The 72,089-nt window shown below is 37.6% G+C and overlaps 1 non-coding gene across 1 annotated transcript; it reads left to right on the plus strand.

Moving 5' to 3' along the window:
* The first annotated feature begins 22,154 nt into the window (after positions 1–22,154).
* On the plus strand, positions 22,155–22,262 carry LOC130972591 (small nucleolar RNA R71). The gene has a single exon (XR_009083751.1). It is a non-coding gene; the product is annotated as a small nucleolar RNA R71 (small nucleolar RNA).
* The last annotated feature ends 49,827 nt before the right edge of the window (positions 22,263–72,089 follow it).

Genomic DNA, 72,089 nt, shown 5'->3' on the forward strand with positions numbered 1-72,089 from the left:
GGCTTGTTCTTCCTCTTGAAGGTCTTATGGAGTGCTTGAGCTCCTCAATGTCTCTTCCTTGTCTTTGTTGCTCCTTTCTCATGATTCTTTGATCTTCTCTAATTTCATGGAGGAGAATGGAGTGTTCTTGGTGCTCCACCCTTAGTTGTCCCATGTTGGAACTCAGTTCTCCTAGGGAGGTATTTAGTTGCTCCCAATAGTTTTGTGGAGGAAAGTGCATCTCTTGAGGCATCTCAGGGATCTCATGATGAGAGGGGTCTCTTGTTTGCTCCATCCTTTTCTTAGTGATGGGCTTGTCCTCATCAATGGGGATGTCTCCCTCTATGTCAATTCCAACTGAATAACAGAGGTGACAAATGAGGTGAGGAAAGGCTAACCTTGCCAGGGTGGAGGACTTGTCCGCCACCTTATAGAGTTCTTGGGCTATAACCTCATGAACTTCCACTTCTTCTCCAATCATGATGCTATGAATCATGATGGCCCGGTCTAGAGTAACTTTGGACCGGTTACTAGTGGGAATGATTGTTGAATAAACTCCAACCATCCTCTAGCCACGGGCTTGAGGTCATGCCTTCTTAATTGAACCGGCTTCCCTCTTGAATCTCTCTTCCATTGGGCGCCCTCTTCACAAATGTCAGTGAGGACTTGGTCCAACCTTTGATCAAAGTTGACCCTTCTAGTGTAAGGATGTTCATCTCCTTGCATCATAGGCAAGTTGAATGCCAACCTTACATTTTCCGGACTAAAATCCAAGTATTTCCCCCGAACCATAGTAAGCCAATTCTTTGGATCCGGGTTCACACTTTGATCATGGTTCTTGGTGATCCATGCATTGGCATAGAACTCTTGAACCATCAAGATTCTGACTTGTTGAATGGGGTTGGTGAGAACTTCCCAACCTCTTCTTCGGATCTCATGTCGGATCTCCGGATATTCACTCTTTTTGAGTGAAAAAGGGACCTCGGGGATCACCTTCTTCAAGGCCACAACTTCATAGAAGTGGTCTTGATGCACCCTTGAGATGAATCTCTCCATCTCCCATGACTCGGAGGTGGAAGCTTTTGCCTTCCCTTTCCTCTTTCTAGAGGTTTCTCCGGCCTTGGATGCCATAAATGGTTATGGAAAAACAAAAAGCAATGCTTTTACCACACCAAACTTAAAAGGTTTGCTCGTCCTCGAGCAAAAGAAGAAAGAAAAGAGTAGAAGAAGAAGAAATGAGGAAGAAGGGGATGGCTTTGTGTTCGGCCAAAGAGGGAGAGAAGTGGTGTTTAGGTTGTGTGAAAATGAAGGAGTGAAGAAGGGTTTATATAGGAGAGGGGGGGCTCATGGTTCGGTCATGTATGGGTGGGTTTGGGAGGGAAAGTGGTTTGAATTTGAAGGGTGAGGTAGGTGGGGTTTTATGAAGGATGGATGTGAGTGGTGAAGAGAAGATGGGATTTGATAGGTGAAGGGTTTTTGGGGAAGAGGTATGGAAGTGATTGGTGAATGGGTGAAGAAGAAAGAGGGTGGTGGGGTAGGTGGGGATCCTGTGGGGTATACAGATCCTGAGGTGTCAAGGAAAAGTCATCCCTGCACCAAATGGCATGCAAAATCACGTTTTGAGCCAATTCTGGCGTTAAACGCCGGGCTGGTGCCCATTTCTGGCGTTTAACGCCAGGTTCTTGCCCCTTCCTGGCGTTTAACGCCAGTCTGGTGCCCCTTTCTGGCGTTTAACGCCCAGAATGGTGCCAGACTGGGCGTTAAACGCCCACCTGCTAGCCTTACTGGCGTTTAAACGCCAGTAGGTTCTTCCTCCAGGGTGTGCTGTTTTTCTTCCTGTTTTTCATTCTGTTTTTGCTTTTTCAATTGATTTTGTGACTTCTCATGATCATCAACCTACGAAAAACATAAAACAACAAAAGAAAGTAGATAAAATATAACATTGGGTTGCCTCCCAACAAGCGCTTCTTTATTGTCAGTAGCTTGACAGAGGGCTCTCATGGAGCCTCATATTTTCTCAGAGCAATGTTGGAACCTCCCAACACCAAACTTAGAGTTTGAATGTGGGGGTTCAACACCAAACTTAGAGTTTGGTTGTGGCCTCCCAACACCAAACTTAGAGTTTGACTGTGGGGGCTCTGCTTGACTCTGATTTGAGAGAAGCTCTTCATGCTTCCTCTCCATGGTGACAGAGGAGTATCCTTGAGCCTTAAACACAAAGGATTCTTCATTCACTTGAATGATCAGTTCACCTCTGTCAACATCAATCACAGCCTTTGCTGTGGCTAGGAAGGGTCTGATGTGTGGAAAACGATCCAACACTAAACTCACCGGCAAGTGTACCGGGTCGCATCAAGTAATAATAACTCACATGAGTGAGGTCGATCCCACAGGGATTGAAGGATTGAGCAATTTTAGTTTAGTGGGTGGTTTAGTCAAGCGGATCAAGTGTTGGTTGAGTGATTTGTGTTTAACAGGAAGTAAATGACAGTAAATGTAAAGGGAGAGGGGAATTTGCAGTAAATTGAAGAACAGGAAGGTAAAATGGACAGAATCTTAAAGAACAAGAAAGTAAATGACTGAAACTTAAAGTGCAAGAAATGTAAATTGCAGTAACTTAAATTGCAAGAAATATAAATTGCTTGAAAGTAAAAGGGAATTGAGGACAGGGATTGCAGAATTTAAACAAGAGAATGTGAATTGCAACAATTAAGAGAACAGAAATTGAATTAGAAGCAATGAGAATTAAATCAGCAAGGAAATAAAGTGCAGCAGAGGTTCCCAGAGGAACCAAAAGTAAAATTGGGTCTCAGGTCTCAAGAGACTAGGTAGCAGAGCCTAGATCTCTATTTGCCTTCCTAGATCCAAGTTAACAAAGCAATTGACAAGAATTAGAAGAAGAGGCAGTAAAGGAAATTGAAATTGAATTGAATTATGCAGAAAAGAGTTAAAGAGAGTTTGAATGGGAATTGAGACAGAATTTCCTCAATTTCTCACACCCAAAACTCAGAAACAGAAGATTAGAAGTGCTTAGGCAAGAATGAGGAAGAAGAGAGATCAATTCTCCTCCCCAATTCTTAGAAATCTCAGTCAAGTCACCAAGAAAATATTCAAAAGCTCAAAATAAAAGTGAAAATTCAAAGCTCAAAGCAAAAGTCCTAATTACATCAAACTAACTCCTATTTATACACTTTCTATTCTTGGATTTTTGGATTTGGATGGGCTTTTGAATTGGTGAAGAAATTAATTAAAATGGGGTTTTAATTTGAATTTTCGGCCCATGAAAAGTGCTCCCAGGAGGCTGCCCTGCCCTTGTGGAGGGCAGGGCAGAAAATTGGTGCTTGGTGCGGAGGTTTGGTGCATCTTGGGTGCGTGTTGGTGCGGATTGGTGCTGCCAGGAACGCAAAACGCTGCCCTGCCCGCGCCAAGGGCAGGGCAGAAAATTGTGGTGCTGCCAGATCGAGGAGTGTGCGCGCTTGGCGCTGCCAGGGTCGAAAATTGGTGCGCCAGAATCGCTTCTTGGTGCGCCACACACATGATGCTGCCCTGCCCGCGCAGAGGGCAGGGCAATGTTCCCTCTTTCACGTCCCGTGTTCGAAACACGGCAGAAGCACACGCTCATCATTTTTCTTGGCTTCTTGGCACGGCAATCAACCTTAAGTCCTAGCTTCCTCATGGTTCCTTGTTCGATCCTTGTGGCATGCATCATAGGCATTTTTCCTTTGATTTCTTTCCTTGGAGAGCCCGATACTGCCCTTGTGGAGGGCAGGGCAAGGTTCTCTTCCTCTTGGTTCCAAGGCACATTTTGTGCTCTGCTCTTGTAGTGGGCAGGGCAGAGTTGCCTTCTCTTCTTGGTTCTCTTATGTTGCCCTCCTAGAGGGCAGTGTGCCCTTGTGGAGGGCAATGTTGCCTCCCCCTTTGCATGCGGCACGCTTCTTCTCTCTTTTGCCACACTTTCCTTTCCTTGGGCTACACTTCTTAGGCCACGCTTTTCCTTTTCTTTTCTTTTCTTCACCTATAATAAACCAAAACAACCACTCCAAGTATCACTAAATTCAAGAGGCTTATAAATCAATTAAAATTCAATTAAAATTAGCTTAAACCTCATGATTTAACATTGATTTCATGGTGGTTGCTTGATTTAAAGAAGTTATGCATTTTCACTCCAAATCACTTACTTAGGATACAAGAAAGTGCATAAATGCTAACAAAACAAGTGAAATTAGCTTGAAAAATGGGTATATGATGACTTGTCATCACAACACCAAACTTAAATCTTGCTTGTCCCCAAGCAAGCATCAAAACTAAGAGTAAATGGAATGAATAAGAAAAGGATACTTATCCTTATTATGCAGATAGCATAACTTGATCTATGGGGCATTTATGCAGACAATGACAACTCAGGTTATTATTCCTGTTGCATAATATATATCTTTCCTCAAAAGCTTGCTAAACTTGCTGTTATAAGACTCACTTTTTATTCACTCCCTTGCTAACTTTTCTTGGCTTACAATGCTTAACAAGCTTATTATTCTTTTAGAGGTTGGGTGTCAAATGCTGCAGCATAGCCTTTGGCTTTATTTTCTTTTCTTTTGCTCAACATCTTTCCACCACAGACACATGGCTCACTAATTCTTCCTAGGATCATTGATGCCCAGCATCTCTTTGGATAACTAAATGTTTTGTATCTAAGTTGCTCTTTATTGTGGATTTTCAATTGGCCATCCCAAATCAGTTGATCTAAGTGACCGGGTTTTAAAATACCCCTTAGAATTTACTCATCCAAGCAGATCTTACTACAAGAACACCACAGGCATATGTCCTAGGGTCCAAGCTATTGGTGTCCAACCTTTATTCTTTGTTTTTCTTGCCATTTTGGCTTTTTCTTTCTTCCTTTTCTTTCTGTTTTTGTTACCAAGGGCCTTTTCATTATTGATAAGAGTCTTTATAACAGCAAGCTAACTCACAATTGAATGAGAATGATATTATGCAACAATTATTTCATGAGTTATGCATTTAATCAAACACATATACCACCACCAACTTCCATTCATGCTTATGCAACATTGGATATTTTACTTTTCAATTCAAACCAAACTCTTTTATTTAAGCATATGGGAAACAAAACAAAATTTAAAGCTAAGTGATGGATAACAAGCATTATGCAGGTTTAGCATTTTTAGCAAACAATTTCACTTGCAACTAGATAAACACTTTAGCAAGACATACAATGGTTTCCAGATTCAAGACTTTTCACAGCAGCAAGGATTAAGTTTTAGATACAACCTTTGAAGTTGCAGCCCTTTGATTTTTCCTTCTGTTGTGTTCTCTTTGAGTTAAGATGCATAATGTCTTCAATTGTTGACTCATGTCCTGCATAATCCTCAAAGTTGCTTGCTTCTCAAGCCCTTAATTATATGGTTAGTATGTATAAACTGAGTGTGGTTCCTGGATTGATTTTGGTGTGGGAACACCAAACTTAATTGTTTGCCACTGTCTCAGATATAACAAGTTAACCATATGTGAAACCTTGTATTCTTGCTAAAGGTTATAGAATCTAAACTAGAAAGCAATTTAAACAGTTGAATAATGTGATTGATTACTTGGAGCTAGAATCATGCAAGAGGTGAGAGTGTGTTTTTAAATGATATTTTTGGTGGAACACCAAACTTAGAAGTTTGACTTATGCTCTAAAATGTGCATTTATCAAATATGAAAGTTCAAAATCATACTCAGGAAATCATAGCTTATTAAAGAGAAGACAGAAATTTTAAATCATGGGTTGCCTCCCATGAAGCGCTCTTTTATTGTCACTAGCTTGACATTGAACTCCCTTTAGGGTGGTTGATGTTGGTGATGTCTCAACTTGTCACCTCTCACTGTCAGCCTTCTCTTTGTGCCTTGATGCTCAATTTCAATGTGCTCAAGAGACAGTACTTGGTTGACAGTGTAATAATCTTGTGTTCCCAGCTGTTGATACACTAGTTGCACCTCATCACCTTTGGCAAATCCTTCAGTTGGGATTTTCTTATTCTTCCACCCCTTGTAGGCCTTTTTCTTGTTTTTCTTCTTTTTCTTCCTTGTTGGTATGCTTCCTTTGACAGTGACTTGAGTTGTGATACCTTCCTTTTTGTTTATCACCCCTGCTTCCTTTTGAATTCCTTTTTCTTCTTGCATCTGCTTGTTTTTCTGTTCTACTGCCTTGTCTGTTGATTGCCTTGGAATGAGATCACCACTTGTTTTGCTTGTTTCTTCATCCCTTTGTAATTCTGGAAAGACTTTCAGGATGATGCTCTCCTCATGCATCCTGAGGGTTAACTCTCTCTGCTCTATATCCACAATGGCTCTAGCAGTGGCTAGAAATGGTCGACCAAGTATTATGGAATCACTTCCATTTTCTGAAGAATCCAGGATCACAAAATCTGCCGGATAGATGAACTTGTCAACTTTAACTAAAAGGTTCTCAATTAGCCCTTTAGGATACACTACCGATTGATCCACCAATTCCAAGGACATCTGTGTTGGTTTCACCTCCTCTATGCCAAGCTTTTTCACTAGAGAATATGGGATTAGATTTATGCTTGCTCCTAGATCGCACATCCCCTTGTTAATGAATAGGTTTCCAATAGTGCATGGTAAGAAGAAACCTCCAGGGTCTTCAAGCTTGGGAGGGAGTCCCTTTTTAATGAGTGCACTGCATTCTTCACTGAGCATTACAGTCTCTTTTTCATTCCACTGTCTCTTCTTGTTAATGAGCTCCTTTAAGAACTTGGCATATAAAGGCATTTGCTCCAATGCTTCAGCTAAAGGTATGTTGATCTCCAACTTCTTAAAAGTCTCAAGAAATTTGTGGAAATGCTGATCCTTTGTTTCCTTGTGAAATCTCTGTGGATAAGGCAATGGTGGTGTTGAGCTCTTCTCCACTTGATGTTGTTTTGGAATTGGTTCTTCCAGGATCTTCTTTCCTTTCTTCAAATTCTGTGGTTTGTTGTCTTCCTCTGTGAATTTTTCTGGGACATTCTTGGTCATCATGTCCTTGTTGATGGCTTCATCATTCTTTGTTGGCTTAGTGTCATTATGCTTGGTTGCCCCTTGGTCACCATCTGTTAACACTTTTCCACTTCTTAGTTGCACGACCTTGCATTCTTCCTTTGGGTTGGGAATGGTGTCACTAGGTAGTGAACTTGATGGTTTTTCAACAGAAATCTTCTTGGAGATTTGTCCAATCTGCCTCTCTAGGTTCTTCATGGAGGCTTCTTGGTTCTTTGTTGTCAATTCTTGGTTCTTCATCAGTTTCTCCATGAGCAGCTCTAGATTGGTGATTCTCTGTGAATCTTGTGAGATGGGTTGATTTTGGGGTGTTGATGGATGATGATAGGTGTTTTGGTTAGTAGGGTGGTTATTAGGTGGGTATTGGTTAGAATTGGGGTAGTTGTTTTGTGGTTTTCTGTATGTATTTTGACTAGTGTTTGGCTGGGGGTTGTGGTTTGTGTTTTTCCAATTGTTCTGACTTGTGTTTCTTTGCCATGGTTGTTGGTTTTGAGTATGGTTGTCTCCCCATCTGAGGTTGGGATGGTTCTTCCAAGATGGATTGTAAGTGTCACCATAGACTTCATTTGTTCCAGGATTTTGGTTGTGCATGTATTGGACTTGCTCTTGCTGTTGCTCTTCTTGAGTTTCTTCACTTTGCACCCAAGTGGTTGGAGGTTGGCTTGTGGTGCTCACTGCTGCCACTTGTAAGCCATTGATGAGCGGATAATTTATACGCTTTTTGGCATTGTTTTTATCTAGTTTTTAGTGAGTTTAAGCTACTTTTAGGGATGTTTTCCTTAGTTTTTATGTTAAATTCACATTTCTGGACTTTACTATGAGTTTGTGTGTTTTTCTGTGATTTCAGGTAAATTCTGACTGAAATTGAGGGATTTGAGCAAAACTCTGAAAAAGGCTGACAAAAGGACTGCTGATGCTGTTGGATTCTGACCTCCCTGCACTCGAAATGGATTTTCTGGAGCTACAGAACTCCAAATGGCGCGCTCTCAACGGCGTTGGAAAGTAGACATCCAGGGCTTTCCAGCAATATATAATAGTCCATGCTTTATTCGAAGATTGACGACGTAACTTGGCGTTAAACGCCAAGTTCATGCTGCTGTCTGGAGTTAAACGCCAGAAAAACGTCATGATCCGGAGTTGAACGCCCAAAACACGTCATAACTCAAAGTTCAACGCCAAGAAATGCCTTAGCTCGTGGATTGATCAAGCTCAGCCCAAGCACACACCAAGTGGGCCCCGAAAGTGGATTTATGCATCAATTACTTACTCATGTAAACCCTAGTAGCTAGTCTAGTATAAATAGGACACTTATCTATTGTATTAGACATCTTTGGTCTCAGTTTTGTTTTATTCTTCATCTTAGGAGATCATTGATCACGTTAGGAGAGGGCTGGCCATTCGGCCATGCCTGAACCTCTTTCACTTATGTATTTTCAACGGTGGAGTTTCTGCACACCATAGATTAAGGGTGTGGAGCTCTGCTGTACCTCAAAGATTAATGAAGTTCTATTTTCTTTTATTCAAATCTCTTCTATTCTTATCCCAAGATATTCATTCGTACCCAAGAATATGATGAATGTGATGAGTTAGATAACCCTCATCATCATTCTCACTGATGAACGCGCGTGATTGACAACCACTTCCGTTCTACATGCAAAGAAGCTTGAATGTATATCTCTTAGATTCCCCAACAGAATCTTCGTGGTATAAGCTAGATAGATGGCGGCATTTATGAGGATCCGGAAAGTCCAACCTTGTCTGTGGTGTTCCGAGTAGGATCCTGGGAATCCGGAAAGTCTACCTTGTCTGTGGTGTCCGAGTAGGATTCCGGTAATGAATGACTGTGACGTGCTTCAAACTTGTAACCTGCTGGGCGTAGTGACAACGCAAAAGAATCAATGGATTCTATTCCAGTAGGGGAGGGAACCAACCGGTGATTGGCCGTACTGTGACAGAGTGCGTGAGCATTAGCTTTCACTGCGAGGATGGGATGTAGCTATCAACCATGGGTGATGCCTCCAGACTGGTTAGCTGTGCGAGTGACAGCCGCATAGGATATTTCCCCGTGAGGATGAAAGTAGCCACAGTTGATGGTGAACCCCTAAACAAAGCTTGCCATGGAAAGGAGTAAGAAGGATTGAGTAGAAGGAATAGGAGAGCAGGCATCCGTGAGCTCTACAGCACCTCCATTCCGCTTATCTGAAATTCCTACCAATGAATCTACATAAGTATTTCTATCCCTTTTATTATTCCCTTTTATTTATTATTTAATCCAATAAAATATCATGTTTAAATTCGCCTGACTGAGATCTACAAGGTGACCATAGCCTGCTTCATACCAACAATCTCTGTGGATTCGACCCTTACTCACGTAAGGTTATTACTTGGACGACCCAGTACACTTGCTGGTTAGTTGAACGGAGTTGTGAAGAAAATAAACAGTGCCCTAAGGGTATATGCCAAAGCTCAAAAGATAGAATAAAATTTATACAACTTAAGAATGTTGAATCACAATTTCGTCCACCAAGTTTTTGGCGCCGTTGCCGGGGATTGTTCGAGTATGGACAACTGACGGTTCATCTTGTTGCTCAGATTAGGTAATTTTCTTTTCAAAAATCTTTTTCAAAATTTTTCTTTCAATTTTCGTTTTTCTTCACATTATTTTCGAAAATAATTAATAAAAATCCAAAAAAATTAGAAAATCATAAAAATCAAAAATATTTTGTGTTTCTTGTTTGAATCTTATGTTAATTTTTAAGTTTGGTGTCAATTGCATGCTTTTAAAATTTTTTCTTGCATTTTTCGAAAATCTCATGCATTCATAGTGTTCTTCATGATCTTCAAGTTGTTCTTGACAAGTCCTCTTGTTTGATCTTGATGATTTTTTGTTTTGTGTCTTTTGTTGTTTTTCTTGTGCATTTTTGCATTCATATTTTCCATGCATTAAAAATTTCTAAGTTTGGTGTCTTGCATGTTTTCTTTGCATCAAAAATTTTTCAAAAATATGTTCTTGATGTTCATCATGATCTTCAAAGTGTTCTTGGTGTTCATCTTGACATTCATAGCATTCTTGCATGCATCTTGTGTCTTGATCCAAAATTTTCATGTTTCGGGTCATTTTTGTGTTTTTCCTTAAAAATTTAAAAATAAAAAATATCTTTTCCTTATTTCCCTCCAAAATTTCGAAATTTTGGGTTGACTTGGTCAAAAATTTTCAAAATTAGTTGTTTTTTTTACAAGTCAAGTCAAAATTTCAATTTTAAAAATCTTATCTTTTCAAAATCTTTTTCAAAAATCATATCTTTTTCATTTTTTTTTTATTTTCGAAAATTTCAAAAATCTTTTTCAAAAATCTTTTTCAAAATCTTTTTCTTATCTTTGTATGTAATTTTCGAAAATCCACTAATAATTAATGTGATTGATTCAAAAATTTGAAGTTTGTTACTTTCTTGTTAAGAAAGGTTCAATCTTTAAGTTCTAGAATCTTATCTTGTAGTTTCTTGTTAGTGAAGTAAATAATTTCAAATTTTTAAAATTAAAATCTCTTTATCTTTTATTTTATCTTTTTCAAAAAAATTTTTATTTTTCAAAATTTGATTTCAAAATATCTTCTTATCTTCCTATCTTTTTCAAATTTGATTTCAAATCTTTTTCAATCAACTAACTAACTTTGTGTTTGTTTCTTATCTTTTTCAAAACCACCTAACTACTTCTCTTTCTTCTATTTTCGAAAATATCTCACTCTTTTTCAAAAATTCTTTTTAATTAACTAATTGTTTCAAATTTTATTTTTAATTACATTTTATCTTCAATTTTCGAAAATCACTAACTTCTTTTTCAAAATTATTTTCGAAATCTCCCTCCTCTTTTCTTCTTCTATTTAATTATTTAATTACTAACACTTCTCTTCACCTCTCTTCATTCATATCCTAATATTTCATCTCACATCTCTGCCATCCTCACAGTTGTGTTTCTTCCATTACATTACATTCTTTGTCTACCCCTCTTCTCCTACCCCTTTCTTCTTCTACTAACATAAAGGAATCTCTATACTGTGACATAGAGGATTCCTTCTTCTTTTCTTATTTTCTTCTCTTTCATATGAGCAGGAACAAGGATAAAGGCACTCTTGTTGAAATTGATCCAGAACCTGAAAGGACTCTGAAGAGAAAATTAAAAGAAGCTAAATTACAACAATCCAGAAGAGACCTTCTTGAAATTTTCGAACAAGAGAAAGAGATGGCAGAAGAAAATAATAATAATAATGTAAGGAGAATGCTTGGTGACTTCACTAAGCCAACGTCCAAATTTGATGGAAGAAGCATCTCCATTCCTGCCATTGGAGCCAATAACTTTGAGCTTAAGCCTCAACTAGTTGCTTTAATGCAACAAAACTGCAAGTTTTATGGACTTCCATCTGAAGATCCTTACCAGTTTTTAACTGAGTTCTTGCAGATCTGTGACACTGTAAAGACAAATGGAGTTAATCCTGAAGTCTACAGACTCTTGCTTTTCCCTTTTGCTGTAAGAGACAGAGCTAGAGTATGGTTGGATTCACAACCCAAGGATAGCCTGGACTCATGGGATAAGCTTGTCACTGCATTCTTAGATAAGTTCTTTCCTCCTCAAAAGCTGAGCAAGCTGAGAGTGGATGTTCAAACCTTCAAACAAAAAGATGGTGAATCCCTCTATGAAGCTTGGGAAAGATACAAGCAGCTGACCAAAAGATGTCCATCTGACATGTTTTCAGAATGGACCATATTAGATATATTCTATTATGGTCTCTCTGAATTTTCGAAAATGTCATTGGATCATTCTGCAGGTGGATCTATTCACCTGAAAAAAACGCCTGAAGAGGCTCAAGAACTCATTGACATGGTTGCAAACAACCAGTTTATGTACACCTCTGAGAGGAATTCCGTGAACAATGGGATACCTCAGAAGAAAGGAGTTCTTGAAATTGATGCTCTGAATGCCATATTGGCTCAGAACAAAGTGTTGACTCAACAGGTCAACATGATCTCTCAAAATCTGAATGGATTGCAACATGCATCCAACAGTACTAGAGAGGCAGCTTCTGAAGAAGCTTATAATCCTGAGAACCCTGCCATGGCAGAGGTTAATTACTTAGGTGAACCTTATGGAAACACCTATAACTCATCATGGAGAAATCATCCAAATTTCTCCTGGAAGGATCAACAAAAACCTCAACAAGGTTTTAACAATGGTGGACGTAATAGGCTGAATAATAGTAAGCCATATCCATCATCTTCTCAGCAACAGACAGAGAACTCTGAACAAAACAATTCTAATTTAGCCAATATAGTCTCTGATCTGTCAAAGGCCACTTTTAGTTTCATGAATGAAACAAGATCCTCCATTAGAAATCTGGAGGCACAAGTGGGCCAGCTGAGTAAGAAAGTCATTGACACTCCTCCCAGTACTCTCCCAAGTAATACAGAAGAAAATCCAAAAGGAGAGTGCAAGGCCGTTGATTTAATCAAAATGGCCGAATGCACAAGGGAGGAGGAGGACGAAAATCCTAGGGAGGAAGACCTCCTGGGACGTTCCTCAAGCAAGAAGGAGTTTCCTATTGAGGATCCTGAGGAATCTGAGGCTCATCTAGAGACCATAGAGATTCCTTTAAATCTCCTTCTGCCATTCATGAGCTCTGAAGAATATTCATCCTCTGAAGAGAATGAAGATGTGACTGGAGAGCAAGTTGCTCAATACTTAGGAGCTATCATGAAGCTGAATGCCAAGCTGTTTGGTAATGAGACCTGGGAAAGTGAACCTCCCTTGCTCATTAGTGAACTAGATACTTGGATTCAGAAAACTCTGCCTCAAAAGAAACAAGATCCTGGCAAGTTCTTAATACCTTGCACCATTGGTACCATGAGCTTTGAAAAAGCTCTATGTGATCTTGGGTCAGGAATAAATCTTATGCCACTCTCTGTAATGGAGAAGCTGGGAATCATTGAGGTACAACCTGCCTTGTTCTCATTACAATTGGCAGATAAGTCCATAAGACAAGCTTATGGAATCGTAGAGGACGTGCTAGTAAGGGTTGAAGGCCTTTACATCCCTACTGATTTCATAATCCTAGACACTAGGAAGGAAGATGATGAATGCATCATCCTAGGAAGACCTTTCCTAGCCACAGCAGGAGCTGTGATAGATGTCAACAGAGGAGAGTTAGTCCTTCAATTGAATGGGGACTACCTTGTGTTTCAGGCACATGGCCATCCCTCTGTGACAAAAGAGAGTAAGCATAAAGAGCTTCTCTCAGTTCAAGGTCAAGAAGAACCCACACAGTCAAACTCTAAGTTTGGTGTTGTGAAGCCACAACCAAACTCTAAGTTTGGTGTCCAAACCCCATATCCAAACTCTAAGTTTGGTGTTGGGAATACCACACTTAAGTTGACCTGATCACCTTGTGGCTCCATGAGAGCCACTGTCAAGCTACTGACATTAAAGAAGCGCTTGTTGGGAGGCAACCCAATTTTATTTATCTAATTTTATTTTATTTTGTTTCTTTGTTATTTTTGTGTTTAATTAGGTACATGATCATGAGGAGTCACGAAAAAAATCAAAAAAAAAAAATTAAAAACAGAGTCAAAAACAGAAGAAAAAAAATTTTCACCCTGGAGGACGCACGGGCCGGCGTTCAACGCCCAGAAGATGCATCTGGCTGGCGTTCAACGCCAGAACAGAGCATCTTTCTGGCGCTGAACGCCCAAAACAAGCTACATCCTGGCGTTTAACGCCAGGATGCGCACACAGAGGACAATCTGGCGCTGAACGCCAGAAACAAGCTTGAAACTGGCGTTCAACGCCAGAAACAAGCATTACATGGGCGTTTAACGCCCAGAACATGCACCAATGGGCGTTTGAACGCCAGAATGATGCATGGAGGCATGTTACATGCCTATATGGTGAAGGAATGGTATTTGTTTTCACCTCAGGATCTGTGGACCCCACAGGATCCTCACCTCAGGATCTGTGGACCCCACAGGATCCCCACCTAACATATTCACACCTTACCTTCTAATCCTAGTTTTTGTGAATGTGATTGCTCTTCCCCATGTCACACTTCCCAACATCTTCTTCATCAATCACCTCCATTACCCCATTCACCATTCACATCAACCCCCTCTTCCCCATAAACCCCACCTACCTTTACAAACTTCTCTTTCCCACCCAATCCCACCCATATAGCCGAATCCATCTCCCCTCACTCACCTCCATTTTCTTCTTCTTCTTCTTCTTCTTCTCTTCTTTCTTCTCTTGCTCGAGGGCGAGCAATATTATAAGTTTGGTGTGGTAAAAGCATAGCTTTTTTGCTTTTCCATTACCATTAATGGCACCTAAGGCCAGAGATACCTCAAAGGGAAGACAAAAGCTTCCACCTCTGAGTCTTGGGAGATGAAAAGACTAATATAAGCTGGAATAGCTCAGTTGGTTAGAACATGTGGCTGCAAATCAAGAGATCCCTGAGATACCTCAGGGGATAAGTAATCCTCCACACAAATATTGGGAGCAACTAAAGGGAAGAACACCAAAATTACTAGGAATCATTCAACAAAAGCAAGGAAGAGACATAGAGGAGCTCAAAGAGCACCATTGGACCTTCAAAAAGGCGCCACCTTCACTCAGGTGGATTCATTCCTTGTTCTTTATTTCTTTCTGTTTTCGGTTTTTAATTATTATGTCTATCTATGTTTTGTGTCTTTATCTCATGATCATTAGTATGTAACCATGCCTTAAAGCTATGAATAAATTCCATTAATCCTTCACCTCTCTTAAAAGAAAAATGTTTTAATTCAAAAGAACAAGAAGTACATAAATTTCGAAATTATTATTGAAATTAATTTAATTATATTGATGTGGTGACAATACTTTTTGTTTTCTGAATGAATGCTTGAACAGTGCATATGTCTTTTGATATTGTTGTTTATGAGTGTTAAAATTGTTGGCTCTTGAAAGAATGATGAACAAAGAGAAATGTTATTGATGATCTGAAAAATCATGAAATTGATTCTTGAAGCAAGAAAAAGCAGTGAAAAAGAAGAAGCATTCGAAAAAAAAATGGAGCTAAAAAGAGTATATAGAAAAAGAAGGAGCAGTAGAAAAAGCCAATAGCCCTTAAAACCAAAAGGCAAGGGTAAAAAGGATCCAAGGCTTTGAGCATCAATGGATAGGAGGGCCCAAGGAAATAAAATCCAGGCCTAAGCGGCTAAATCAAGCTGTCCCTAACCATGTGCTTGTGTCATGAAGGTCCAAGTGAAAAGCTTGAGACTGAATGGTTAAAGTTGTGATCCAAAGCAAAAGAGTGTGCTTAAGAGCTCTGGACACCACTAACTGGGGACTTTAGCAAAGCTAAGTCACAATCTGAAAAGGTTCACCCAGTTATGTGTCTGTGGCATTTATGTATCCGGTGGTAATACTAGAAAATAAAGTGCTTAGGGCCACGGCCAAGACTCATAAGTAGCTGTGTTCAAGAATCAACATGCTTAAATTAGGAAAGTCAATAACACTATCCGAAATTCTAAGTTCCTAAGAGAAGCCAATCACTCTAAACTTCAAAGGAAAAAGTGAGATGCCAAAACTGTTCAGAAGCAAAAAGCTACAAGTCCCGCTCATTTAATTATAATTAATATTCATTGATATTTCTGAATTTATAGTATATTCTCTTCTTTTTATCCTATTTGATTTTCAGTTGCTTGGGGACAAGCAACAATTTAAGTTTAGTGTTGTGATGAGCGGATAATTTATACGCTTTTTGGCATTGTTTTTATCTAGTTTTTAGTGAGTTTAAGCTACTTTTAGGGATGTTTTCCTTAGTTTTTATGTTAAATTCACATTTCTGGACTTTACTATGAGTTTGTGTGTTTTTCTGTGATTTCAGGTAAATTCTGACTGAAATTGAGGGATTTGAGCAAAACTCTGAAAAAGGCTGACAAAAGGACTGCTGATGCTGTTGGATTCTGACCTCCCTGCACTCGAAATGGATTTTCTGGAGCTACAGAACTCCAAATAGCGCGCTCTCAACGGCGTTGGAAAGTAGACATCCAGGGCTTTCCAGCAATATATAATAGTCCATGCTTTATTCGAAGATTGACGACGTAACTTGGCGTTAAACGCCAAGTTCATGCTGCTGTCTGGAGTTAAACGCCAGAAAAACGTCATGATCCGGAGTTGAACGCCCAAAACACGTCATAACTCAAAGTTCAACGCCAAGAAATGCCTTAGCTCGTGGATTGATCAAGCTCAGCCCAAGCACACACCAAGTGGGCCCCGGAAGTGGATTTATGCATCAATTACTTACTCATGTAAACCCTAGTAGCTAGTCTAGTATAAATAGGACACTTATCTATTGTATTAGACATCTTTGGTCTCAGTTTTGTTTTATTCTTCATCTTAGGAGATCATTGATCACGTTAGGAGAGGGCTGGCCATTCGGCCATGCCTGAACCTCTTTCACTTATGTATTTTCAACGGTGGAGTTTCTGCACACCATAGATTAAGGGTGTGGAGCTCTGCTGTACCTCAAAGATTAATGAAGTTCTATTTTCTTTTATTCAAATCTCTTCTATTCTTATCCCAAGATATTCATTCGTACCCAAGAATATGATGAATGTGATGAGTTAGATAACCCTCATCATCATTCTCACTGATGAACGCGCGTGATTGACAACCACTTCCGTTCTACATGCAAAGAAGCTTGAATGTATATCTCTTAGATTCCCCAACAGAATCTTCGTGGTATAAGCTAGATAGATGGCGGCATTTATGAGGATCCGGAAAGTCCAACCTTGTCTGTGGTGTTCCGAGTAGGATCCTGGGAATCCGGAAAGTCTACCTTGTCTGTGGTGTCCGAGTAGGATTCCGGTAATGAATGACTGTGACGTGCTTCAAACTTGTAACCTGCTGGGCGTAGTGACAACGCAAAAGAATCAATGGATTCTATTCCAGTAGGGGAGGGAACCAACCGGTGATTGGCCGTACTGTGACAGAGTGCGTGAGCATTAGCTTTCACTGCGAGGATGGGATGTAGCTATCAACCATGGGTGATGCCTCCAGACTGGTTAGCTGTGCGAGTGACAGCCGCATAGGATATTTCCCCGTGAGGATGAAAGTAGCCACAGTTGATGGTGAACCCTAAACAAAGCTTGCCATGGAAAGGAGTAAGAAGGATTGAGTAGAAGGAATAGGAGAGCAGGCATCCGTGAGCTCTACAGCACCTCCATTCCGCTTATCTGAAATTCCTACCAATGAATCTACATAAGTATTTCTATCCCTTTTATTATTCCCTTTTATTTATTATTTAATCCAATAAAATATCATGTTTAAATTCGCCTGACTGAGATCTACAAGGTGACCATAGCCTGCTTCATACCAACAATCTCTGTGGATTCGACCCTTACTCACGTAAGGTTATTACTTGGACGACCCAGTACACTTGCTGGTTAGTTGAACGGAGTTGTGAAGAAAATAAACAGTGCCCTAAGGGTATATGCCAAAGCTCAAAAGATAGAATAAAATTTATACAACTTAAGAATGTTGAATCACAATTTCGTCCACCAGCCATCAATCCTTTTGGCCATTTGCTCAAATTGTTGTTGAATCTGCTGCTGCATCATCTTGTTCTGAGCCAGAATAGAATCAACTCCTTCCAACTCCATTACTCCTCTTCTCTGTGATGGTTGGCGTTGTCTTTGATGAGCAAAGAAATATTGGTTGTTGGCCACCATATCAATGAGGTTTCGAGCTTCCTCTGTGGTTTTCATGAGCTGTAAAGAGCCTCCGGCAGAGTGATCAAGAGCTTCTTGAGCTTTAAGAGTGAGTCCTTCATAGAAGTTTTGTAACTTATCCCATTCAGTGAACATCTCTGGTGGACATTTCCTCAATAGAGCCTTATATCTTTCCCATGCTTCATATAAGTTTTCAGCCTCCATTTGAGTGAACGTTTGAACCTCAGTCTTCAATCTTAGGATTCTTTGAGGGGGATAAAATTTGGCAAGGAACTTGCTCACCAAGTCATCCCAAGTGTTGATGCTTTCTTTTGGAAAGGTCTCTAGCCATTGAGTGGCTTTATCTCTGAGAGAGAATGGGAAGAGCAGCAACTTGTAGCTATCAGGGGGTACACCATTTGTTTTCACTGTGTCACAGATTCTCAAGAAAGTAGACAAATGTTGATTTGGATCCTCCAAAGGCCCTCATCCAAAAGAACAATTGTTTTGAACCAGAGTGATGAGTTGTGGCTTGAGTTCAAAATTGTTTGCATTGACATTAGGAGGAAGAATGCTACTTCCACAGTGCCTAGCATTTGCAAATGTGTATGAAGCCAAGACTCTTCGTTGATGTTGGTTATTATTGGCTCCTTCTCCTGGTTGATTGGTATCTCCTTCCATCTCTTGGAATTCCTCCTCAGATTCTTCTTCTCTAACAACGTTCTTCCCTCTTTCGGCTCTTCTTATTCTCCGAAGAGTTCTTTGATCAATTTCAGAGAGGATAGGGGAAGATCTTCCTGTACCTGACATACAAACACACAACAATAAACACACAGATCCAGAAAGCTAATGAAACTTCAATCTATAGTTAGAATGAAGTTTTAGTTAGTTTAAGCAAAAATTCAAACAGTTAGTGTGTTAGTGAGAATTAGAATAACAGAAAAGAAAAAAAATGCTTAATCTAGACCTCCACTTCACTTAATCATTGTCAATCTATTTCAATCCCCGGCAACGGCGCCAAAAACTTGATGTGTGGAAAACGATCCAACACTAAACTCACCGGCAAGTGTACCGGGTCGCATCAAGTAATAATAACTCACATGAGTGAGGTCGATCCCACAGGGATTGAAGGATTGAGCAATTTTAGTTTAGTGGGTGGTTTAGTCAAGCGGATCAAGTGTTGGTTGAGTGATTTGTGTTTAACAGGAAGTAAATGACAGTAAATGTAAAGGGAGAGGGGAATTTGCAGTAAATTGAAGAACAGGAAGGTAAAATGGACTGAATCTTAAAGAACAAGAAAGTAAATGACTGAAACTTAAAGTGCAAGAAATGTAAATTGCAGTAACTTAAATTGCAAGAAATATAAATTGCTTGAAAGTAAAAGGGAATTGAGGACAGGGATTGCAGAATTTAAACAAGAGAATGTGAATTGCAACAATTAAGAGAACAGAAATTGAATTAGAAGCAATGAGAATTAAATCAGCAAGGAAATAAAGTGCAGCAGAGGTTCCCAGAGGAACCAAAAGTAAAATTGGGTCTCAGGTCTCAAGAGACTAGGTAGCAGAGCCTAGATCTCTATTTGCCTTCCTAGATCCAAGTTAACAAAGCAATTGACAAGAATTAGAAGAAGAGGCAGTAAAGGAAATTGAAATTGAATTGAATTATGCAGAAAAGAGTTAAAGAGAGGTTGAATGGGAATTGAGATAGAATTTCCTCAATTTCTCACACCCAAAACTCAGAAACAGAAGATTATAAGTGCTTAGGCAAGAATGAGGAAGAAGAGAGATCAATTCTCCTCCCCAATTCTCAGAAATCTCAGTCAAGTCACCAAGAAAATATTCAAAAGCTCAAAATAAAAGTGAAAATTCAAAGCTCAAAGCAAAAGTCCTAATTACATCAAACTAACTCCTATTTATACACTTTCTATTCTTGGATTTTTGGATTTGGATGGGCTTTTGAATTGGTGAAGAAATGAATTAAAATGGGGTTTTAATTTGAATTTTCGGCCCATGAAAAGTGCTCCCAGGAGGCTGCCCTGCCCTTGTGGAGGGCAGGGCAGAAAATTGGTGCTTGGTGCGGAGGTTTGGTGCGTCTTGGGTGCGTGTTGGTGCGGATTGGTGCTGCCAGGAACGCAAAACGCTGCCCTGCCCGCGCCAAGGGCAGGGCAGAAAATTGTGGTGCTGCCAGATCGAGGAGTGTGCGCGCTTGGCGCTGCCAGGGTCGAAAATTGGTGCGCCAGAATCGCTTCTTGGTGCGCCACACACAAGATGCTGCCCTGCCCGCGCAGAGGGCAGGGCAATGTTCCCTCTTTCACGTCCCGTGTTCGAAACACGGCAGAAGCACACGCTCATCATTTTTCTTGGCTTCTTGGCACGGCAATCAACCTTAAGTCCTAGCTTCCTCATGGTTCCTTGTTCGATCCTTGTGGCATGCATCATAGGCATTTTTCCTTTGATTTCTTTCCTTGGAGAGCCCGATACTGCCCTTGTGGAGGGCAGGGCAAGGTTCTCTTCCTCTTGGTTCCAAGGCACATTTTGTGCTCTGCCCTTGTAGTGGGCAGGGCAGAGTTGCCTTCTCTTCTTGGTTCTCTTATGTTGCCCTCCTAGAGGGCAGTGTGCCCTTGTGGAGGGCAATGTTGCCTCCCCCTTTGCATGCGGCACGCTTCTTCTCTCTTTTGCCACACTTTCCTTTCCTTGGGCTACACTTCTTAGGCCACGCTTTTCCTTTTCTTTTCTTTTCTTCACCTATAATAAACCAAAACAACCACTCCAAGTATCACTAAATTCAAGAGGCTTATAAATCAATTAAAATTCAATTAAAATTAGCTTAAACCTCATGATTTAACATTGATTTCATGGTGGTTGCTTGATTTAAAGAAGTTATGCATTTTCACTCCAAATCACTTACTTAGGATACAAGAAAGTGCATAAATGCTAACAAAACAAGTGAAATTAGCTTGAAAAATGGGTATATGATGACTTGTCATCAGGGTCTGCCAAGGATGATGGATTCATCCATGCATTTTCCAGTCTCTAGGACTATGAAATCAGTAGGGATGTAATGGTCTTCAACTTTTACCAGAACATCCTCTACAAGTCCATAAGCTTGTTTTCTTGAATTGTCTGCCATCTCTAGTGAGATTCTTGCAGCTTGCACCTCAAAGATCCCTAGTTTCTCCATTACAGAGAGGGGCATGAGGTTTACACTTGACCCTAAGTCACACAGAGCCTTTTTGAAGGTCATGGTGCCTATGGTACAAGGTATTGAAAACTTCCCAGGGTCTTGTCTCTTTTGAGGTAATTTCTGCCTAGACAAGTCATCCAGTTCTTTGGTGAGCAAAGGAGGTTCATCCTCCCAAGTCTCATTTCCAAATAACTTGTCATTTAGCTTTATGATTGCTCCAAGGTATTTAGCAACTTACTCTTCAGTGACATACTCATCATCTTCAGAGGAAGAATACTCATCAGAGCTCATGAAAGGCAGAAGTAGGTCCAATGGAATCTCTATGGTCTCATTTTGAGCCTCAGATTCCCATGGTTCCTCATTGGGGAATTCAGTGGAGGTCAGTGCACGCCCATTGAGGTCTTCCTCAGTGGCGTTCACTTCCTCTCCCTCCTCTCCAAATTCGGCCATGTTGATGGCCTTGCACTCTCCTTTTGGATTTTCTTCTGTATTGCTTGGGAGAGTACTTGGAGGGAGTTCAGTAACTTTCTTGCTCAGCTGTCCCACTTGTGCCTCCAAATTCCTAATGGAGGACCTTGTTTCAGTCATGAAACTTTGAGTGGTTTTGATTAGATCAGAGACCATGGTTGCTAAGTCAGAGGGGTCTTGCTTAGAATTCTCTGTCTGTTGCTGAGAAGATGATGGAAAAGGCTTGCCATTGCTAAACCTGTTTCTTCCACCATTATTGTTGTTGAAACCTTGTTGAGGTCTCTCTTGATTCTTCCATGAGAAATTTGGGTGATTTCTCCATGAAGAATTATAGGTGTTTCTATAGGGTTCTCCTAGGTAATTCACCTCTTCCATTGAAGGGTTCTCAGGATCATAAGCTTCTTCTTCAGATGAAGCATCCTTAGTACTGCCAGGTGCATTTTGCATTCCAGACAGACTTTGAGAAATCAGATTGACTTGTTGAGTCAATATCTTGTTCTGAGCCAGAATGGCATTCAGAGTATCAATCTCAAGAACTCCTTTCTTCTGACTTGTCCCATTGTTCACAGGATTCCTTTCAGAAGTGTACATGAATTGGTTATTTGCAACCATTTCAATTAGCTCTTGAGCTTCTGTAGGCGTCTTCTTCAGATGAAGAGATCCTCCAGCAGAGCTATCCAAAGACATCTTGGATAGTTCAGAGAGACCATCATAGAAAATACATATGATGCTCCATTCAGAAAGCATGTCAGAAGGACATTTTCTGATCAATTGTTTGTATCTTTCCCAAGCTTCATAGAGGGATTCTCCATCCTTCTGTCTGAAGGTTTGGACTTCCACTCTAAGCTTACTCAATTTTTGAGGTGGAAAGAACTTTGCCAAGAAGGCATTGACTAGCTTTTCCCATGAGTCCAGGCTTTCTTTAGGTTGTGAGTCCAACCATGTCCTAGCTCTGTCTCTTACAGCTAAAGGGAATAGCATAAGTCTGTAGACCTCAGGGTCAACCCCATTAGTCTTGACAGTGTCACAGATTTGCAAGAACTCAGCCAAAAACTGATGAGGATCTTCCAATGGAAGTCCATGAAACTTGCAATTCTGTTGCATTAGAGAAACTAATTGAGGCTTAAGCTCAAAGTTGTTTGCTCCAATGGCAGGGATAGAGATGCTTCTCCCATAGAAGTCGGGAGTAGGTGTAGTGAAGTCACCCAGCACCTTCCTTGCATTGTTGGCATTGTTGTTGTTTTCGGCTGCCATGTCTTCTTCTTTGAAGATTTCTGTTAGGTCCTCTACAGAGAGTTGTGCCTTAGCTTTTCTTAGCTTTCGCTTCAAGGTCCTTTCGGGTTCAGGGTCAGCTTCAACAAGAATGCTTTTGTCTTTGTTCCTGCTCATATGAAAGAGAAGAGAACAAGAAAATGTGGAATCCTCTATGTCACAGTATAGAGATTCCTTGAGGTGTCAGAAGAACAGAAAATTAGAAGGAAGAGGTAGAAGAATTCGAACTTAGTGAGATAGAGTTCGAATTGTGCATTGAGGAGGAGTAGTACTCCATAAATAGAAGGATGTGAGAAGAGGGGAAGAGCTTTTTTTCGAAAATTAATTAAAAGATTTTAAAAGCATTTTGAAAAACTTGAATTGATTTTCGAAAACTAAAAGTGCGAAAGAAATCAAGTGATTTTTGAAAAAGATTTTGAAATTAGAAATAAAAAAAAGATATGATTGAAAACTATTTTTGAAAAAGATGAGGTTAAGAAGATATGATTGGTTTTAAAAAAAAATATGTGATTGAGAAGATATGATTTGAAAACAATTTTAAAAGGATTTGATTTTAAAAATTAATAACTTGGCTATCAAGAAAAGATATGATTCAAACATTAAACCTTTCTCAACAGAAAAGGCAACATACTTGAAATGTTGAATCAAATCATTAATTGATAGCAAGTATCTTTGAAAAAGGAAAGAAATTGATTTTGAAAACATTTGATTGAAAAGATATGATTTGAAAAAGATTTGATTTTGAAAAACTTTGAAAACTTGAAAAAAAATTTGATTTGAAAACAAAATCCTCCCCCTTGTGCCATCCTGGCGTTAAACGCCTAGAATGGTGCACATTCTGGCGTTTAACGCCCAATGCACTACCTTTTTGGGCGTTAAACGCCCAACCAGGCACCCTGGCTGGCGTTTAAACGCCAGTCTGTCCTTCTTCACTGGGCGTTTTGAACGCCCAACTTTTTCTATGTAATTCCTCTGCTGCATGTTCTGAATCTTCAGTTCCCTGTACTATTGACTTGAAAATAGAACCAAGATCAAATAAACAATGCATGCAAGACACCAAACTTAAATTTAGACACTAGACTCAAACAAGAAACATAAAATATTTTTGGTTTTTATGATTTTGAAATTTTTTTTTTTGGATTTTTCGAAAATTATATGGAAATAGAAAATAAAGGTTTCAGAATTCTTAATTTAGATTCCAGGAATCATTGCAATGCTAGTCTAAGACTCCGGTCCAGGAATTAGACATGGCTTCACAGCCAGCCAAGCCTTCAAAGAAAGCTTCGGTCCAAAACACTAGACATGGCCAATGGCCAGCCAAGCCTTAGCAGATCATTGCTCCAATAGCAAGATTGATAGAGATCAACAAGCTCTTGTGATGATCAGTCGAAACCTCGGTCCAATAAGATTAGACATGGCTTCACAGCCAGCCAGATTTCAACAGATCATCATGAAACTCTAGAACTCATTCTTAAGAACTCTGAAAAATACCTAATCTAAGCAACAAGATGAACCGTCAGTTGTCCATACACGAAACAATCCCCGGCAACGGCGCCAAAAACTTGGTGCACGGAATTGTGATCATCAATGGCGCCATCAACATGGTACGCTCATTGCAATCTCAACTCTTTATCACAACTCCGCACAACTAACCAGCAAGTGCACTGGGTCGTCCAAGTAATAAACCTTATGCGAGTAAGGGTCGATCCCACGGAGATTGTTGGTATGAAGCAAGCTATGGTCACCTTGTAAATCTTAGTCAGGCAGACTCAAATGGGTATGGGTGATATATGAATAAAACATAAAGATAAAGATAGAGATACTTATGTATTCCATTGGTGAGAACTTCAGATAAGCGTGTGAAGATGCTTTGTCCCTTCCGTCTCTCTGCTTTCCTACTGTCTTCATCCAATCCTTCTTACTCCTTTCCATGGCAAGCTTGTGCAAGGGTTTCACCGTTGTCAGTGGCTACCTCCCATCCTCTCAGTGGAAATGTTCAACGCACCCTGTCACGGCACGGCTATCCATCTGTCGGTTCTCGATCAGGCCGGAATAGAATCCATTGATTCTTTTGCGTCTGTCACTAACGCCCCGCCTTCAGGAGTTTGAAGCACGTCACAGTCATTCAATCATTGAATCCTACTCAGAATACCACAGACAAGGTTAGACCTTCCGGATTCTCTTGAATGCCGCCATCAGTTCTTGCCTATACCACGAAGACTCTGATCTCACGGAATGGCTGGCTCGTTTGTCAGGCGAGCGCTCGGTTGTCAGGCGATCAACCATGCATCGTGTTATCAGGAATCCAAGAGATAAACATTAGAGCCTCGTTGCTTGTAGAACAAGAGTGGTTGTCAGTCACTTTGTTCATAAATGAGAATGATGATGAGTGTCACATAATCATCACATTCATCATGTTCTTGGGTGCAAATGAATATCTTGGACAAAGAACAAGCGAAATTGAATAGAAGAACAATAGTAATTGCATTAATACTCGAGGTACAGCAGAGCTCCACACCTTAATCTATGGTGTGTAGAAACTCCACCGTTGAAAATACATAAGAACAAGGTCTAGGCATGGCCAAATGGCCAGCCTCCCAAAGAGGGTTCAATCATAAAAACATGATAAAAAGGTTCTAAGATTGAAAGATGAAAATACAATAGTAAAAGGTCCTATATATAGAGAACTAGTAGCCTAGGGTGTACAGAGATGAGTAAATGACATAAAAATCCACTTCCGGGCCCACTTGGTGAGTGCTTGGGCTGAGCAATGAAGCATTTTCGTGTAGAGACTCTTCTTGGAGTTAAACGCCAGCTTTTATGTCAGTTTGGGCGTTTAACTCCCATTTAGGTGCCAGTTCCGGCGTTTAACGCTGGGAAATCTGAAGGTGACTTTGAACGCCGGTTTGGGCCATCAAATCTTGGGCAAAGTATGGACTATCATATATTGCTGGAAAGCCCAGGATGTCTACTTTCCAACGCCGTTGAGAGCGCGCCAATTGGGCTTCTGTAGCTCCAGAAAATCCACTTCGAGTGCAGGGAGGTCAGAATCCAACAGCATCTGCAGTCCTTTTCAGTCTCTGGATTAGATTTTTGCTCAGGTCCCTCAATTTCAGCCAGAAAATACCTGAAATCACAGAAAAACACACAAACTCATAGTAAAGTCTAGAAAAGTGAATTTTAACTAAAAACTAATAAAAATATACTAAAAACTCAACTCAAACTACTAAAAACATACTAAAAATAATGCCAAAAAGCGTACAAATTATCCGCTCATCAACAGCCTATTCTGTCACGCAACCATTGCATTGAGACTAATTCATCAGTCATTAAATTTTTACTTTTGTAGGATAACCATTCCCGACTGGTATCACACTTGCCTTTTCATGGGACAATCATATCCAACTGGTACTCATAAATAGCCTATTCTATCGGGTACCCATAACCGACTGGTACCCATCTTATTTTTCAATTCTTTATAGGACAACCAAACCCAACTAGTACCCATCTTATTTGTGCAATTTCTTGTGGGACAACCATACCTGATTGGAAAGTATCATGACGTGGGGCAATCACATCAAATTGATACCTGTTGTGTTTCATTATCCAATCATACATATTAATTTTTTGGGTACTGTTAGGAAGCCAATGGCCTAAGTGTATAATGTGTACAATGGGCTAAATCTTTGGTCCAAGCTGATTTTGGAGTTCACCAAGGATCGAACCCTTGACCTTTCAAACCTAAAACTCTAATACCATATCATGAACCCACTCATCCCAAAAGCGTAACCTGACAGGATAATGTAACACTAATGGTCATATCTCTAATACTTCCTAAACTTCTATTGTACACATTGTACGCTTAGGCCATTAACTCCCTATACTTTCTCTAATTTTTATATATTATGGGACAACCGTGCCGATCTGGTATTCATTATATTTCACTTTTAAAAATTCTCAGTCGTCTGTTATTCATTTATGTTTTTTCAAACTGCAACAGGACCGTACCAATAATGTATTTTTAATAGTACTCAATACGCTTTTCAAGAACAAATTTAGATCAATTCCTTTACCTTTTTATTTTTTATAAATAAAATTATAAACGAGGAGAGCTATTAAAATCTAAAATGGTTTAGATAATTACATATTATTATTATTATTATTATTATTATTATTATTATTATCTCAAAAAAATAAAAAAAATCATAAAAATCACAAAAATAATTATATATCTTTTACATCAATATCTAAAGAAAATAAAAATAAGAAAAAACATAAACAATGTTAGAGATAAGATCTTTGCTAAGAAAAAATAGACGCATGCAGATCTTGAAAATATGGCAGCGTGTACTGTCACTTTGAAAATGTTAACTGAAACAAGTGCAGAAGAATTTCTAATTTATATTAATTGAGGTATATTTTTAAATATCAAGATGAAATCATATTTAAAAAAGATCAAAGAAAAGAACTTGAAAAAAAATAATAATGCAAAAAGAGTTCTTAAAAATTAGAAAAGTAAAAAAAAAAAAAAACAAAAGAAAGAAGAGAAAAAGTTGAGAAAACTTATATAAAAAAAAGGTGAAAAAAATCCAGAGAAATCATTTAGTAGAAATTTCAAAAGTGATATTTTAAAATTTTCATACATGGAGATTAAAAAAAACACCTATAAATTTGAACCCAAAGAAAAGAGAAGCCCATATAAAAGAATTCATGAAAAAAAAGAATTCAGAAACTATCTTGGTATATTATTTAATATTACTTTATATTTATTTATTTAGATAAAAGATAATTATATTGTTTATAAAAAAGATAATAATAATAATAATAATAATAATAATAAAAGAAAAAAAAAATATCCTTAAAATTCTTCCTTTGTTTGCTATTACAATATTTTATTAGCTTTTTTTTCTTTGTGAGGCCTAAACCCAATTTTTTATATATCTTTTTTGCACTCATTGTATCACAATTTTAATCAGATTTTGAGGCCATTGAGAGGTAGAGAGTGTAGTCATCAAAATGAGATAGGAGAGAAAAAATAGAATTTTCGTTTTTATACAAAGTAGTAAATTTTAAATAGTAATTTCTCATTCGTTCACTGTTGGATCGGCTTAAAATTTGAACTGTATATTTTTCTCATCTTGTTTTTCATTTTGGATGGTAGAGATATTGATTGAAAGTCTGCAGAGGGAGAAATAGGCTTCGAACAACAGCTTTATTTTTTGGGTATTTTTCATCTTTTTGCTTCTCATTTGTAATCTTTGGTGCTTTGATGTTTTGGCTGGTTATATGCAAATTTTTGTGCTTTGTTTAAGACTTTCTTGTACTTCAATTGATTATAGTAGAGCTATTTTATTAGTCTGGACGACTCGTGGTTTTTACCTCTCACATTGAGGGGGATTTTCCACGTTAAAATCTCGATGTGTTCTTGTTATTTCTTTACTTGCTATATTTGCTTGTTCATAGTTGCTGCCATATTGTGTTGTGAGCATTTTCATACTGTTCTTGTGTTGAATATTTGTGTTGTTTTCGCTGCTGGGTGCTTTCATACTGGTATCAAAGCTTGTTGGTATTTTTCTGAGCTTGTGATTTTGTGAACAATGGAAGCTAATATTAATACTAGTAGAATGATCACTCTTAATGGTCCTAATTATGATTTATAGAAGTCAAAAATAGAATATTTACTTTATGTTAAGAATTTTCATCAATCAGGTTTTGGTACAGAGAAGTCTAATGATAAATCTGATGACGATTGGATTTTGTTGCATAGACAAGTTTGTGGATATATTAAGCAGTGGGTTGACAATAATGTGTTGAACCATATTATTGGAGAGGCACATGCTCGGACCCTTTGGATTAAACTTGAACAGTTGTATGCTCGAAAAACTGGGAATAACAAGATATTTTTTATCAAGCAGTTGTTGGCTTTAAAGTATACAGATGGGACATCAATGATAGATCACTTGAATAACTTTTAAAGAATAATGAATCAGTTATCTTCCTTGGGTATCAAGTTTGATGAAGAGGTTCAAGGATTGTTACTTCTTGGCTCTTTACCAATTCTGTCCTGATGGTGTAATCTCTATGGATCTTGCCAAGAGCAGTGTTTTGAATGAAGAAATGAGAAGAAAGTCACAAGGTACATCAACTACACATTCATATGTTCTTGTTTCTGAGTCTAGGGGGAGAAACAAAAGTCGAGATCCTAAAAGTAAAGAACAAAGCAAAATCAAGTCTCGAAAAAAGTATAAAAATATTGAGTGTCATCATTGTGGTCAAAAGGGACATGTGAAAAAATTGTGTTGGTAGCTAAAGAAGGAGAAAGCCAAAGCAAGTAAAGATAAGAGCAAAAATAAAGATGATGGTAATAATGAAGACAAGGTTAACGTAACTCATGATGATTTTTTTTTTCTTGTTGAGGAGTTTGAATTTGTTAATCTTATTGATAATAGCACTAGTTGGGTGATTGATAGTGGTGATTCTATTCATGTTACATCTAGGAGGGATCTGTTTACGTCTTATACTCCTTGTGATTTTGGTGATGTGAAAATGGCTCATCAAGATATTGCAAAATGTGTTGGTGTTGGACAGCTTTGCTTAGAAACCTCCAATAGTACCAAGTTGACTTTGAAGCGTGTGAAGCATGTTTCAGATATTCGGTTGAACTTACTTTCTGTTGGTAAGTTGTGTGATGAAGACTTGGATAGCTCATTTTCTCGTGATAGTTGGAAGCTCACCAAGGGTTTCATGGTTGTTGTTAGAGGTACACGACACTCTTCTTTTTATTTAACTCAAGCAAAATTTGTGAAAGATGTTGTTAATGCTGCTGAGTTTGTTGATGGAACTGATTTATGGCATAAGAGATTATGTCATATGAGTGAGAAAGGCATGAATATGTTATCCAAGATGAATCTTTTTTTCTAGTTACAAGGTTACTTTGCAAAAGTGTAACCATTGCTTTGCTAAAAAAGAAAACAGGGTTTCTTTCAAGAGCCATCCACCTTCAAGGAAGCCAGAGATACTTGACTTGGTGTATTTTGATGTATGTGGGCCGATGAAGACAAGAACACTTGGTTCTATCTATTTTGTAACCTTTATTAATGATCATTCTATAAAATTATAGGTTTACACTTTGAAGACCAAAGACCAAGTTTTGAATGTGTTCAAGAAATTTCAAGCTTCTATTGAAAGAAAAACTAGAAATAAGTTAAAATACATTCTACTGTTAATGGTGGTGAGTACTCAAGTCCATTTGATGCTTATTGTAAAGAGTATGGTATAAGACATTAGAAGACTCCTCCAAAGACTCCTCAGTTGAATGGCTTGGCTGAAAGGATGAACAGAACATTGGTTGAAAGAGTTAGGTGTTTATTGTTACAATCTGGATTGGCAAAATCCTTTTGGGTGAAGCTTTGAGCATTGTTGTTCATGTCTTGAACCGGACACCATGTGTTTCCTTGCAATATGAAGTGCCAGAGAAGGTATGGTTAGGTAAAGATATTTCTTATGATTATTTAAGAGTCTTTGGATGTAAAATTTTTGTTTATATTTCCAAAGATGAGAGATCTAAACTTGATGTGAAAACTAGGCAGTGTATTTTTATTGACTATGACATGGATGAGTTTGGTTACACGCTTTATAATCCTGTTAGCAAGAAGGTGATTCGGAGTATAGATGTTGTTTTTGTTGAAGACCAAACATTGAAGGATATTGATAATGCAGAGAAGCCAATGGTTCAGCCTAGTGATAATTTTTCTGACTTGGATATTACTCCTTCTATGCCTATGGTGGAAGATGGTAGAGTTAAAGGTCAAAATAATGAACATAATACAGGTGCAGGTGAAGATGGAACAGTTAATCCGATACTTGATGAAGTTGGTGATGATGATCAAGATGAAGAACCAGCTTTGAAAATTCCTGCAAATACACTCAAAAGATCTACAAGAGAGAGAAAGCCTTTGTCAAGATATTCTCCACATGAGTTTGTTTTGTTGACTAATGGGGGAGAACCTGAATGTTTTGGAAAGGCTGTTGAAGATGAAAGTAAGGCTCAATGGCTTGAAGCTATGCAAGAAAAAATGAAGTCCTTACTTGAGAATGATACCTATGAGTTGGTGAAGCTACCGAAGGGTATGCGAGTTTTGAAGAACAAATGGGTATTAAAAATCAAGAATGAAGAACACAATTCTAAACCTCGGTATAAAGCTAGATTGGTTGTTAGAGGCTTTAACTAGAGAAAAGGTGTTGATTATGAGGAGATCTTTTCTCCTGTTGTGAGGATGTCATCCATTCGTGCTGTGCTTGGATTAGCAACGTTTCTTGATTTGGAGATTGAGCAAATAGTTGTGAAGACAGCTTTTCTTCATGGTGATTTTGACAAGAAGATCTACATGGAGCAACCGAAGGGCTTTGTTGTTAAAGGAAAAGAAAATTTTGTGTGCAAGATTAAGAAGAGTCTTTATAGGTTGAAGTAAGCTCCAAGTCAGTGGTACAAGAAGTTTGAATTTATTATGAGGGAGCATGGTTACCGTAAGACAATTTCAAATCATTGTATATTTGTGCAAAAATTTTTTGATGGTGATTTTATCATTGTTTTGCTTTATGTGGATGATATTTTGATTGTAGGTAAGAATGCTTTGAGGATTAATGAGTTGAAGAAATAGTTGAGCAAGTTCTTTGCTATGAAGGACTTGGGTCCTGCCAAACAGATTTTGGGCATGATTATTACTCGTTATAGAGATTCTAAGAAGCTTTATTTGTCACAGAAAAAGTACATAAAGAAAGTGCTTCAAAGGTGTGGCATGAATGATGCCAAATGTGTTACTAGTTCTTTTGTTCCTCATTTTAAGTTGAGTACCAAGCAGTGTTCAACCACTGATGAAAAGAAACAAGCAATGAATAAAATTCCTTATGCCTCAGCTGTTGGAAGCTTGATGTATACTATAGTGTGTACTAGACCAGACATTGCTCATGTGGTTGGTACTGTGAGTCGTTTACTCTCTAATACAAGTAAAGAATATTGAAATACTGTTAAATAGATTATGAGATATCTCAAAGGTATAGCTAACTTGAGTTTGGGTTTTGATGGTGAGAAATCTTTGCTAGTTGGCTTTACTGATGCAGACATGGCAGAAGATATTGATTCTCGAAAGTCTACTTGAGGTTATTTGGTCAAGTTTGCATGGGGAGCTATTTCATAGTAGTCAAGGTTGCAAAAGTGTGTTACACTTTCTACCACAGAGGAAGAATTTATTGCAATAACTGAAGCATGTAAAGAGTTGTTGTGGATGAAGAAGTTTCTTGTAGTGCTTGGTTTCAAGCAAGATCGTTATGTGTTGTTGTGTGATAGTCAAAGTGCTATTCATCTTGCCAAGAATTCTACTTTTCATGCAAGATATAAACATATTAATGTTAGGTATCACTGGATACGGGATGTGTTAGATTCCTAGTTGTTGGAACTTGAAAAAGTTCACACTGATGATAATGGTACTGATATGATGACAAAAGCATTGTCAAGATATAAGCTTGAAACATGTTGTTTGATCGCTGGAATGGCGAGGGTCTCCACCTAGTCGAGAAGGGAGATATTTATTGTGCTTTTTTTCTTTTCTTTGTAAGGCCTAAGCCCAATTTTTGGAGTGTCTCTTTTGCACCCATTGTGTCACAACCTTAATCAGATTTTGGGGACATTGAGAGGTAGAGAGTGTAGCTATCAAAGTGAGATAAGAGAGGAAAAATAAAATTTTCATTTTTATGCAAAGCAATAAATTTCAAATAGAAGTTTCTCATTTGTTCACTGTTGGATCAATTTGAAATTTGAACTATGTGTTTTCATTATTTTGTTCTTCATTATGGATGGTGGAGATGTTGATTGGAAGTCTGCAGTGGGAGAAATTGGCTTCGCAAGAGAGAAAATAGGTTTTCCAATTTTACACAGAGCATCAATCTATAAACAACAGTTTCTCATTCTTTCACCATTGGATCGACGTAAACTTTGGACTGTAGCTTCTTCTTATCTTGTTCTTCATTATGAATGGTGGAGATGTTTATTGAAGGTTTACATAGGGAGATATAGGCTTCAAACAGTAGCTCTATTTTTTGGGTATTTTTTGTCTTCTTGCTTCTCATTTGTAAGCTTTGGTGCTTTAATGTTTTGGCTGGTTATATGTACATTTTTGTGCTTTATTTGAGACTCTCTTGTACCTTATTTGATTATAATGGAGCTATTTCATTGATCTGGATGACTCGTGGTTTTTACCTCTTACATTGAGGGAGGTTTTTCACATTAAAATCTCAGTATGTTCTTGTTAGTACTTTACTTGCTATATTTGCTTGCTCATAGTTGTTGCCATATTGTATTGTGAGTGCTTCTATTTTGTTCTTGTGTTAATATTTGTGTTGTTTTTACTGCTGGACTCTTTCAGCTGTGTGTATTTGAAGATATGTTTTCTTTTTCTTTGTTCTATAACAAATGGTATTAGTAATTTTTATCTCTGTCTCCTTTATTTACGAAAATACATAAAAGGTAGGTTTTACAAAAATACGTATTCTTACGCATCTCGAATGCTGTGAGATAAGCTCAAAATTAAAATTGTTGAATCACAGCGAAAAAAAGACCTAGGATCTAAATATATTTTTTTGGTCTTATCTAGGATCTATATAGTGCTTACAATTCAATTTTGGAGACCATAATATATTGCAATTAGAACCTATGACTATTTTAGTGCATAAATTCAATTTTAGAAATTACTTTAAGAACTTAAAAATTAAACTAATTATCAAATAAATATTCATTCAAATAGTCAAATAGAGTCTTATTTTATTTACTTTTATTCGAGTAATATTTTATTCAAATTATATTCTTTCTTTCCATTTAATAAAATTTCTAATAAAAGAGTGAACTAATTATTTTAGATAAAATTAAATTTAAAAATAAAAAAATATTTTGGAAAAAAAGTAATAAAATTTAATTTTATAATAATTAATCATATATCGTATTAAAGCAAAAAAACTTTAATACTTTTTTATTTTATTGATTCTCCACTTGTTTATTTTTATCAGAAAATACATAAAAAGATATGTTCATTCAATATATAAGGTGAAGAGCACTTAAATTAACCATCACTATAGCAGCAGCAACCACTTGTAGAATTGCACTCCCAACGTTGAAAGTCATTAAGTATGATACAGAAATGGCGACAAAATCCACTATCACATGATATTATTTTCTCGCAATAATGATCCAACTTCATATTGACATTGCTTGCGTCTGCAACAATTAACAAAATTGATAAATTAATATAATATTTAAATATATTTTATATTCATTTAGTTAAGTATAATCATTTATGTATCTGTATTTAATAGTTTAAATATTTAAAATAAATAATTTTATAATATAATATTATAACTTTTATAATTAAAAAGTTGCTTTCAAGCAGTGACAGATTCAAAAAATTTTAAGAATAATGACAAAAATATATATATTAAAATAAATTTTGTTAAACATTATTAATTATATGAAAATATAAAAATTAAAAAAAGTTAGTAAACATTTTCATTCTTAAAATACTATTCATTATATATAATTTATAAAAAAATATTTTTTTATTTCTAAAACTTGAACTTAAAACATTTTAATTAAATTATAGATAATTTGTTATCCTAACTAATTTTTTTTATATACATTTAATAATAAAAGACTGAATCAATTAACACATTAGTTCCTATTTATAATTTGAAACTAAAATTATATATAAATACTAAAAAATTAAATTTGTATATAAAAAGTACGTTTATATAAAATAATAAAAACTTAATTTATAATTTCTTTCTTTCTTTTCAAAATAATTAAATTTATTATATATTTTTTAATTTAATTTTAACATAATATTAGATGAAAGATTTTAATTATATGTTTAATTATATATTATAATTAAAATATTTTTTATTATTTCTAAAAATAAAAAATATATTCTAAATTAGTAAATTAATTAATTCATTTTAAAATTTTATATGCAACATAAGTATATATAATAGAACAAAAGATAAAAAATAAGTAATAAAGATGAATAAATTGAGAATAAAATAAAATATATAAAGTCAAAAAGAGAATAAAACATCATATTAATACCTAAAATATAATTGTTTGAATTAAAATTTACAATTAAAAATAAAAAAAAACAATGAAATTGGAAGATATATAGAGTCATGGAGAATTATATAAAAAAAGCATGGAGAATTTAAAATTTATCTTTTGGTGAAGAGAAGATAACCACTAAATAGGAATAGAAAACGAAGGTTGAAAATATAAAAATAAGAAGAGGGTTTAAGAGAATAAAGAAGTGACGGCATAAGAATTAAATTTGATTAGATTAAATAATACTCTAAATAATAAAAAAAATAAATTTGAGACTTTGACTAATTAGATTTAATTTATTTTTTGTGAAATTATTTAAAATTTAAAATGAGAGCACATTATATATAACTATTTTAAAAAAAATAAAAATACAATGGGGCAAATTCTCCTTCATTGTTATTACTGGGTTTGTGCCTGCTTCCAAACATTTTTACTCATTATAAAATGAATTATGAAAAAAAAAAGATAAATTTTGGTACCTGAAATAAAAAATAAAGCCACGAAAAGAATGAAAAAGAAAAATTTTGACACATTATTAGTAGCCATTTTGTCAAAATCAATTTGTATTTTTTTTGTTTTTTTAAAAGAATATGAATAATCAAGCCTATTGATGATCAGTCTATTTATAGGCTCTTGGAAAAAAATAAAACCCAATATGTTATAGAAAAAGTATTTGACACCAAAAATCAATCTGTCAATTTTTTATAACTCAATTAATAATTAATAATTTTAAATTATTTTTTAATAAATTTAAATTTTAAAAAAATAACATTAATAAAAAAATTGAATAATAAAAAGTGTGTTAAATAACTACCCACAAGGTCACTGTGATCAACGTCCGTCTTCCTTCTAAACCCATAAAATGCTGTCATCATCATGGTACTTATGCTGAAGACACTTCCATTATCAGACACATCTAATACAAAAAAGACACTTCCATAACAGAGTTTTTTCTAATATAAATTATAAAAATATTTATTTTTTCATAACCCATTTCTAAGCTTTATTTACCGAAATGTACGGTTTTTTTTTTTTGTATTTGGACAAGTTCGCTGCACCCTACGGCAAACTCTATAAAAACTAGCAAGTTCGCCGTATTCCCTGGCGGCAAACTCTATAAAAATTATAGAGTTCGCCGTACCCTTCCCCGAACTCCCCTTTAAAATTTTTAAAATACACATTTTTAATCCATGTCATCGTCTCCAAAAAAGTATATAGATCTACAAATAGTATATAAAAATATACAAAAATACACAAATAATAAAACAAAAAAAGACACAGACACATAAAAAAAAGCCTCCAAAAAAGACAATTCTAAAAAAACGTTGGCAGTTCTATGTTGTTTACCAAGCAGAATTAATGTTATTATAATGACAATAATAAATTGGGTCTTGTTAAGATAATTAAACGCCGCTATCTCACATTATTGTTGACAGATTTCTTACTTAATATGTATAAAATAAAATTAAATAATTCTTATTTTTGGAAAAAATTAATTTTTTATTTTAATTTAAATATTTAGACTGTAATTTTTTAATTAAATATATTATTTTTAAAAACAACTTATTAAATAAAGAAAAAGTATAGGGGCTGTAACTTTATTAAATTTTGGCCAACATGTAACCAGCAAAGAAAAGTGAATCGTTGGATAAAATCTCACATCAATCTCACACCATTAAAATTATTATTAATAACTATTTAATAGCTACAAATCACAAAAATTGCTTACCCCCTAGCACTCCTCCTAAATAAATTGATTTAGTTAAAAAAGAAGAAATACTACTTACATTATAATGATTCTTTTACAATTTTATCTTAGTGTTTATAAATCTCATTGTTTTTACTATAGACAAATTCTTCTGCTAACAAATCTGTCTTAATTTTTATAAATTCAATAATTTTTAAATATTGATATTTTATATTATTGGCCGATTTTTTTACCTAATATTATAAAATAAAGTTAAAATAGTTCTTATCTTTAAAAAAATATAAATGTTTCTTCTTTTGATTTAAATATTTAAATTTCAATCCCTTTAATTAATATTTAATATGTTACTTCTACAAACAACTTATTAAATAAATTGATTTAATAATATATATATATATATATATATATATATATATATATATATATATTGTTGATCAGATGAATATAATTTATTATCTATCTATAAATTATTTATTATATATTATTAAAATTAATTTTTTAATTAATAACATAATTGACATGACATATTTTGAAGGTGTTTTTATTTATATAGTTTTATTGAAATAAATATGAAATTATTAAATATTTTATTTGACTATATTAATTATAATTAATTAATTATATTAATCATTTAATTTGAATTAAATAAATTAATTAATTTTATTTTAATTTGTATTAATTTTTTTATCTTATGTATTTTGATTAATAATTTTTAAAAGTGTTATAATTAATTATTTGTTTGATTTGATTAAGATAAATATAATTTATTATTATATTTGACCACATTAATTATAGCTAATTAATTATTTGAATTGGCTAAAATAAATGAATTATTTTTTTATATATTTTGATTAATGATTTTTAAAAGTATTATAATTTTTATATGACATATTTATAAGACATTTTTATTTATTTAACTTATTTTATTGAGCTAAATAATTATAGTTAATTTTTTTTTTTTGAAATAAGAAGCTCAACACAGTAAGGTGGAGCATTTAGAAAGCCCAGAGTTACAATACAAACACTAAACAAAAAAACTGAAGTTATCTCCGGCATTGCTGCATTGCCATCAACAACTAGACTGAACAAAGCCAACCCACTCTTTGTAGCTCCTAATCGACTTGGTAATAACTTCCGCAACGCATGTTTCTTGATTCATGAAAATCCTGCCATTCCTTTCCAACCACGTATTCCAAATAATAGCAAAAAACACTAATCAGCCACCTATTACGTTCGACTTTTTTTATATGAGCTCCTGTCCAACTCTCAAAGTGTTGCTTAATGGTTCTTAGAATAGACCAAAATTTATTATAGGCGTATATCAAAGCACACCACACCTGCCACGTGAACTCACAGCCAATGAATAAGTAGAAATCATTTTCAGTTTCTTTTTAACATAAAACACAAATCATATCCCTGACAAACCCCGTTTTGACGGTTTATCTTGTATTGATTTTAAGAGATTCTATCACCTTTTACCCACATTTATTCAATGAAATAGCATGGTTTTATGATTGTCTCCTTATTTGTGCTTAGATGTGAAAACATGCTTTTAGACCCTTAAATTGATGGTTTTAATCTCCCTTTGATTCCACTAGATGCCTTGATGTGTTTGTTAGTAATTTCAGATTGAAAAGGGCTAGGAATGGATCAAAGGAGTGAAGAGGGAAAGCATGCAAAGTGGAGAAATCATGAAAAGTCAAAGAAGTTGAAATCGCCCATGGACGCGCGCGCGCACCTGGCGCTTGCGCGCACCTGTGAATCACTCCATGGACGCGTACGCGTGCTGTGCGCGTACGCGTCAGTGTTGGTTTATGATTTTTAATGAAAACGTGGCCAACGAATTCTGAAGGGTTGTGGGGCCCAATCCCAACCAACTTTGGCGCCAAAGATGCTATTTAAAGCCAAGGATTGAAGAGAAAAGGGGATTCCAACTCATTAGTTCATTACACACACATTAGGATTAGTTTAGAGGTAGTTTCTAGAGAGAGAAGCTCTCTCTTCTCTCTAGAATTAGGATTAGGATTAGGTTTAGTTCTTAGATCTAGGTTTTAATCTTTGCTTTTCTCCTACTTCTACATTTCAATTCTATGTTGCTACATTCAATCTTCTTCTATTCTTTTGTTATAATCTCCTTTATGTTGTTCTTAGATTTTGTTATAGATCTAGAATTGTTTCTTCCTTTCTCTTTCAATTCAATAAAAGGTGATTCTTAATAAATGTGTTTCTTTTGATTTGTTGTTGTTAATTCCTTGTAATTGAGTAGTGTAGATTTACTTTTCTTGCAATTTACTATGCTTTCCTTTTATGCCTTCCAAGTGTTTGATGAAATGCTTGGTTGGATTTTAGAGTAGAATTTTATACTCTTGGCTTGGAATGGTAACTTAGGAACTCTTGAGTTACTAATGTCCAAGTAATTGATGATTGGGAGCCATTGACTCTAGTTCTCACTAATTGAGTTAGTGGAGAGTTAGGACTTATGGACTAGGATTGATATAGCTCATTTGACTTTCCTTTACTACTAGTTAGAGGATGATTTAATGAGATTAATCCTTGCCAATTCTCATATTGTGGTTAGTGATTAGGATAGAGATCCTTGACCACCAACCCTTGCCAAGACCTTTTTAGGCCTTAGTTTACTTTCTTGCCATTTACTTTTCATGCTTCTTGGTGGACGAAATTGTGATTTCTATCTTTTGATCTTTAGTATGTACACAACTCCGTTCAACTAACCAGCAAGTGCACTGGGTCGTCCAAGTAATACCTTACGTGAGTAAGGGTCGATCCCACGGAGATTATTGGTTTGAAGCAATCAATGTTATTTTATTAATCTTAGTCAGGAGGCTAATAAAGTTATTTGGATTTATTTGTAAGAAGCCAAAGTATTTAAAATTGTAAGTTAAAATAATAGGGAATAATAGCGTTACTTATTGTGTAGTAGTGAGAAATATGTTGGAGTTTTGGAGATGCTTTGTCCTCTGAATTTCAACTCTTCCTTGAAATCCTTTCTCCACACGCAAAACCCATTCTATAGCAAGCTCTATGTAGGGTGTCACCGTTGTCAATGGCTACCTCCCATCCTCTCAGTGAAAACGTTCCTATGCTCTGTCACAGCACGGCTAATCATCTGTCGGTTCTCAATCAGGTTGGAATAGAATCCATTGATTCTTTTGCGTCTGTCACTAACGCCCAGCCCTCAGGAGTTTGAAGCACGTCACAGTCATTCAATCCCGGAATCCTACTCGGAATACCACAGACAAGGTTTAGACTTTCCGAATTCTCATGAATGCCGCAATCCATCTGGCTTATACCACGAAGATTCTGATTAGGAATCTAAGAGATACTCATTCAGTCTGATGTAGAACGGAGGTGGTTGTCAGGCACACGTTCATGGATTGAGGAAGGTGATGAGTGTCACGGATCATCACCTTCTTCACAATTAAGCGCGAATAAACATCTTAGATAAGAGCAAGCGTGTTTGAATGGAAAACAAAGGAATTGTATTAAATCATCGAGACGCTGCAGAGCTCCTCACCCCCAACAATGAAGTTTAGAGACTCATGTCGTCACAAAGTATGTAATTCAGATCTGAAAATGTCATGAGGTAAAAGAAATGTCTGTAAAAGTTGTTTAAATAGTAAACTAGTAACCTAGGTTTACAGAAAATGAATAAACTAAGATAATTGGTGCAGAAATCCATTTCTGGGGCCCACTTGGTGTGTGCTGGGGCTGAGATAAAAGCTATCCACGAGTAGAAGCCTTTATTGGCGTTAAACTCCAGGTTATGACGTGTTTTGGGCGTTCAACTCCGGATCATGACGTTTTTCTGGCGTTTAACTCCAGACAGCAGCATGAACTTGGTGTTCAACGCCAAGTTACGTCGTCTATCCTTGCGCAAAGTATGGACTATTATATATTGCTGGAAAGCCCTGGATGTCTACTTTCCAATGCCGTTGAGAGCGCGCCAATTGGACTCCTGTAGCTCCAGAAAATCCATTTAAAGTGCAGGGAGGTCAGGATCCAACAGCATCAGCAGTCCTTTTTCAGCCTAAGTCAGATTTTTGCTCAGCTCCCTCAATTTCAGCCAGAAAATACCTGAAATTACAGAAAAATACACACACTCATAGTAAAGTCCAGAAATATGATTTTAGCTTAAAAACTAATAGAATTCTATTAAAAACTAATTAAAACATACTAAAATCTACATGAAATTACCCCCAAAAAGCGTATAAAATATCCGCTCATCACAACACCAAACTTAAACTGTTGCTTGTCCTCAAGCAACTAGATAAATAAAATAGGATTTAGCAGAAATTAAGAAGTAATAATATTTTAGAGTTTTACATGAAGCTCATATTCTTATTAGATGAGCGGGGCTTGTAGCTTTTTGTTTCTGAACAGTTTTGGCATCCCCCTGTATCTTTAAATTTTCAGGATAATTGGCATCCTTAGGAACTCAGAATTCAGATAGTATTATTGACTCTCCTAGTGTAGGATGTTGATTCTTGAACACAGTTATTTTATGAGTCTTGGCTGTGGCCCTAAGCACTTTGTTTTCCAGTATTACCACCAGATACATAAATGCCACAGACACATAACTGGGTGAACCTTTTCAGATTGTGACTTAGCTTTGCTAAAGTCCCCAGTTAGTGGTGTCCAGAGCTCTTAAGCACACTCTTTTGCTTTGGATCACGACTTTAACCACTCAGTCTCAAGCTTGTAACTTGGACCTGCATGCCACAAGCATATGGTTAGGGACAGCTTGGTTTAGCCGCTTAGGCCTGGATTTTATTTCCTTGGGCCCTCCTATCCATTGATGCTCAAAGCCTTGGATCCCTTTTTTACTCTTGGCTAGTGCTCATGGCTTGTTTTTTTTTTTTTTTGAACTGCTTTTTCTTGCTTCAAGAATCAATTTCATGATTTTTCAGATCATCAATAATATTTTTCGTGTTCCTCATCCTTTCAGGAGCCAATATTCATCAAATTCAAAGTACAATTTATGCATTGTTCAAGCATTCATTCAGAGAACAAAAAGTATTGCCACCACATATAATTAATTATAGTCTTTATTACTAAGAACTCATATATATTACTTCTTTATTCACAAAAAATTCTACTACTTTATTCATGCCTGATGATGATGAGAAAAATAAATTATAGCTTTAATTGGAAATAAAATCAAAATAGACAAACTAAATATCTCCTAAGGTAAAATCCTATAATAATACTATCACAGAGTTAAAGCTGGAATTAGAACTTAACAACCTGTATTTTGGGAAGTGGATGTTCCTCTAGTCTGTGGGGTGCCTTCAAGAATAAATTTCTGACGCTTCAGCTCCCTTAAGTTCACATCCTTGCTCTTCCTGTTCTCTTAGGTGCCATGATCTTAATGAGTTTTAGCTCAGTGATCATGGCAAATCACACCAAACTTAGAGGTTTGCTTGTCCTCAAGCAAAAGAAAGGAAAGGAGAGGAGTAGAAGGAAAGGCATTTTCACATAAAGATAAGATGAGTTGAAAAAGATATGAGAAGAAATTAAAAATGTTTGAAAAAGAATTGGATTGGAAAAAGATTTGTGTTTATGAATTAAGATACATTTGATATTTTTGAAAGAGGGATTTTAGAAATTAGGGTTCTTAGAGAACCAATTTGATTTTGAAGGATGACATTTTGAAACATGTTTATGCAAGAAATCATGAATTGAAACTTAAAAATTTAGAAAATTTGTAAAGAAAAACGAATTTTTACCTCCTCCCACCATCCTGGCGTTAAACGCCCACATGATGCATGTGTTGGGCGTTTAACGCCCAATAGTTGCTTCTCCTGGGCGTTCAACGCCCATTTACTGCATCTTTCTGGCGTTGAACGCCAGGAAGTCCTTTGTTACTGGGCGTTTTTCTAAACGCCCAGGATGCTGCCAAACTGGCGTTAAACGCCCAGAAGGTGCTTCTTTCTGGCGTTTAACGCCCAGAAGGCTACCCTTACTGGCGTTGAACGCCCAGTGGGTGCTTCTTTTGGGCGTTCAACGCCCAAAGTGTTTCTTACTGGCTTTTTCACGCCAGTAAGCTTCCAATTTCCTTTATAACTCTGTGAATCCAACCAATTGCTATTTTACCTTGGAGATACTTGGACTTAAACCTGTAAAAAAGAGAAAATTTATTTCATTAGTAAATAAACTTTGTAAATGGCTGGGTTGCCTCCCAGCAAGCGCTTCTTTATTGTCATTAGCTGGACTATCACTGCGTTTTTACTCGAGTCTCAGCTTTGAGCAGTCTTGCTCAAAATTGCCTTCAAGATAATGTTTGACTCTTTGTCCATTAACAATGAACTTTTTGTTAGAGTCACTATCCTGAAGTTCTATGTATCCATATGGTGATACACTTGTAATTACATATGGACCTCTCCACCGGGATTTTAATTTCCCAGGGAATAATTTGAGCCTTGAATTAAATAGCAGAACTTTCTGTCCTGGCTCAAAGACTCTGGATGACAATTTCTTATCATGCCATCTTTTTGCTTTCTCTTTGTAAATTTTTGCATTTTCGAAAGCATTGAGTCTAAATTCCTCTAGCTCATTTAACTGGAGTAATCGTCTTTCTCCAGCTAACTTGGCATCAAGGTTCAGGAATCTGGTTGCCCAGTAGGCCTTGTGTTCCAGTTCCACTGGCAAGTGACACGTCTTTCCATACACAAGCTGGTATGGAGAGGTCCCTATAGGGGTCTTAAATGCTGTTCTGTATGCCCACAGAGCATCATCCAAGCTTCTTGCCCAATCCTTTCTACGGTTAATTACAGTCCGTTCCAGGATTCTTTTGAGTTCTCTATTTGAGACTTCAGCTTGCCCATTAGTTTGTGGATGATATGGAGTAGCCACCCTGTGGTTGACTCCATAACGTACCAGAGCAGAGTAAAGCTGTTTATTACAGAAATGAGTGCCCCCATCACTGATTAACACTCTAGGGATACCAAATCTGCTGAAGATATGTTTCTGGAGGAATTTCAACACTGTTTTAGTGTCATTAGTGGGTGTTGCAATAGCCTCCACCCATTTGGATACATAATCCACTGCCACCAGAATATAAGTGTTTGAGTATGATGGTGGGAAAGGTCCCATGAAGTCAATGCCCCATACATCAAACAACTCAATCTCCAAGATTCCTTGTTGAGGCATGGCATAACTGTGAGGTAGGTTGCCTGATCTTTGGCAACTGTCACAATTAAGCACAAATGCTCGGGAATCTTTATAGAGAGTGGGCCAGTAGAAGCCACTTTGGAGGACTCTTGTGGCTGTTCGCTCACTTCCAAAATGTCCTCCATACTGTGATCCATGGCAATGCCAAAGGATCTTTTGTGCTTCCTCTTTAGGCACACATCTACGGATTACTCCGTCTGCACATCTCTTGAAGAGATATGGTTCATCCCAGAGATAGTATTTTGCATCTGTGATTAATTTCTTTGATTGCACCCTACTGTACTCTTTGGGTATGAATCTCACTGCCTTGTAGTTTGCAATGTCTGCAAACCATGGCACTTCCTGGATGGCGAACAGTTGCTCATCCGGAAAGGTTTCAGAGATCTCAGTGAGGGGGAGGGACGCCCCTTCTACTGGTTCTATTCGGGACAGGTGATTTGCTACTTGATTTTCTGTCCCTTTTCTGTCTCTTATTTCTATATCAAACTCTTACAGAAGCAACACCCATCTGATGAGTCTGGGTTTTGAATCCTGCTTTGTGAGTAGATATTTAAGAGTAGCATGATCAGTGTACACAATCACTTTTGATCCTACTAAATAGGATCTGAATTTGTCAATGGCATAAACCACTGCAAGTAGCTCTTTTTCTGTGGTTGTGTAATTCTTCTGTGCATCATTTAGAACACGGCTGGCATAGTAAATGACGTGCAGAAGCTTGTCATGCCTTTGTCCCAACACTGCACCAATGGCATGGTCACTGGCATCACACATCAATTCAAATGGTAATGTCCAGTTTGGTGCAGAGATGATTGGTGCTGTGACCAATTTAGCTTTCAGAGTCTCAAATGCCTGCAAACACTCTTTATCAAAGATAAATGGCGTGTCAGCAGCTAGCAGGTTGCTTAGAGGTTTGGCGATTTTTGAAAAATCCTTTATAAACCTCCTATAGAATCCTGCATGCCCCAGAAAGCTTCTGATTGCCTTAACATTAGCAGGTGGTGGCAATTTTTCAATTACTTCTACCTTAGCTTGGTCCACCTCTATTCCCTTGTTCGAAATTTTGTGCCCAAGGACAATTCCTTCAGTCACCATAAAGTGACATTTTTCCCAGTTTAAAACCAGGTTAGTCTCTTGGCATCTTTTCAGAACAAGTGCTAAATGGTTAAGGCAGGAGCTGAATGAGTCTCCAAATACTGAAAAGTCATCCATAAAGACTTCCAGAAACTTTTCCACCATATCAGAGAAAATGGAGAGCATGCACCTCTGAAAGGTTGCAGGTGCATTGCACAGGCCAAATGGCATCCTTCTGTATGCAAATATTCCAGATGGGCATGTGAACGCCATTTTCTCCTGATCCTGGGGATCTACTGCAATTTGATTATAACCTGAATATCCATCCAGGAAGCAGTAGTATTCATGACCTGCTAGTCTTTCTAGCATCTGGTCTATGAATGGTAAAGGAAAATGATCCTTTCTGGTGGCTGTATTGAGCCTTCTATAATCAATGCACATACGCCACCCTGTAACTGTTCTTGTAGGAACCAGTTCGTTTTTTTCATTATGAACCACTGTCATGCCTCCTTTCTTTGGGACAACTTGGACAGGGCTCACCCAGGGGCTGTCAGAAATAGGATAAATAATCCCAGCCTCTAGTAATTTAGTGACCTCCTTCTGCACCACTTCCTTCATGGCCGGGTTCAGCCGCCTCTGTGGTTGGACCACAGGCTTGGCGTCACCTTCCAATAGGATCTTATGCATGCATCTGGCTGGGCTAATGCCCTTAAGATCACTGATGGACCACCCAAGAGCTGTCTTGTGTGTCCTTAGCACTTGAATTAGTGCTTCCTCTTCCTGTGGCTCTAAGGTAGAGCTTATAATTACAGGAAAGGTATCACCTTCTCCCAGAAATGCATATTTCAGGGATGGTGGTAATGGTTTGAGTTCGGGTTTTGGAGGTTTCTCCTCTTCTTGGGGGATTTTCAGAGGTTCTATTATCTTTTCTGACTCCTCCAAATCAGGCTGAACATCTTTAAAGATGTCCTCTAGCTCTGATTCCAAACTCTCAGCCATATTGACCTCTCTTACCAGAGAATCAATAATATCAACACTCATGCAGTCATTTTGGGTGTCTGGATGTTGCATTGCTTTGACAACATTCAACTTGAACTCCTCCTCATTGACTCTCAAGGTCACTTCCCCTTTTTGGACATCAATGAGGGTTCGGCCAGTTGCTAGGAAAGGTCTTCCTAGAATGAGAGTTGCACTCTTGTGCTCCTCCATTTCCAGCACCACAAAGTCAGTAGGAAAGGCGAATGGCCCAACCTTGACAATCATGTCCTCAATCACGCCTGATGGGTACTTAATGGAGCCATCAGCAAGTTGAAGACATATCCTGGTTGGTTTAATTTCTTCAGTTAAACCAAGCTTTCTGATAGTAGATGCAGGTATTAAGTTGATACTTGCCCCAAGATCACATAAAGCTTGCTTGGTACAATTACCCTCTAATGTGCATGGTATCATAAAGCTCCCAGGATCTTTAAGCTTCTCAGGTAAGCTTTTCAGAATGACTGCACTGCATTCTTCAGTGAGGTAGACTTTGTCAGTTTCCCTCCAATCCTTCTTATGACTTAAGATTTCTTTCATGAACTTAGCATAAGAAGGTATTTGCTCAAGTGCTTCTGCAAACGGAATCTTTATTTCAAGAGTCTTGAGATAGTCTGCAAAGCGGGCAAATCGCTTATCCTGTTCCGCTTGGCGGAGTTTTTGAGGATAAGGCATTTTGGCTTTGTATTCCTCAACCTTAGTTGCTGCAGGTTTGTTACCTACAGAAGTGGGTTGGGAAGCCTTTTTAGAAAGGTCAGCACTTGTATGTGACTGATTCCCCATTGGCATTTGAATGCCAGTGGTGGGGGCTGGAGTGGCGTTAGACGCCACTTCCTTGTTTGTTACTGGCGTTTGAACGCCAGAACCATGTTCCCTTTGGGCGTTCAACGCCAGATCCATGCTTGTTTCTGGCGTTGAACGCCAGGAATGAGCATGATCTGGGCGTTCAGCGCCAGCTTTATTCCTCTCTGGGCTCTGACTGTCCTCAGAGGGATTTTTAGTATCCTCTTGTTCATTTCTTGGTTTCCTGCTGCTTTGAAGTGAGGTATTTAATGTTTTCCCACTCCTTAATTGAACTGCTTGGCATTCTTCTGTTATTTGTTTTGACAGTTGCTTTTCTGTCTGCTTTAATTGTACTTCCATGTTCCTGTTAGCCATTCTTGTTTCCTGTAATATTTCCTTGAATTCGGCTAGCTGCTGAGTTAGAAAATCTAATTGCTGATTGAATTCATTAGCCTGATCCACTGGACTGAGTTCTGCAGTTACTATTTTAGCTTCTTCTTTCATAGAGGATTCACTACTTAGGTACAGATGCTGATTTCTGGCAACTGTATCAATAAGCTCTTGAGCTTCTTCAATTGTTTTTCTCATGTGTATAGATCCACCAGCTGAGTGGTCTAGAGAAATCTGAGCTTTTTCTGTAAGCCCATAGTAGAAGATGTCTAATTGCACCCATTCTGAAAACATTTCAGAGGGGCATTTTCTTAGCATCTTTCTGTATCTCTCCCAGGCATCATAAAGGGATTCATTATCTCCTTGTTTGAAGCCTTGGATGTTTAGCCTTAGCTGTGTCATCCGTTTGGGAGGGAAATAGTGATTCAGGAATTTTTCTGACAGCTATTTCCATGTTTTTATGCTGCTCTTAGGCTGGTTATTTAACCATCTCTTAGCTTGATCTTTTACAGCAAATGGAAACAGTAATAATCTGTAGACATCCTGATCTACTTCCTTATCATGTACTGTATCAGCAATTTGCAGAAATTGTGCCAGAAACTCTGTAGGTTCTTCATGTGGAAGACCGAAATACTGGCAATTTTGCTGCACCATGATAATGAGCTGAGGATTCAGCTCAAAGCTACTAACTCCAATGGAGGGTATACAAATACTACTCCCATATGAAGCAGTAGTGGGGTTAGCATATGACCCCAGAGTCCTCTTGGACTGTTCATTCCCACTTGCTTCCATATTGAACAATAGAGTTATTTGTTTATAAAGGACTGTGGAATATGTTGGTAGTATTTATTTTATAAAAATTAAAATTTTTATAAAATAAAAACGAAATAAATAAATGAAAGTGAAAATATTTTGAAATTGAAAATTGAACTTTTAATATAAAAATTTTTTCGAAAAAAAATAGTTCAAAATTAGTTAGAAAAATAAAAATTTTTTGAATTTTGAATTTTATGATGAAAGAGAAAAACACACAAAAGACACAAGATTTAAAATTTTTAGATCTAATGCTCCTTATTTTCGAAAATTTTTGGAGGGAAAACACCAAGGAACACCAAACTTAAAAATTTTAAGATCAAGACACAAGGAAAACTCAAGAACACCTTGAAGATTCACAAGAACACCAAGAACAAAAGAAAGAACACCAAACTTATAATTTTTAGAAAATCAAAACAAATTTTCGAAAATTAAAGAAAACTTAACAAGAAAACACCAAACTTAAAGTTTGGCACAAGATTAAATCAAAGAAGGATTATTTTTGAAAAAGGTTCCAAAGGGTATAACCAATTATCAAGAACAACTAAAAAAATCAAGGAAGAACCAAGAACACTAACACGAAAATTTCAAAGAAAATATAAAATATGCAATTAACACCAAACTTAGAATAAAACACTAAACTCACGAAAAATTAACAATTAATTAAGAAAAATAATATTTTTGAAAAGAAATTTTTGAGAATAAACTATCCTATCAAAATTTAATGACTCTATAATAACAAAAATAAATTATTCCTAATCTAAGAAATAAAATAAGCCTTCAATTGTCCAAAGTCAATAATCCCCGGCAACGGCGCCAAAAACTTGGTGGACGAAATTGTGATTTCTATCTTTTGATCTTTAGTATGTACACAACTCCGTTCAACTAACCAGCAAGTGCACTGGGTCGTCCAAGTAATACCTTACGTGAGTAAGGGTCGATCCCACGGAGATTATTGGTTTGAAGCAATCAATGTTATTTTATTAATCTTAGTCAGGAGGCTAATAAAGTTATTTGGATTTATTTGTAAGAAGCCAAAGTATTTAAAATTGTAAGTTAAAATAATAGGGAATAATAGCGTTACTTATTGTGTAGTAGTGAGAAATATGTTGGAGTTTTGGAGATGCTTTGTCCTCTGAATTTCAACTCTTCCTTGAAATCCTTTCTCCACACGCAAAACCCATTCTATAGCAAGCTCTATGTAGGGTGTCACCGTTGTCAATGGCTACCTCCCATCCTCTCAGTGAAAACGTTCCTATGCTCTGTCACAGCACGGCTAATCATCTGTCGGTTCTCAATCAGGTTGGAATAGAATCCATTGATTCTTTTGCGTCTGTCACTAACGCCCAGCCCTCAGGAGTTTGAAGCACGTCACAGTCATTCAATCCCGGAATCCTACTCGGAATACCACAGACAAGGTTTAGACTTTCCGAATTCTCATGAATGCCGCAATCCATCTGGCTTATACCACGAAGATTCTGATTAGGAATCTAAGAGATACTCATTCAGTCTGATGTAGAACGGAGGTGGTTGTCAGGCACACGTTCATGGATTGAGGAAGGTGATGAGTGTCACGGATCATCACCTTCTTCACAATTAAGCGCGAATAAACATCTTAGATAAGAGCAAGCGTGTTTGAATGGAAAACAAAGGAATTGTATTAAATCATCGAGACGCTGCAGAGCTCCTCACCCCCAACAATGGAGTTTAGAGACTCATGCCGTCACAAAGTATGTAATTCAGATCTGAAAATGTCATGAGGTACAAGAAATGTCTGTAAAAGTTGTTTAAATAGTAAACTAGTAACCTAGGTTTACAGAAAATGAATAAACTAAGATAATTGGTGCAGAAATCCACTTCTGGGGCCCACTTGGTGTGTGCTGGGGCTGAGATAAAAGCTATCCACGAGTAGAGGCCTTTATTGGCGTTAAACTCCAGGTTATGACGTGTTTTGGGCGTTCAATTCCGGATCATGACGTTTTTCTGGCGTTTAACTCCAGACAGCAGCATGAACTTGGCGTTCAACGCCAAGTTACGTCGTCTATCCTTGCACAAAGTATGGACTATTATATATTGCTGGAAAGCCCTGGATGTCTACTTTCCAATGCCGTTGAGAGCGCGCCAATTGGACTCCTGTAGCTCCAGAAAATCCATTTCGAGTGCAGGGAGGTCAGGATCCAACAGCATCAGCAGTCCTTTTTCGGCCTAAGTCAGATTTTTGCTCAGCTCCCTCAATTTCAGCCAGAAAATACCTGAAATTACAGAAAAATACACACACTCATAGTAAAGTCCAGAAATATGATTTTAGCTTAAAAACTAATAGAATTCTATTAAAAACTAATTAAAACATACTAAAATCTACATGAAATTACCCCCAAAAAGCGTATAAAATATCCGCTCATCACTTCTTATCAAAACCCCAAAAATAACTCACAACCAATAACAAAACACTTCATTACAATTCCTAGGGAGAACGACCCGAGGTTTGAATACTTCGGTTTATAAATTTAGGGGTTTGTTTTAGTGACAAACAACTTTTTGTACGCAAGGATTATTGTTTGGTTTAGAAACTATACTTTACAACGAGATTTCATTAGTGAAATTCTAAACCGTCAAAAATCCAATCGTCAATCCCTGTGATCAATAATGCCTGTTTGTCGATTTTTAGCAAATCGATGGTGGTTCGATTCTAATGGTCTGGGAGCGAAACCAACTCCTCTGTGCGAGTACTAGTTTTCTATAAGTACATCAAAGTGTCTTCGATTAGACTAAATTTAAAAGATTAAAATATAGTAAATTCATAAATTAATAAATAAAGTTCAGAAATTAACATTTTGTAAACAAAATCAATGATTTTTTAAAGAAATTAAAGGAAAACAACAAGTTATTTTCTTTTGAAATAAAGGACTTCTACATGAAAAATGATAATGATAAAATGCTGAAAACTAAATTTGCCAGAAAAAAATAAAGAGTATGAATAATACTTAATGAATAAGATTAAATGAAATATGAAGAATACAAACAGGATTGAAATTAAAAAGAAGAAGAAGGTGGAAGGAACCCTACAGAAAAAGAAAACTCGATCGCAAACTCAGGGATACGCTGGGATGTGAGCGTGCTTAGAGTGTTTTTCTGAATAAAAGTTCCATCCCCTTTTCACTGAAATTCCCTAGTATTTATAAGCTACCCTTACATAACGGTCAATTCAAATTACATTAATTACAATTTTGAAACACAACCGCCTTTGGTAACTGTTCCCGCTACATGATTATAGATATTCCCCATGTGATTAATTATCCACTCCCATGTGATTAATTATCCACAAACCTTCTCACTTCTTTGACCACTCGACTAAATCTTCGAAAGTCTTCCTTCAAATTGAATCTCCTCCTCGATTTAACTTCTTCAATTTTGACAAAGCAACTCGGAAAAAACTTCCGTGTCAGCAACTCCCAGACTTAGCCTCCTAAACACATTTCCTCGAAAACCCATATTCGATATCTTTCGATTCAATTTCTTTCAGATCGAAAATCAATTTTTGATCAACAAATTGCCCCCTTGGATTAATGTGGTTTTCTTTAATATCATTATCGAAAAGCAAAGCACTTAATCCAAAAACATCAGATTTCAAATTAATAATAATTGTCATTAAAAACTTCCATTATCACTAGCCACTCGACACGTCTCCCAAGAGTCACGCCCTCTCTCTTCACCATTCCATCTTCCTCAAGAAGTTACCTCTTTTCGCATCTTCTCTACAGTAACGGCTACAACAACACTTTAAAAGCACCATTCTTACCTCCATTCAATGTTTCTACATTCCATCATTGGTGCAAGAAATTGTGATCTCTACTTTTCACAATTTAAACAATCCCCGGTAATGGCTCCAAAAACTTGGTGCTCAATACCATGGTCTAAACATAATTTCACAACTTCGCACAACTAACCAGCAAGTGCACTGGGTCGTCCAAGTAATAAACCTTACGCGAGTAAGGGTCGATCCCACGGAGATTGTTGGTATGAAGCAAGCTATGGTCACCTTGAAAATCTCAGTCGGGCAGATTCAAATGGTTATGGATGATTTATGAATAAAAGATAAAATAAAGATAGAGATACTTATGTAATTCATTGGTGAGAATTTCAGATAAGCGTATGGAGATGCTTTGTCCCTTTCGTCTCTCTGCTTTCCTACTGTCTTCTTCCAATCCTTCTTACTCCTTTCCATGGCAAGCTGTATGTTGGGCATCACCGTTGTCAGTGGCTACAGTCCCGTCCTCTCAGTGAAAATGTTCAACGCGCTCTGTCACAGCACGGCTATTCAGCTGTCGGTTCTCGATCATGTCGGAATAGAATCCAGTGATTCTTTTGCGTCTGTCGCTAACGCCCCACAATCGCGAGTTTGAAGCTCGTCACAGTCATTCAATCCTTGAATCCTACTCAGAATACCACAGACAAGGTTTAGACCTTCCGGATTCTCTTGAATGCCGCCATCAATTCTAGCTTATACCACGAAGATTCCGATTAAGGAATCCAAGAGATAAACATTCAAGCCTTGTTTGCTTGTAGAACGGGAGTGGTTGTCAAGCACGCGTTCATAAGTGAGAATGATGATGAGCGTCACATAATCATCACATTCATCAAGTTCTTGAGTGCGAATGAATATCTTGGAATAAGAACAAGCTGAATTGAATAGAAGAACAATAGTAATTGCATTAATACTCGAGGTACAGCAGAGCTCCACACCTTAATCTATGGTGTGTAGAAACTCCACCGTTGAAAATACATAAGAACAAAAGTGATCATTGGCTTCGGCCCCAGAGATGGAACCAGAAGAACCAAGATGAAAGTACAATAGCAAAAAGGTCCTATTTATAAAGAACTAGTAGCCTAAGGTTAACAAAAATGAGTAAATGACATAAAAATCCACTTCCGGGCCCACTTGGTGTGTGCTTGGGCTGAGCATTGAAGCTTTCATGTGTAGAGACTTTTCTTGGAGTTAAACGCCAGCTTTTGTGCCAGTTTGGGCGTTTAACTCCCATTCTTGTGCCAGTTCCGGCGTTTAACACTGGGCAGTTTTGAGCTGATTTCAAACGTCAGTTTGGGCCATTAAATCTGTGGCAAAGTATGAACTATTATACATTGCTGGAAAGCCCAGGATGTCTACTTTCCAACGCCATTGAGAGCGCGCCAATTGGGCTTCTGTAGCTCCAGAAAATCCACTTCGAGTGCAGAGAGGTCAGAATCCAACAGCATCTGCAGTCATTTTCAGTCTCTGAATCAGATTTTTGCTCAGGTCCCTCAATTTCAGCCAAAAAATACCTGAAATCACAGAAAAATACACAAACTCATAGTAAAGTCCAGAAAAGTGAATTTTAACTAAAAACTAATAAAAATATACTAAAAACTAACTAAAACATACTAAAAACATACTAAAAACAATGCCAAAAAGCATATAAATTATCCGCTCATCACAACACCAAACTTAAATTGTTGCTTGTCCCCAAGCAACTGAAAATCAAATAAGATAAAGAGAAGAGAATATGCAATGAATTCCAAAAACATCTATGAAGATCAGTATTAATTAGATGAGCGGGGCTTTTAGCTTTTTGCCTCTGAACAGTTTTGGCATCTCACTTTATCCTTTGAAATTCAGAATGATTGGCTTCTATAGGAACTCAGAATCCAGATAGTGTTATTGATTCTCCTAGTTAAGTATGACGATTCTTGAACACAGCTACTTTATGAGTCTTGGCCGTGGCCCAAAGCACTCTGTCTTCCAGTATTACCACCGGATACATACATGCCACAGACACATAATTGGGTGAACCTTTTCAGATTGTAACTCAGCTTTGCTAGAGTCCCCAATTAGAGGTGTCCAGGGTTCTTAAGCACACTCTTTTTGCCTTGGATCACAATTTTATTATTATTTTTTTTACTTTTCTTTTTTCTTTCTCTTTTCTTTTTTTTTTGTTTTTCTCTCTTTTTTTTTGTATTCACTGCTTTTTCTTGCTTCAAGAATCATTTTTATGATTTTTCAGATCCTCAGTAACATGTCTCCTTTTTCATCATTCTTTCAAGAGCCAACCATTCATGAACAACAAATTCAAAAGACATATGCACTGTTTAAGCATACATTCAGAAAATAAAAGTATTGCCACCACATCAAAATAATTAATCTATTATAAAATTCAAAATTCATGCAATTCTTCTCTTTTTCAATTAAGAACATTTTTTATTTAAGAAAGGTGATGGATTCATAGGACATTCATAACTTTAAGGCATAGACACTAAGACACTAATGATCATAAGACACAAACATAGATAAACATAAGCATGATTTTCGAAAAACAGGAAAATAAGGAACAAGAAAATTAAAGAACGGGCCCACCTTAGTGATGGCGGCTTGTTCTTCCTCTTGAAGGTCTTATGGAGTGCTTGAGCTCCTCAATGTCTCTTCCTTGTCTTTGTTGCTCCTCTCTCATGATTCTTTGATCCTCTCTAATTTCATGGAGGAGGATGGAATGTTCTTGGTGCTCCACCCTTAGTTGTCCCATATTGGAACTCAATTCTCCTATGGAGGTGTTGATTTGCTCCCAATAGTTTTGTGGAGGAAAGTGCATCCCTTGAGGTATCTCAGGGATTTCATGATGAGTGGGGTCTCTTGTTTGCATTGAGCTCCTTCCACACAGATATCCATGAGGACTTGGTCCAACCTTTGATTAAAGTTGACCTTTTGAGTTTGAAAAAGGACCTCGGGGATCACTTTCTTCATGGCCACAACTTCATAGAAGTGGTCTTGATGCACCCTTGAGATGAATCTCTCCATCTTCCATGACTCGGAGGTGGAAGCTTTTGCCTTCCCTTTCCTCTTTCTAGAGGTTTCTCCGGCCTTAGGTGCCATAAATGGTTATGGAAAAACAAAAAGCATTGCTTTTACCACACCAAACTTAGAAGGTTTGCTCGTCCTCGAGCAAAAGAAGAAAGAAGAGAGTAGAAGAAGAAGAAATAGAGGAGATGGAGATGGCTTTGTGGTTCGGCCAAAGGGAGAGAAGTAGTGTTTATGTTGTGTGAAAATGAAGGAGTGAAGATGGGTTTATATAGGGGTGGAGAGAGGGGTAGGGTTCGGTTATGAATGGGTGGGTTTGGGAGGAAAAGTGGTTTGAATTTAAATGGTGAAGTAGGTGAGGTTTTATGAAGGATGGATGTGAGTGGTGAAGAGAATAGTGGGATTTGATAGGTGAGGGGTTTTTGGGGAAGAGTGGTTGAGGTGATTGGTGAATGGGTGAAGAAGAAGAGAGAGGGTGGTGGGATAGGTAGGGATCCTGTGGGGTCCACAGATCCTGATGTGTCAAGAAAAATTCATCCCTGCACCAAGTGACGAGCAAAAATGCTCTTTATGCCAATTCTGGCGTTAAACGTCGGGCTGGTGCCCATTTCTGGCGTTTAACGCCAACTTCTTACCCTTTCCTGGAGTTTAACGCCAGTCTGGTGCCCCTTTCTGGCGTTAAACGCCCAGAATAGTGCCAGACTGGGCGTTAAACGCCCATTTGCTGCCCTTACTGGCGTTTAAACGCCAGCAAGGTCTTCCTCCAAGGTGTGCTGTTTTTCTTTCTGTTTTTTATTCTGTTTTTGCTTTTTCAATTGATTTTGTGACTTCTCATGATCATCAACCTACAGAAAACATGAAATAACAAAGGAAAATAGATTAAATATAACATTGGGTTGCCTCCCAACAAGCGTTTCTTTAATGTCAATAGCTTGACAGTGGGCTCTCATGGAGCCTCACAGATACTCAGAGCAATGTTGGAACCTCCCAACACCAAACTTAGAGTTTGAATGTGGGGGTTCAACACCAAACTTAGAATTTGGTTGTGGCCTCTGATAAACTACTATTTTATGGTTTATCTTGTGCTCAATTGAGTGGATTTTATCAACTCTTTACCCACTTATTCATACTATTTGCATGTTTTACATTTCCCTTCCTAATTATGTTCTTTGATTGAAAACATGCTTCTTTGGACTTATATTTGCTTATCATTAATCCTTTCTTATCACCATTAGATGCCTTGATATGTGTGTTAAGTATTTTCAGAGATTATAAGGCATGAATGGCTCAGAGGATGAAAAGGAAGCATGCAAAAGTGGAAGGAATACAAGAAGTTGGAGAAACTGCTAAGTTGTCCAGCCTGAACTCTTCGCACTCAAACGGCTATAACTTTAGCTACAGAGGTCCAAACGACGCGGTTCCGTTGCGTTGGAAAGCTAACGTCCGGGGCTTCGATTTGATATATAATTTGCTATAGCTGCCATGACGCCAGGTGACGCAAACGCGTGAGTCACGCGGACGCGTGAGCTGGCAGGTACGCAACCCGCGCGGCCGCGTGAGCCATGCGGCCGCGTCACTTTTCCGCGACCTGTACGGACCAAAAAGCGCTGGAAGTGACTTCTGGGCTACTTTTGACCCAGTTTTCAGCCCAGAATACACAGATTAGAGGCTATAAAGTGGGGGAATGCATGTATTCATAATTATTCACTCATAATTCACTTTCCATGATCTAGATCTAGTTTTGAGAGAGGTTCTCTCCTCTCTCTTAGGATTAGGATTTAGGACTTCTCTTAGTTTTAGGAGTGACTCTCAATCCCAGGTTCTTTATTTTTATTCATTCCAATTTAATTTATGAACTTTTCCATGTTAAGATTTGAATATTTTATTTAATGATATTTGAAGCATTTCAGTTTATGATTGTTCCTTTTTATTATTCCTAATCTGAGGATATTGTTATTCTAGTAGATTTAGTTTTTTTCCTTTTGGCCTTGGTTAAATAATTGGTGACTCTTGAGTTATCAAACTCATTGTTAGTTGAGAATTGGAATTAATTCATCCACTTAACTTACCTTCATAGTTAGAGGTTAACAAAGTGGGAGAAGAATCCAATTCTCATCACAATTGATAAGGATAACTGGGATAGGACCTCCAGTTCTTATACCTTGCCAAGAGATTTTATTAGTATTACTTTATTTTACTTATCATATAACATATTCGCACCTTACTTCCAAAACCCCAATTTTACCTTTTTCATAGCCAATAATAAGAACATACCTCCCTGCAATTCCTTGAGAAGACGACCCGAGGTTTAAATACTCGGTTATCAATTTTAAATGGGTTTGTTACTTGTGACAAGCAAAACGTTTGTACGAAGGGATTTCTGTCGGTTTAGAGACTATATCTACAACGCGACTGTTTTTATGAAATTCTTTACTGGCAAAAATCCCAACGTCAAAATGGCGCCGTTGCCGGGGAATTGCAAACGTGTGCCTTATTATTGGTTATTGTAAATATTTTTCAAAAAAAAATTTCAGATTTTTATTTTAAATTTTTTTCTCTTATCTTATCCTTTTCAAAAATCATATCTTTTTCAAAATTATTTTCCTATCTTTTTCAAAAATTATATCCTTTTCAAAATATTTTCTTTTTATTAATTTTTGTTTTTATTTTCCCCTAATACTATGAATTCTCATCCCTCTCGCTTTGAGTTTGGTTCTAACTTTGTTGAAGGAAATAGAAACCACATCAGGAATATGCATCAAGGTCAGACCAATCAAGGATGGATGGAGCCAAGAGGATCTAATCAACCCTTTAGGCAACAACACTATCCTAGATATCATGGACAAAGACCAGGCTACAATGCATCCCAAGCTGATAGATATGGTGGACCACCTTGTAGCTACCAACAAGCCCCACCCTATGCTCAGAGATCATCCTTTCAACACAACCTCAACCCACCACACTCACAAGCCCCTTTCCGCCATTCACCTCCATATGACCCTAACCCTCAACCACCATACCAACCACCTTATGAGCCATATGAACCATATATAGAACCACCCCAATTCCAACCCAATTACTCACAAGAACCACCACTTCAATATTCACCATCTCTATATCCATCAATCCAAGAGCATTATGATCCTACTTATGAAAACCGAGTGCATCAAGAGGCAAAGGATCGTCTCAAGGAAACAATGGATCGATTTCAGGCAACCACTCAACAACTGGGGCAAGTATTAATTCAATGGGCTTCTAGACGCTTAAATACACAAGGATCATCCACAGCCCCATGTGGACAGTCTAGTGAGGAGCATAGCATAAAGGAGATACCAGAAACTCCAGTGGACAAGACAGAGCATGAATTCATACTGGAACAAGTAGAAGAAGCTACCATTGTTCAAGAAGAAGAGTTGGTTGAAGACTTAGGAATCGCATAACTTCCATGGGAAAGACAAGACATAGAGCCTCCTTCCAAGACAGTTGAAATTGATGCTGAAGAGGGTGTACAACCTCCAAAGCATATCATAGTTGAAGACTTGGAAGAGGTTGATCAAGAGATGGAGATTCAAGAAGAAGAAGAACAACCTCCCATGCCCTTGGAAAGCAATGAAAAGGAGATTGAATTGAAAGAGAGCTACCAAGAGGAAGAGGTTGAAATTGAAGAAGTTTGCAAAGAGGTGGTAATTATCAGAGAAGAGCACAAGGGAGTGGAGCTTGCAATTTCATTAAAGATACCTCCCCCTAAGTCGCCATCATCCTTCACAACATTCAAGAGGGTAAAATTCATATCCCATACCTTTCTAATCCCACTTGAATATGGGCTATTGGAGACGGATGGTCAACTTAGAGCTCTTTGCGGCATTAAGAGTAAGAGGAAGATGGCCAGTGATAAGAATTGTCAAGCAAGGTTCAACATGGTTGTGTGCTCAAAGTTTAAATGCAAAGGTTGGTGTAAGGCTCAACTGAATGGGTCTAGGAAGTTGTTTGGACACTTCAGTGAGAATTCTATAACTGAACCACCCGGATGGAATCATGATAATCAACTTGAAGACGGGTACAAAAGCAAGGTTTGGGACCCCGGAATTCATTCCAACAATCAACACTCTTGGGGCCTTGTAACTTGCTTTAACTTACGCGTCGCAAGGAGATGAGAGAATAATAAATTGAACAGAGAGTTACACAGGAGCAGGGCTGGAGGCGCGCTATTAGCACAAATTGACTCCACGCGAACGCGTCGATGACGCGTCCGCGTCATTTGGAAAAATAGCCTCCCACGCGACCGCGTCACCCACGCGGCCGCGTGACCTGAAATCGGCGTAAAAAGGGTGTATGGCCGAAAGTTGAGCTGGAATTGGGCTGGACCCGTGCTAGCAGCACAAGCCCTGCCACGCGAACGCGTCACCCACGCGTCCGCGTCATATTGGAAATAAGGCCACCCGCGCGATCGCGTCGACCACGCGACCGCGTCACCCTGGATTTTGGCAATACTGACGTTTTGAACAGAGAGTTGTGCGGCCGCGAGGCTACACTCGCGCCACTAGCACAAATCGAGTCACGCGATCGCGTGCCCCACGCATCCGCGTCGCCCAACCTTATCGCACACCACGCGACCGCGTCACCCACGCGACCGCGTCGCCAGCGTCGCACAACCTATCCAGATTAGTGCCAATTTTCTTATCTTTTCTCTTCTAATCCTAATTTCTTCCTTCTCTCTCCTTTCTCACTTTCTTTTTCTACTTCTCATTCTTTTTCACTTTCATTTTATTTTATTTAATTTATTTGCATACTTTCATTCATTGCATATTTTATTTTTCTAAAAGTTATTATTGGTGTTCAAATATTCTTATTCAACTGTTACATCTTTTCTGGTATTTTCTTGGTGCTTCATAACTTGTTTAATTCTGATTGAGTAATATTATTTAAATCAATGTCAATCTTTTATACCTATATTACTTTTGCATTGACATGAATTTATATTATCTCTCCTTACCCACACTCTCTTCCCTAGTGTTGCAACTTTTTGCACTCTTGATTTGCCATGTCCTTCTATTATTTTCTCACTTGCATGTTGTAGCTACCATGTAATTGAGACCCTTATTTTTGGCATTAACCTACCCCTGTTTTATTTGTTTTCTATCTTTGCTTTGGGTTACTTTCCTTCCCTTTTTCTTTCAGGATGGCCACCAGGAAGAGACCGGAAGACGTTTACATGTGAGAAACAAACAAGTTCCTACGCACATTCCTTGATGAGAAAAGCATCAATTGGAGCAACCCGTCCACCTGCACATCTCAGCATGCACCGAGGATGGTGCAATCTTTAAGTGTGGGGAGGTCGATACCGATCTCCATGGGTTAGTTACTTCTTGACTCAACACCAATATTTTATTTTATTTGTTTGTTCATTGTTGCATTTGCATGTTTGTTTGATTTTTGTGCATATTTTACCACTTGGTTAAAGTAATATTTTCTTTTTCAAGAAACTTTTTAGAAAATTTCACTAATTTGAATAAAATTTAATGTTACACTTGTTTGAAGAGATATTATACTGGAACATGGTTTAGAACTCGAACACACAAAACCTGTGAGATTTTTGAGCCTATTTGAATTGGTTGCATTTTATCAACCAAAAATTTTGTTTTAGTGTGTATTTTTCTCTCTAAAATTGTGATCTTTGTCTTGCTTAATTCTATATTTCTATAATTTGATGTATGCATGCACTTATATGATTGAGGCCTTTGTTTCACTTAGCTTACATACCCATATGGCCTTACCTTTCATTATCCTTTGCAAACTAATTTGAGCCTATTTTACCCCTTTGTTCTTTACTTTAGCACATCATTAACTCTAAGAGGAAAACAATAATGTCCTTAATTTAAATCCTTAGTTAGCTTAGACTAGTGAGAGTGCTCATAAATTAAGTGTGGGAAAAGTGGGTTTGGAAACAATTGGTTTGAGAATTGAGTATGTTAGAATTTTCTAAAAATGTGAAAGAATGTTGAGAATATGTTCATGCATTCAATACTTTAATCATATGCATTGAGAAAAAAAAAGAAAAGAAAAGAAAAATAAAGGAAAAAAAGAAAAGAAAAATAGCAAATAATAAAAGGGGACAAAATGCCCCAAAGTAAGTGGTGAAAGCAATGCATATGAGCAGTACTTGAAATTAGAATGCATGAATATATGGAAAATATGGTTAATGGATGGTTAGATGTTGTATTATGATTACATGGATTGTTTAAGTTAGGTGGGAAAGTTTAAGTTAATTAAGGATTCAGATTTTAGTCCACTTGGCCAAATACAATCCTACCTTGACCCTAACCCCATTACAACCCATCAAAGACCTCTTGATATGTGTATTTATGCATTAAATTTATGTTGATTGTTAGATGAAGAGTAAGCCTTAGAAAGCAAGGTTAGTAGAGAATTGAGAGAATCGAACCTAAAACACTTGAGTGATTAGAGTGATATACACTACTAAGTGAGGGTTCGATGCTCGATTCTTTGTTCCCGGCTTTCATGAGCTATTTTCTTCTACAAGTCTATTTGTACTTCATTTTTATGATTTGAATTAGTGAAATCCAGTTCATATTTATTCTTGGGGATTTATTTGCTTTTAACCAAGTAAGTAGAAACATTTCTCATTTAGTTGCATTCATAGGTTGCATCTCATACATTCTATCATTCCTCTTCATCTTTATAGTTTCTCTTGAGCTTAGCATGAGGACATGCTAATGTTTAAGTGTGGGGAGGTTGATAAACCACTATTTTATGGTTTATCTTGTGCTCAATTGAGTGGATTTTATCAACTCTTTACCCACTTATTCATACTATTTGCATGTTTTACATTTCCCTTCCTAATTATGTGCTTTGATTGAAAATATGCTTCTTTGGACTTATATTTGCTTATCATTAATCCTCTCTTATCACCATTAGATGCCTTGATATGTGTGTTAAGTGTTTTCAGAGATTATAGGGCATGAATGGCTCAGAGGATGAAAAGGAAGCACGCAAAAGTGGAAGGAATACAAGAAGTTGGAGAAACTACTAAGCTGTACAGCCTGAACTCTTCGTACTCAAACGGCTATAACTTAAGCTACAAAGGTCCAAACGACGCAGTTTCAGTTGCGTTGGAAAGCTAACGCCTGGGGCTTCAATTTGATATATAATTTGCTATAGCTGCTCCGACGCCAGACGACGCGAACGCGTGAGTCACGCGGACGCGTGACCTGGCAGGAACGCAACCTGCGCGGCAGCGTGAGCCATGCGGCCGCGTCACTTTTCCGCGACCTGTACGGACCAGAAAGCGCTGGAAGTGACTTCTGGGCTGCTTTTGACCCAGTTTTCAGCCCAGAATACACAGATAGAGGCTATAAAGTGGGGGAATGCATGTATTCATAATTATTCACTCATAATTCACTTTCCATGATCTAGATCTTGTTTTGAGAGAGGTTCTCTCCTCTCTCTTAGGATTAGGATTTAGGACTTCTCTTAGTTTTAGGAGTGACTCTCAATCCCAGGTTCTTTATTTTTATTTATCCCAATTTAATTTATGAGCTTTTCCATGTTATGATTTGAATATTTTATTTAATGATATTTGAAGCATTTCAGTTTATGATTGTTCCTTTTTATTATTCCCAATCTGAGGATATTGTTATTCTAGTAGATTTAGTTTTTCCCCTTTTGGCCTTGGTTAAATAATTGGTGACTCTTGAGTTATCAAACTCATTGTTAGTTGAGAATTGGAATTAATTCATCTACTTAATTTACCTTCATAGTTAGAGGTTAACAAAGTGGGAGAAGAATCCAATTCTCATCACAATTGATAAGGATAACTGGGATAGGACCTCCAGTTCTTATACCTTGCCAAGAGATTTTATTAGTATTACTTTATTTTACTTATCATATAACATATTCGCACCTTACTTCAAAAACCCCAATTTTATCTTTTTCATAGCCAATAATAAGAACATACCTCCCTGCAATTTCTTCAGAAGACGACCCGAGGTTTAAATACTCGGTTATCAATTTTAAAGGGGTTTGTTACTTGTGACAACCAAAACGTTTGTACGAAGGGATTTTTGTCGGTTTAGAGACTATATCTACAACGCGACTTTTTTTATGAAATTCTTTACTGGCAAAAATCCCAACGTCAGCCTCCCAACACCAAACTTAGAGTTTGACTGTGGGGGCTCTGTTTGACTCTGTTTTGAGAGAAGCTCTTCATGCTTCCTCTCCATGGTGACAGAGGGATATCCTTGTGCCTTAAACACAAAGGATCCTTCATTCACTTGAATGATTAATTCTCCTCTGTCCACATCAATCACAGACTTTACTGTGGCTAGGAAGGGTCTGCCAAGGATGATGGATTCATCCATGCACTTCCCAGTCTCTAGGACTATGAAATCAGCAGGGATGTAATGGTCTTTAATTTTTACCAAAACATCCTCTACAAGTCCATAAGCTTGTTTTCTTGAATTGTCTGCCATCTCTAGTGAGATTCTTGCAGCTTGCACCTCAAAGATCCCTAGCTTCTCCATTACAGAGAGAGGCATGAGGTTTACACTTGACCCTAGGTCACACAAAGCCTTCTTAAAGGTCATGGTACCTATGGTACAAGGTATTGAAAACTTCCTAGGATCCTGTCTCTTTTGAGGTAATCTCTGCCTAGACAAGTCATCCAGTTCTTTAGTGAGCAAAGGAGGTTCGTTCTCCCAAGTCTCATTACCAAATAACTTGTCATTTAGCTTCATGATTGCTCCTAGGTACTTGGCAACTTGCTCTTCAGTGACATACTCATCCTCTTCAGAGGAAGAATACTCATCAGAGCTCATGAATGGCAGAAGTAAATCCAATGGAATCTCTATGGTCTCAGTGTGAGCCTCAGATTCCCATGGTTCCTCATTGGGAAACTCATTAGAGGCCAGTGGACGTCCATTGAGGTCTTCCTCAGTGGCGTTCACTGCCTCTTCCTCCTCTCCTAGTTCGGCCATGTGGATCATGTTGATGGCCTTGCATTCTTCTTTTGGATTCTCTTCTGTATTGCTTGGAAGAGCACTAGGAAGAAGTTCAGTAATTTTCTTGCTCAGCTGTCCCACTTGTGCCTCCAAGTTTCTAATGGAGGACCTTGTTTCAGTCATGAAACTTTGAGTGGTTTTGATTAGATCAGAGACCATGGTTGCTAAGTCAGAGTGGTTCTGCTTAGAATTCTCTGTCTGTTGCTGAGAAGATGATGGAAAAGGCTTGCCATTGCTAAACCTGTTTCTTTCACCATTATTGTTGTTGAAACCTTGTTGAGGTCTCTGTTGCTCCTTCCATGAGAGATTTGGATGATTTCTCCATGAAGAATTATAGGTGTTTCCATAGGGTTCTCCTATGTAATTCACCTCTTCCATTGAAGGGTTCTCAGGATCATAAGCTTCTTCTTCAGATGAAGCGTCCTTAGTACTGCCTGGTGCGGCTTGCATTCCAGATAGACTTTGAGAAATCAAATTGACTTGCTGATTCAATATTTTGTTCTGAGCCAATATGGCATTCAGAGTATCAATCTCAAGAACTCCTTTCTTCTGATTCGTTTCATTGTTCACAGGATTCCTTTCAGAAGTGTACATGAATTGATTATTTGCAACCATTTCAATGAGTTCTTGAGCTTCTGTAGGCGTCTTCTTCAGATGAAGAGATCCTCCAGCAGAACTATCCAATGACATCTTGGACAGTTCAGACAGACCATCATAGAAGATACCTTTGATGCTCTATTCAGAAAGCATGTCAGAGAGACACTTTCTGATCAATTGTTTGTATCTTTCCCAAGCTTCATAGAGGGATTCTCCTTCCTTCTGTCTGAAGGTTTGGACTTCCACTCTAAGCTTACTCAATTTTTGAGGTGGAAAGAACTTTTCCAAAAAGGCATTGACTAGCTTTTCCCAAGAGTTCAGGCTTTCTTTAGGTTGTGAGTCCAACCATATCCTAGCTCTGTCTCTTACAGCAAAAGGGAATAGCATAAGTCTGTAGACCTCAGGGTCAACCCCATTAGTCTTGACAATGTCACAGATTTGCAAGAATTCAGCTAAAAACTGATGAGGATCATCCAATGAAAGTCCATGGAACTTGCAATTCTGTTGCATTAGAGAAACTAATTGAGGCTTAAGCTCAAAGTTGTTTGCTCCAATGGCAGGGATAGAGATGCTTCTCCCATAGAAGTCGGGAGTAGGTGCAGTAAAGTCACCCAGCACCTTCCTTGCATTGTTGGCATTGTTGTTGTTTTCGGCTGCCATGTCTTCTTCTTTGAAGATTTCTGTTAGATCCTCTATAGAGAGTTGTGCCTTAGCTTCTCTTAGCTTTCGTTTCAGGGTCCTTTCAGGTTCAGGATCAGCCTCAACAAGAATTCTTTTGTCTTTGCTCCTGCTCATATGAAAGAGAAGAGAACAAGAAAATATGGAATCCTCTATGTCACAATATAGAGATTCCTTGAGGTGTCAGAGGAAAAGAAAAATAGAAGGAAGAGGTAGAAGAATTCGAACTTATCAAGAAAGATAGAGTTCGAATTGTGCATTAAGGAGGAGTGTTAGTCCATAAATAGAAGGATGTGAGAAGAGGGGAAGAAATTTTTGAAAATAAATTAAAAAGATTTTAAAAACATTTTGAAAAACACTAATTGATTTTCGAAAACCAAGAGTGGAAAAGAAATCAAGTAATTTTTTAAAAGGATTTTGAAATTAGAAATCAAAAAGATATGATTGAAAACTAAAAAGATGTGATTAAAAGATATGATTGAAAAACAATTTAAAAAAAAAGATTTGATTTTAAAAATTAATGACTTGCCTAACAAGAAAGATATGATTCAGACATTAAACATTTCTCAACAGAAAAGGCAACATACTTGAAATGTTGAATCAAATCATTAATTGATAGCAAGTATTTTTTTTTTGAAAATGGAAAGAAATTGATTTTGAAAACATATGATTGAAAAGATATGATTTGAAAAAGATTTGATTTTGAAAAATTTTGAAAACTTGAAAAAAAATTTGAGTTAAAAACAGAATTTTCCCTCTTGTGCCATCCTAGCGTTAAACGCCCAGAATGGTATCCATTCTCGCGTTTAACGCCCAAAACACTACCCTTTTGGGCATTAAACGCCCAGCTAGGCACCCTGGCTGACGTTTAAACGCCAGTTTGCCCTTCTTCACTGGGCGTTTTGAACGCCCAGCTTTTTCTGTGTAATTCCTCTACTGTATGTTCTGAATCTTTAATTCTCTGTATTATTGACTTAAAAAGACACAAATAAAAAAATTTTTGGATTTTTAATAATCAAAATGTAACTAAAATCAAATAACAATACATGCAAGACACCAAACTTAGAAGTTTGTATACTATTGACACTAACAAATGAGAATGCATATGAGAAACAACAAAACACTCAAGTCAAGAGAATTCAAAGATTAGAGCAAGGAAATCATCAAGAACATCTTGAAGATCACTTAAGACACATGAATGAATACAAGAAGAACAGAAACATGCAATTGACACCAAATTTAAAATGAGACACTAGACTCAACAAGAAACATGAGAATATTTTTGGTTTTTATGATTTTGTAATTTTTTTTGGATTTTTCGAAAATTAAGTGGAAAAGAAAATAAAGGTATCAAAATTCTTAATGAGAATTCCAGGAATCATGTAATGTTAGTCTAAAGCTTTAGTCTAAAGGAATTAGACATGGCTAGCCAAGCTTCAGCAGGACATTGCATTCAAGAGCTAAATTGATGAGAATCAATCAGCTTTGGTGATGATAATAACATCACCTTGAAACACTAGAATTCATTCTTAAGAACTCTGAAGCAAAATACCTAATCTAAGCAACAAGATGAACCGTCAGTTGTCCATACTCGAAATAATCCCCGGCAACAGCGTCAAAAACTTGGTGCACGAAATTGTGATCTCTACTTTTCACAACTCAAACAATCCCCGGTAATGGCTCCAAAAACTTGGTGCTCAATACCATGGTCTAGACATAATTTCACAACTTCGCACAACTAACCAGCAAGTGCACTGGGTCGTCCAAGTAATAAACCTTACGCGAGTAAGGGTCGATCCCACGGAGATTGTTGGTATGAAGCAAGCTATGGTCACCTTGTAAATCTCGGTCGAGCAGATTAAAATGGTTATGGATGATTTATGAATAAAAGATAAAATAAAGATAGAGATACTTATGTAATTCATTGGTGAGAATTTCAGATAAGCGTATACAGATGCTTTGTCCCTTTCGTCTCTCTGCTTTCCTACTGTCTTTTTCCAATCCTTCTTACTCCTTTCCATGGCAAGCTGTATGTTGGGCATCACCGTTGTCAGTGGCTACAGTCCCGTCCTCTCAGTGAAAATGTTCAACGCGCTCTGTCACAACACGGCTATTCAGCTGTCGGTTCTCGATCATGTCGGAATAGAATCCAGTGATTCTTTTGCTTCTGTCACTAACGCCCCACAATCGCGAGTTTGAAGCTCATCACAGTCATTCAATCCTTGAATCCCACTCAGAATACCACAGACAAGGTTTAGACCTTCCGGATTCTCTTAAATGCCGCCATCAATTCTAGCTTATACCACGAAGATTTCGATTAAGGAATCCAAGAGATAAACATTCAAGCCTTGTTTGCTTGTAGAACGGGAGTGGTTGTCAGGCACGCGTTCATAAGTGAGAATGATGATGAGCGTCACATAATCATCACATTCATCAAGTTCTTGAGTGCGAATGAATATCTTGGAATAAGAACAAGCTGAATTGAATAGAAGAACAATAGTAATTGCATTAATACTCGAGGTACAGCAAAACTCCACACCTTAATCTATGGTGTGTAGAAACTCCACCGTTGAAAATACATAAGAACAAAAGTGATCATTGGCTTTGGCCTCAGAGAGGGAACCAGAAGAACCACGATGAAAGTACAATAGCAAAAAGGTCCTATTTATAAAGAACTAGTAGCCTAAGGTTTACAGAAATGAGTAAATGACATAAAAATCCACTTCCGGGCCCACTTGGTGTGTGCTTGGACTGAGCATTGAAGCTTTCATGTGTAGAGACTTTTCTTGGAGTTAAACGCCAGCTTTTGTGCCAGTTCCGGCGTTTAACGCCGGGCAGTTTTGAGCTGATTTGGAACGCCAGTTTGGGCCATCAAATCTCGGGCAAAGTATGGACTATTATACATTGCTGGAAAGCCCAGGATGTCTACTTTCCAACGCCATTGAGAGCCCGCCAATTGGGCTTCTGTAGCTCTAGAAAATCCACTTCGAGTGCAGAGAGGTCAGAATCCAACAGCATCTGCAGTCCTTTTCAGTCTCTGAATCAGATTTTTGCTCAGGTCTCTCAATTTCAGCCAGAAAATACCCGAAATCACAGAAAAATACACAAACTCATAGTAAAGTCAAGAAAAGTGAATTTTAACTAAAAACTAATAAAAATATACTAAAAACTAACTAAAACATACTAAAAACAATGCCAAATAGTGTATAAATTATCCGCTCATCAATCATTCTCTAGACTTTCTTTACAACCTCGAATTTTTCACAAAACTTCCCAATCTAAGAATGGCTGGCTCTTCTTCACAAATCACTCCTTCTGACAAAGGTAAAGGCCATGCATCAATACCACCACCTCCACCAGCTCTTCGCATTCTCAATCAGATCGATGATGAAATCATTGACGACCCTCACATTCAATCCAGTGATAATAGGATTTTAATTCCTTTCACAATCAAAACCGACACACATTGCTTCCTCGTACCGATTGAGTCTCTGGAAAAGGTGAAAAAGAAGTCTATTTCTTTCCCCAGTACTGAAAGGGAAGATTTGCTGATAAATTAATCTTTCAACATTTCCCATTTTATCAACCAAAAAACGTTCAGGAATAACCTAAAAATCACCCCACGAGGATATGACTTTACAGCCAGGTACCGACGTCTTGCACCCACCAAAAGTGCCAGTTGGGGAGCTCTAGGGATTCGTGAACTGCTGAGACTCTCTCATTTCTCTCTGACTATACATCCCTGGATGATTGGGGCTGTTAAATGCTTCTGAAACAGAACCACAAATAATTTCCACCTTCCTTGTGGAATGGTTGGAATGTTTTTTCTCGACGTGGCCGCCATTACTGGACTCCCTTTCAATTTACCAGATTATACTTCTGAAATGCAACCTGAATGTCAATACAACGTCGTTCTGAACAGTTCTTACAGTGAATTCATTGCCCATAATATGGGTAGAGAAGGTACCAAAATCACTGACAATGAACATGTAGCTTTCTTATTCTACTGGTTAAATGCAATCCTATTTTTCTCTCGTAGCGTCCAAAGGTCAAAACTTTACCTCTCTTTGGCCACACTTCTCCATGAAGGCAAAACTTTCAATTTGGCTAAACTTCTCTTAGGGCACATCTTCAAGGAACTTGGCCAATTTGTTACTGACCTACGAGAAAACAAATTAATAAGTGCAAGAGGCCCTCTATGGCTTCTTTAATTATAGCTCAACGCCATCTTTGAAAATTTCATGACCAAACCCGAAAGTGGTCAAACTGACAAACAATATATTGAAGGGTTTCGATTATCTGCATACAAACCCAATTTTCCAAATGCACAATCGGATGGGGATAAGTTTTGGGCTGTTTTCGCCCTTTTCTATTCTTGTAAAAATTTCGAAAATGAACAGCTGAATTTCACTCCTTTCTTACGCTGCAACCGAGACCCTGCCTGGTTAGATTGTTTGCTTTTTCCACACTCAAATGAAGGGAGTGAACTCGCCAAACAAAGTTGGGCACATTTATTAGCAGTTCAGGTAATCCCCACAGGATTATCTTTACAGAAAAAAGAAAAATTCAAGATAACTCTGTATGCTCCTCATCTATCTGCCAAACAATTGGGATTCTCACAAGCCATTCCCAAACCTCAGCCTCGAAATGATGCTTGATGAGTGGATAATTTGTACCCTTTTTGGCATTGTTTTTAGTATGTTTTTAGTATCTTTTAGATAGTTTTTATTATATTTTTATTAGTTTTTAGTTAAAATTCACTTTTCTGGACTTTACTATGAGTTTGTGTGTTTTTCTGTGATTTCAGGTATTTTCTGGCTGAAATTGAGGGATCTGAGCAAAAATCTGATCCAGAGACTCAAAAGGACTGCAGATGCTGTTGGATTCTGACCTCCCTGCACTCTAAGTGGATTTTCTAGAGCTACAGAAGCCCAATTGGCGCGCTCTCAACGGCGTTGGAAAGTAGACATCCTGGGCTTTCCAGCAATATATGATAGTCCATACTTTGCCCAAGATTTGATGGCCCAAACTGGCGTTCAAAGTCACCTACAGAAATTCCAGCGTTAAACGCCGGAACTGGCACCTAAATGGGAGTTAAACGCCCAAACTGGCACCAAAGCTGGCGTTTAACTCCAAGAGGAGTCTCTACACGAAACTGCTTCATTTGCTCAGCCCAAGCACACACCAAGTGGGCCCGGAAGTGGATTTTTATGTCATTTACTCATCTCTGTACACCCTAGGCTACTAGTTTTCTATAAGTAGGACCTTTTACTATTGTATTTTCATCTTCGGACATCTAGTTCTTAGATCAGATCTTGGTTCTTCTGGTTCCCTCTCTGGGGCCGAAACCAATGATCACTCTTGTTCTTATGTATTTTCAACGGTGGAGTTTCTACACACCATAGATTAAGGTGTGGAGCTCTGCTGTACCTCGAGTATTAATGCAATTACTATTGTTCTTCTATTCAATTCCGCTTGTTCTTTGTCCAAGATATCACTTGTTCTTCAACTTGATGAATGTGATGATCCGTGACACTCATCATCATTCTCACTTATGAACAAAGTGACTGACAACCACTCTGTTCTACAAAGCAACAAGGCTCTAGTGAATATCTCTTGGATTCTTTAACCGGAATCTTCGTGGTATAGGCGAAAACTGATGGCGGCATTCAAGAGAATCCGGAAGGTCTAAACCTTGTCTGTGGTATTCTGAGTAGGATTCAATGATTGAATGACTGTGACGTGCTTCAAACTCCTAGCAGGCGGGGCGTTAGTGACAGACGCAAAAGGATCAATGGATTTTATTCCGGCCTGACCGAGAACCGACAGCTGATTAGCCATATGCTGTGACAGAGCATGGGAACATTTTCACTGAGAGGATGGAAGGTAGCCACTGACAACGGTGAAACCCTACATGAGCTTGCCATGGAAAGGAGTAAGAAGGATTGGATGAAGACAGTAGGAAAGCAGAGAGACGGAAGGGAAGGCATCTTCATACGCTTATCTGAAGCTCTCACCAATGATATACATAAGTATCTCTATCTTTATCTTTATGCTTTATTCGTTTATCACTATACCCATTTGAGTCTGCCTGACTGAGATTTACAAGGTGACCATAGCTTGCTTCATACCAACAATCTCCGTGGGATCGACCCTTACTCATGTAAGGTATTACTTGGACGACCCAGTGCACTTGCTGGTTAGTTGTGCGAAGTTGTAGTGATCACAATTTCGTGCACCAATGCTCCTTTCTGTCACTTCCTTCTAACCACCCAAGAAGACTTTGACTCCTACCTCACCATGAATCAACAGCGCAGGGAGCGTTTCAATTTCATGGAATATGAACGCAGTTCTTACATTACCAAGTCATGTGTTGAATGGTGGGCTGCCTATTATGCTAGGTACACTCGTACCTTAGAGGACATTCAACAAACTACAATCTAAACCACCCCTGTTGCTGAGAGTTCTCTAAAAGGAAAGCTGAAACTGCTCGACCACCACCAGCAAAAAGCAGAAAAACTCCTACTAAAACTTTTCGAAAGGTAACTTTATAATTCCTCTTTCTATTTAAAATATATTTCAACTTTTGTCTTTTAAGTCATAGTTAACTCTGAATTTCTTGACAGTTGGTACTGCTTTCATCAACTGAAAGTTCTGAAGAAATCGGACCGACCAACAAAGACACTCCTACTGTCTCTTCCCAATCGGAAGATATAGCCAATTCTGATTCTGGACCCCAACTGATCCGCAGACTCAGGTAATACGATCGTGACTACAAATTTTGTTTATTTAAACATAAAATTTAAACTCATAAATGTGTTTCTTTTACTCTAGCCTTCCCATGTCACTCACTCAGTCACTTCTGTTGAAGAGCCTAACCCATTAATTTTGCCACAACAACACGATCAAGAACGGTCAACATCCCATGACTCGATTCAATTTTCGGGACCCAGAGTAATTCTAGCCACTTTTCCACCTTCTTCTCATACAACACAAATAGTATATCCAACAGCCAATCCTTTGTAGCACTCCCCAGCAGAAACCCAAAGAATTGAATTGACTTCTCTGGACAATTAGATTATTCTTTTTGAAAAGAATTTAATAGTTTCTGATTCTGATTCTGCTTCCAAAGCTGTTGACACTACCAACTCAGACTCCTCCA

The sequence above is a fragment of the Arachis stenosperma genome, chromosome 3, assembly GCF_014773155.1.
Source record: "Arachis stenosperma cultivar V10309 chromosome 3, arast.V10309.gnm1.PFL2, whole genome shotgun sequence".
Classification (NCBI taxonomy): domain Eukaryota; kingdom Viridiplantae; phylum Streptophyta; class Magnoliopsida; order Fabales; family Fabaceae; genus Arachis; species Arachis stenosperma.